The 60,948-nt window shown below is 51.4% G+C and overlaps 1 protein-coding gene and 1 long non-coding RNA gene across 10 annotated transcripts; both read right to left on the reverse strand.

Annotated features, from left to right (window-relative positions):
- Window positions 1-13,158: 13,158 nt before the first annotated feature.
- On the reverse strand, window positions 13,159-43,438 carry LOC130144198 (uncharacterized). Of its 4 annotated transcripts, XR_008820041.1 has the most exons (4): window positions 42,435-43,438; window positions 23,786-23,865; window positions 16,077-22,409; window positions 13,159-14,055 (listed from the first exon to the last, which is right to left on the reverse strand). It is a non-coding gene; the product is annotated as an uncharacterized LOC130144198 (long non-coding RNA). The 4 variants fall into 4 exon arrangements; XR_008820042.1 differs by having other exon boundaries at window positions 13,159-22,409; XR_008820044.1 differs by lacking the exon at window positions 42,435-43,438 and adding an exon at window positions 29,184-29,256 and having other exon boundaries at window positions 13,159-22,409.
- A 339-nt stretch (window positions 43,439-43,777) lies between these two features.
- On the reverse strand, window positions 43,778-60,626 carry NFKBIZ (NFKB inhibitor zeta). Of its 6 annotated transcripts, none has more exons than XM_056327517.1 (12): window positions 51,350-51,680; window positions 51,040-51,176; window positions 50,457-50,493; window positions 50,238-50,344; window positions 49,309-50,072; window positions 48,763-48,868; window positions 48,288-48,434; window positions 47,902-47,965; window positions 47,088-47,257; window positions 46,328-46,438; window positions 46,037-46,204; window positions 43,778-45,359 (listed from the first exon to the last, which is right to left on the reverse strand). In XM_056327517.1, exons 1-12 carry the CDS (start codon window positions 51,579-51,581, stop codon window positions 45,306-45,308), a joined length of 2,097 nt encoding a protein of 698 aa, XP_056183492.1. In that variant the 5' UTR covers window positions 51,582-51,680; the 3' UTR covers window positions 43,778-45,305. The 6 variants fall into 6 exon arrangements, with proteins under 6 accessions (XP_056183492.1, XP_056183493.1, XP_056183494.1 ...); XM_056327518.1 differs by having other exon boundaries at window positions 50,238-50,341; window positions 51,350-51,679; XM_056327519.1 differs by lacking the exon at window positions 51,350-51,680 and adding an exon at window positions 60,428-60,626 and having other exon boundaries at window positions 43,778-46,204.
- Window positions 60,627-60,948: the final 322 nt, after the last annotated feature.

Genomic DNA, 60,948 nt, shown 5'->3' on the forward strand with positions numbered 1-60,948 from the left:
CTGTGACCTTAGGCAGCCTGCCATAGCCTTCTTGGCAGTTTTTTCAGTGCTTTCTGCATGTGCTGGAAGGGCCAGCGCTCAGCACCCTGGCAGATGGGTTGGATGCCCACCTGGTCCCCACCAGCCACGCCAGGGACAGCAGGACACCACAGGGACACTGAGAGGAGCCCTGGCTGGAGCAGAGTCGCAGCCAAAGGCACCTTTTGTTTGCAACACCTTACCAAACAAGAAACATCCCAGCCACCCAGAACTATGTTGAGAAGACCGTGGTCAGCTCTGAAAAGACCTAGGAGTTGCCTTCTAGAAAACCAAGTATTCTTTGCCATCCTCCCAATCCTAAAGTAGCAGACAAGAGAGGAGGCTGGTACCACAGCTACAAGGTGTTATGTGTCTTCCCAACCCACCCAGACCACAGCAAAGCAGACCAGAAGAGGAAAAGCCCTTGCTGAGCCATACTGAAGGGTACAGTGCGCTCTGCTCCCTCCAATTCAGACCCAGTCTTGCAGCCCTTCTGCCAAAATTATGGGACATCTCCCTACCCAGCGCAGGTCAGCAGGAATACACAGGTTTCTATGGAAAGGAGGAATGGTGCCCGCAGATACACGATCAGATGCACCTGTATGCTTTTAGTAAGTGTACCCGTAGTAACCTGTGAGCCAAAAACGTGTGCTTCAACAAGGCATCTGAAGAAATGGGCCTGCAATTTAACTTTTGGCAGGAACGAGCAACGGGATAGGTCCTCGTTTCAAACCTACATCTCTAAGACAGGCCTCGGAAATTTATTACTGAATGTGAAACTATTAGCTCAACGTAAACAATAGAATCAGGAAAGTAATTTGAAGAATTATTTGTTATAAAAATACTCGGGTTTCAGAACACACACTTGAGAGGAGGCGCATCCAAGAGGTATGGCACGGGTGGGACAGGGTGCCCTCTTGCTGTCAGCACCACCAGCCCTGCCCTGCGTGCCCCCCGGCCCCATCACAGCGGGAGCGCATGGACCACCCTAATGCCACACGGAGGGTTCGGCTTGTCTCTGCCGGGGCAGCAGGGTTGCCCACCCCACCTCGGCTCGCTGCTGCACTGACGTTCAGATCCTGCTTTGGCATCACAAACAGGAACAGCTCTGAGCTGATTCAGGCTAAAAGCGGCAGGGGATTTTTGGCATTATCACAACACGAGGCGTCACCTTCCTGTGCTGGCAAGGGCAACCAAAAGCGAGTGACCCGACTTCAAAAAAATATCAGCGCATGCGTGTGGTGTGTGGTCTGTTGCTCTTACTCATACTCACGCTGCCTGCGGTTTCTGGGCATGCAGCAGCAGCCTGCCTGCTACAGACTGTCCGCTAAAGCACAGGCTGGGAAATCGAAACGGCAGGAGGGGATCCACGCGAGCACAGATACAAATTTCACAAGGGTCAAAAGAGAAATGCATGGACAGATCTGCATCCAGCTGAGGTCAGCTAACAGTTGTGGCTGAATAAATACAAAAGTAAATGAATAGGAAAATAATCATTTCCTTCCCTTCAGAAACAGCAGCAGTGTCAGGCACGGGAAGTACACATGCTCTCACGTTTAGATTTTCAAATACATGTCAGACAAAACGACATCAAAGAAGAGATGGGAAAAGCTTTGGAAAGGCCTTTTTTTCAGTTTTTCCTTTGCTTTCCTTTGCATAGAGGCAAAGTTTTGCCTTCTTTATACATCTGCAGTTTCACCAAAATAATTTCAGTGGTACCTGAAATTCAGAGTACACCGCTACAAACTATTCGGCAACAGGTCAGGAAAATATTTGCGTGGGCTAAAACCACAGGTTACTTCAAATTAAAGTCTGTTATCTCCTTAGAAAGACTTCACCAAGAGGAAGAAAAGTGACAGGACCCAGTGCATAGGAATTACTTTCTCCAGTAAGAGCATAAAAATAATTCTCTAAAAAGCTGGTTTTCCTCACATAATCCACCCCACCCCCCCCTCTCCCTGCATGTAGCTTACTTTCTACATTTACTGGACCTCTGGCACTTTTCAAAGGTCCTTCACTGCTTTAGAAAGTTCTGATCAAATTTAACAGGCTTGCTGGAAGCAAAGGCAACGGTATTTGTTTCTACATTGCTCCTCTATTTCTCTTCAGTTTCCAATTCAACCTTGGGTGGCTTCCACTTTTCATTTCCAATTTAATGTGTTCCTGAGTAGCGTTTCAACTCTGCTTCTTCAAAGGCAGTTTGTACAAAGCCAGAGACCCCCCTCTACGGCACTGATGGGCTGCGGGAAGGAGCGGAGCCCTCTGGCTGGGAAGGATCCAGCCCTGGGGACAGCAGACAGTGACTCGGAGAGACACTCATTCCCAGCCTTTTTTCACACCGAGCAGCAGCTGCTGGGAAGTCTCCATTTCACAGACTTGCATCTCAGGGATGTTCCAGCCCCACCGGGACTTAGGGCTAATACTGAGAAAGCTCATTTCAGCACCACGGGGCACCACACAAACACCGTGTGGGTACCCATGTTTGTGACACACGCTTCCAGAAACCAGAGATAATCTGAATTCCTCCACTTTGCTCAACCTCAGCCCCACAGCCAGCGCGCACCAAGCACTCGCAATGAGAGCCAGTGGAAAGGAAAGGCACCAAAGCAGTGGATTTGATGATAAATTCCAGTGAGTCAGGTCTTGCATGCAGAGATCTGGCACTGCGCAGGAGCCAGCAGCACCTTGCTCCCTGTATGATCTTCTCCCCCATGCACTAGGTTAGGGACCAATCTGCAAAAACCAGCCTTTTACAAAACCCGTACCCCAAACTAGCCTCTATCCTGAAACCTAAACCCAGACGCTGCTCAGGTCCACGTTTTGCAGAGCAGAAGAGGGGATGGGTCAGGGCCCGCAGCCGCAGTCCCACCGGCTCGTTCCTGAGAGCCCATCTCCGTGCCAGGCTGGGGTGGCACCTGCGCTGATGTGCAGCCTGCCCACGCACCGCGGGGGGGGGGAGGGTGGAGGGGGGGGTGGTGTGGTGTGTCTACCAGGTTTGCTGCCCAGCTGGCACCGAAGCACTATCAGCTTCCTCACACCCATCGGCTGGCCGAGGTATCGCCACCCTCACAGCAGCAAGCACAGCCCCTGCGCGGGACGCCAGCCGCGGTGCTGCAGCCTGGCCCAGCCGGAGCACGGTCCCAGCAATGCTCGCAGCCTCCCAGCAGCAGCCCCAGGCACCAGAGTAACTCATCTCCAGGGCAAGCCTGATTAATATACCTGTTCCTTTTAAGTGCAGACTCATTTTGCTTTTAGGATGCAGCCGAAACGTGTGTGTCTCTCAACCTATTTCAAGGAAACTTTTGCTGAGTAATTCTTCCTCAAATCAGTTTGCAGATGGATGGCTCAGCAGGGCTTACCACATCATGCAGGAGTGTGCAGCGATCCCCTTTGTCAAACAGCACTTTCTGTTTTTAGAGAAAGAGAGAAACTGAGATGAACACTCTCATTTTTCTAAGATACATGTATTGTAAGTGTTTTCAGCAGTGTAGGAAGCTAACTTCAGAAAGGCAGGTTTGGTGATTCAGCCGAGTCAAGCATCTTGGTAGTCGCTGTTTTCCCCTTTGCTCTTGTCACTTCCTCTTTCGGTGGCATTTACTCATTTTCAAAGTGTAGCATAATGCTTATTTTAAAAGGCAAGGACCAAACTGATTTGTGTTTTTCTTTCTGTTTCCTGAAACCAAAGCAGCTTCCAGTGGGCACTGGCGCTGGAGAAGCCAGCCAGAGCTGAGGGAACTGAAGCTTCTGTGCGTGACCTGACCACCCTGCGGTGGGAGGCACGACCTGCCCAGATGCACAGCACTTCTCCACCTCAGCAGACAGGAACACAAGAGGCAGAGTGAGATGAAAAGGCAGAGGAAAGGGCAATACCAAACAAACATCTTTGAACCAGTCTGCTTCAGGGTTTAACACACAACATCTGAAGCTGGGCAGCTGGTGTGTGGTAAGAGGCTGCAGGGTCTGAGTCCCGTCCTCATGCAGGAGCTCTGCTGAGCCCTTTAGTGCCTGGCAATGCCCGTGCTGACACCTCACACCCAACCTATTCCTCCTCTTCCTCCCTGCACCCGTCTGTGTGTCATGCCAGTCTTCTGCCCTCGAGCAAAGGCTCACCAGCAGCCAAGTGCTGCAAATGGGACTGACTCAACAGCTCTGTGGGAATTGCTCTGCACACCCACACGAGAAGATGGAGAGGTTCATGCCATTGCCAAATCCCATCTCTCGCCGGCCTCGGCTCACCACCTCGCTCACCTCCATGGCAGGAATAAGGCAGCGCCTCTCTGGAGTCAGCAGCCATCACCCCCAGTGCGGTGCAGCCACACATGCTCTGAGGGAGGATGTGCCACCACCAGCAAGGCTGTAGGCTCCTGCTCGCTGCCTGCGACACACCTTGCCAATGCTCTTTCTGAGTGGGGGATGCCACCTTCCCATGTAAGAAAGGAGGAAGGGAGAAGCTGGGGGGTTGGAGCAGGACCCAAAGGGAGCCCCCAGCACCCCCAGTCCTAGGGTGGCTTCTGTGCCAGGCTAAGAGGGGACAGCGCTCCCTCCTCCCACACCGTGCGGGGAGCCAGCGCTCCCAGAGAAACACTCGGCTGCTACTAAAGCAAATCAGAAAGCAAAGCAGATAGAAGCTGCCTGTGATGCTTTGGTTCCTGTGTTTGGTTTGGGTTTTTACTTCACGTTGTGTGCCTGGCTCCTCTCCGCTGCACACCTCGCTGGTGCCACTGTCCTTGCCCCACTGGGAGCTGCTGCTGCTCTGTGCTTCTCTTCCCTCTCCAGTGATGCAATCAGCGAAGCTCTCATTAGAGTGTGAGAACGGCTATTGTCTGCTGAACTCCCCGGATGTATCAGATGCAATGATTAAATATTTTGCAAGACCTGATCCTGTTTCTGTGGAAGTCTAGTTCAGCAAAATATTTATGGAAACGATTCCTCAAGTTAGGGTGAAGCCCTCTGGCCCTGCTTTGACCAGCGGCTCCCACACATCACATCACGCATGTCCAGAGAGAGATGTTGTATCTCTCAGCAACCCCGCAGCCACCCCCCCTGTCAGAGATAGCCGAGGGATGAGCTTGGTTTCCCACAGGGCTGCCTCCCCTTTCCATCCCCCGCTGCTGCCAGACCCCACATCTCCCTCCCCAGCGCACAGCTCAGGGGAGCCGGGTGCTGACCCCCGCCACAGGCTGCACCTGGAGCAGCACAGCCGCCCCTCCACCTGCCACCTTCGCAGCCGCGTCTGCCCGTGCGTGTGTTCAGGGGGGAAGGTTCGTCCTCAAGCCAGACATTCACCAGGGCTGCGTCGCGCGGGTTAGGATGACAGCGGCCTCCTTTAGCCAGCTCATCCTCTCCCTCGGATGCAGTCAGGCGTGAAGAGTTTTGATTTGAATTCAGTCAGCAAGCGGGATGCTTTTCTGTAGTGAGTGATTACCTATTCATCAAAGTGTGCTTCAAAAATTTGCATACCAGGCAGCTGCTGGAAGGGAAAACCCTCGATGTGTGACCTAAGGTAGAAGACAACAGACTCCAGCCATGACATCTGCCAGTTGGGCAGGACTCCGGGAGCCTCCTGTGCAGAGGTTAGGGGCAGGTGTGCAAGGAGACCACTGGTTCCTGAGCAGTTACTGGCAGAGGGACATTCCACCATTTTCCCCTCCTTTCCTCCTGCTAAAACCGGACTGTGAAAGCCTCCCTAAGATCACAAGTTAGGGGGGGAAACAGTAGCTTCAGCTGTGAGGGCTCCCAAGCGCTTTTGAGTCAGAGAGGCTCCAAGACCAACACCAGGAATGACACACGGTGACGAGAACCTACAGCCACGCTGCTCCCCAGCACCAGCAGCACTGCTCTGCTCACCCAGGGGAAGCAGCTCTCTGGGCTGTGAAATGGCCTGTTTGACACCAAAACAAGGAGTCACCCTAATACATAAAGATCACAGGCAAGAGTTGAAAGGGCTTTGATTGCCGTTCCCCTCTTCACACAGTCCACAGAAATCCAGACACAGGTGCCACCGTCGCTTCCCATCAGACGCAACGTCGTCATTCTGCAGCTTAAGGTACCGGAGCGCTCGGGGTCCACTTTAACCATGACGGGCACTCAAGGATTTGCTGCCCTTTCCCTCCTCCACCGTTTAGAAACACCTGCTAGGGCAGCTTCCCACTGCGGGGCTACTGGCAGCCTCTCCTGCTCCAGCCCAGAGCTGCCTGGGCTTCCCTCCCCTGCTGTGCACCACAGCCCGCACTTGCCAGGGTCATGGGTGGACAGGACCGCCGCACCTTGCTACCTCAGCTCAGCATCCCCACGTGCCCTCTCCTCCCGAAGCACTGCAGCCACACCATGCTCATTCAAAGAGTTTAACAGGTAGATAGGGATCCTTTCATCTCCAGGGGGTTACAGACAACAAGTGGTTTCGCTGGCAGATCGAGTCAGGGCTTCACGTTGCCTTCCTGCCCAGCAGCCTGCCCCACACGCCCTCAGACCCCCGGGGCCAGCTGCTTGCAGGCAGGGGGCTGCACCTGGGAAGCGCTCACAGGGGTCCCCCCACAGCACCCTGGGGAGGGCTCCGCTCTGGCAGCAGCAGTGACCAGCAGGCTGGCCATGGCAGCACCTGCCTTCAGAACAGCTGGTTTAGCGTGAACTCGCCTGAAATTATAACCGAACAAGCAATATTGCTTAGCCAGGCATTTAAAGGAAAAAAAAAAAAGCTTCCTTTGAAGAAGTAACCAAGTTATAGTCCAGCTGTTACTTATACAATTACAGCTTAATTTTGAGGTTATTAATTTTGAGGTTATAGACTTTTTCATGCAAGATTCAGATGAGAAGTTTGCTTCTAACACAATAATAAATTTGAGCTACAATGCAGATATTTTACCCAAGCAAGGCATTGGCAGATATCTAAGGAAGGGGCTTTTGGCAAGCAGGATTCCTCTTTTTCCACTGATGCAACAGAAATTGTATTTCTGTAAATACTGTCAAATATCAATCAAACTGAGCGTGCATCTCAGGCCACAGTCTTGAGGCACACAAAGAATAGACAAACACCCATTTCAGGTTCCAACAAAGATGTGCAGAACAACATCCAGTGCATCGCAGTTACCCAGGACCAGGCCAGGTCACAACACTGAGTGCATGCAAGAAGCCCTTCAGGCAGCCACGGGTGGGCTTAAATCAGACATCGGCCACATAGCAATGTGAATGTGAGTTAAAAAAGGTGTGTGTGGGGAAGGGATGAGGAGGATACCATCTCAGGTTAATTTTAGGCACCTACCTTTGGTGCTTATAGCAGCCCTAGGTAGTCAGTAGAATACCCAGAGGGTGATTCAGATCCCCAGAGCCCAAGCGTGGGCTGTGCCCCCCTGGGTGTGCTGCCCACCTGCACCCAGCACAGCAGCCACCCCGGTGCCCGCGGTTCTGTGGGGCGAGAAGTTGCACCTAGAACATGCCCTTCCCCTATAACAGCATCAAATCAAACCCAGGCTCCAGGGACCAACAGCAAAATACGTAGAACCCGGGCCCAAAGAGCTTGCCGTATAAATGGCCGCAGGAATAGAAGGCACATCGCTTACGGCACCTTGCAGTGGAGGATCCAAAAGCAGAATTTCAAGCTGCTGAAATCTTGCTCTCTGCTCAGATGCCCTCCCTGGGGTGCCACTGGTACATGTCCTGCTCTGCACCTCCACGCACCCTGGCTTTGCTGACCAGGGACCTCTGAAGACATGCCACCAGCTCATACATCCAGTTGCTCCTGTGGGCGCCAAGACCCTATCTCCTTGGCAGGAACCAGTGCTACTCAACGCAAAAGTGGTTCCTGGCCAGTCTCACCTTCCCTGCCAAAGCACAAATGTTCGCTGCGTGTCATGAGCTGGAGAAAACCCATAAATGCAGGCAGCTTCAGAGGCCCACCTGGCAATACACCTCTTCCAGAGAGGTGAGGAGCTGGAGCTGGAGCTCAGCAAACGCCTCTTCCCAGCCTTCCAGAAGCCCCTCTTTGGGCAGAGGAGTGGCTGAGCCATGCCTTCAGCCAGCCACCAGCCCCCACGCTGCGCCAGGATGCACATGTACCTATCCCTGGTTAAGAAAAAGTATCAGACATTGGACCATGGCCAGAAAAGCATGCCAAAGAGCCTTCTTTTCAGGAACAAACATTATTTTCTCTAGGCCATGAGCTGGATTTAAGCCAGCCAGTCACAAAGAAGAGATTCATTATCAATGCCCAAATTACAGACCAGCATGTGCAAGTTCTTTGTAACCTCTGCTATGTACAGGCACACACAGTTCTTGCCCGCTCCCACCAGCCCCAGCAGCACCCACAAGTGCAGCTCACCGGTGGCCACCTTGAGCAATGCTACCAGCACCCACAAGCTGATCGACGGCCACCAACGTGGCATGTGAAGGTGCAACCCCACAGTCCCTGCCCCACAACGAGCCACACGGGCCAGGCACCACCGTGTGCTCAGGGAGGCTGTTTCAGAGGTGTCGGCGCAGTCCCCTGGCCACCTCCTGACTGGGACACAGCACCCTCTGGGGCGTGGCTCTGCGTGGGTACACGGCGTGAGAGGGAAGGCAAGAAAAGAAGAAGGATGCTTGAACTCTCTGAGCCAGAGACTTGGTGCTGGAAGGCCTTTGCTGCCGTGGCAAAGCAGTGGGCGCACGCAGGGCAATCCTGCTACAGGAAGCACCCTAGCAGGGATGCAACGGAGGGCTCGGCATTTGGTATCGCCATGGGGAGCCCCAGTCCCCAAGCCCAGGGGCAAATTGTTACCCTGGGCTGTCTAAACACTAGGTGAATGTGAGGAGCGTGGGAACGCCACAGAGCTGCCGGGACCCTCCCAGGATGACGGGAAGGAAACCGGGGGAACGGTGCACTGATGTGCAACACATTGGGTTAATTCCCCGACAAGCTGGGAAACAGGGAGAGCTTTCCCAGAGCATGCACTGGGCCTCTGAGTGTTTATGAAACAAAAGCCATTAGCGTTTCCCCGGTCTTTCGGGACCATGTTCCTGCTGCTGTTGTAAAACAACACGGACCAGCAGGAGTCAATGGAGATCTGCTGTTTCACACCAGCTGGAAGAGCACACTTGAGGTAGTACAGCTGTTTTTCTCACATGACTACTCTATATGATAAAACTTCTAGTTAACTACACAGTAAATGCGATGGGAAGACTCTTCTGCTAATTATTTCTATACCTTTAGGCAACAAAAAAAAATCAATATGTAGAAAGAAAATGATAGTTAAATAACCTTGGCAACTTGTGCTGTAGGTAAATTAACAGTGTGGCAGTGGATGGGAACGCTTTCACAAACCAGGGTGCCAGTGTGACTGGCCTTGGGATGTGTGTCACCCTCCAAAGCCGCCTCCGCTCCCTCCAGTACAGCCTTGCAGCCCCCCACAGCAGGGTCCTGCAGCCCCCCGCCATGGCTGCCCTGGGGAGCCTACTCAGAGCAGACTGGGCTTCCCTACGCTCTTGTTTTGAGAAGTCTATGCTAACAGTTACTTGCTTTAACTGTATGGAACAGCCAAAAGGAGGGCAAATGGCCTTAGCAGCCATGCATCTGCACTGGTGTAACGTTGCTCACTACTTCTCACAGGGGAATAAGCGTTTGCATTCAGTCACACTGCCCTGTAAGGCTCACCCTGGTGTAATTCTATGACTCCTCAATAACAGTACAGTACCTCCTCGCACATGCAAGGAAAGACCAGACCTCAGGATTTACACCCAAGGGGTTTGTCATTTTGCATGCTCTGTTTCACTCTGCCCATTTTCATCACCCTTGGGAGGATCCGCGTTTCCGAAAGCCGCTGCGAGTTTGGTTGAAGTTGGGCACCCAAACCCCAAGTCAGCCTAAGAGTTACACACATCTGAAAGCCTTAGTACGTTAACTTTGTTTGTCAGCCACGGAGTTAGTTTCATTGATCTGAAAGCAAGATAACGATTTACAAAACAAAACCACAACCACTTGTTAGCTGTAAGTGCCTTCATATATGCTGCATTAATTCAAACACGAATTAGACATGGAAATGCAGCCGAAGCACTCGGTGCTGCTGGAGCGATGCTCCCTTCCAGACTTCTCACATCAAGTCCCGTCCTGCCACGTTCCCATGCCAAGCTGGCAAGGGCCTGTGCCCCGCCAGGAGATAAAGCCGGCTGCCGCGCGAGAAGGCGCATGCAGAAGACATGTCTAGCGAGTACGGTCTCATGACTAACATTTTGTTTCTGTGATAACATGCTTGGCCACCTACACAACTAGCCCTCTGAATAAATACTTTGCTGCATGGGTTCCCATGAGCAGCAGACCGATGGGAGAGCAAGATAAGCTTTTGCTGTCGCTCTCACAAGAGTTTGCTAGGTCTAGACTATCTTCCAGATCTCATACAGAGCTCTTGTAGCTCTGTTTTCTATCAGTCCCTTTGGTCAGGCCCGCTGTGCCACCACCAGGGTGCCAGACCACTGCTTTTGTTCATACCAGTGCATCGCTGAGCTCCCAAAATGCCTGTGTGCGGGTAAACCGCAGCAGGGCAGGTAGGATAGGACAGTGAAATCCCTTCCCATCAGCCACAGGTCACATCCATCAGGACAGATGGGCTTTTCAGAACTGATGCTTAGCAGCCCCTACCTGGTGAACACACCTCCCCACGTTTTCCCTCCCTCCACAATGTCCTAGACTGATGCTTTTTGAAAGGCACATCTCATGGATCCATTACACACCAGCAACAGCCTTTGCAGCTTACAAATCTTCAACAACAGAGGTTTTCTGGCTTTCAAACACAAGATCACAGGCTTGTTCACAAGAGTGAGTCTACATCAAAGCAAATTGCTGGGGTAATTGCATTAGCCAGCTCAAGCTCAAAGATAGGCACATCCAACAGCCGGCTTTTCTATCGGCGCCACTCGTTGCCTCCATTTGCTCCAGGTTACGCTCTCAGCACTGAGCGCAGAGGAACCTACGCATTGCTCCCAGGCCCTCAGCACCATGGGGTCGTTTCCACAGTACAGGATGGGCTAGCTAGGAACAGCCACCCAAAAATCACTGTGTTGCAGAGCGGGGTGACAGCTCTGCAGAAGTAGCATTGGACAGCCCGCCCGTGCCAGCAGCAGGGGAGCCCTGCAGAGAGTGGGGACAGCGCAGGGAAACCCAGGACCATGCCCATGTAAAAGGACAGGGTCATCCCATCCCCACTGGCATGGAAGGAGCCCATTCTCCAGAACACACCACATGTCCAGAAAAGCCCCCAGGAGTCTGGAGACAGTGGGATCCCAGTGGGGTGCACAGGCAGGTGGGTAACCTCAGCAGGGAGCTGTGAGCAGGCTGCACCCGGAGGCACCAGCCCCAGAAAGCAGATTGTCAGGAGCAGCTTTTCAGTTGGATTTTCCAACACCTGCCATCAGTAGGCAGTGAGGGGCCAGCCTGGGGCGGAGGGGATGAGAGGGACATGTGCAGGGCTGTGAGTGCCCCAGCCACCAGCGGCTACCAAGCACAGGCTCTGTGCCAGCACAGACCACCATAGCAATCACGGGCAGCTTCATTTCTCAGGGCTCTTTAAGCTCTACCACCTCACCTCCTTTTTTTGGGTTGTGGTTTTTTTTTTTTTTTGGTTTGTTTGTATGAGGAGACTCCTTCCCCTGATATCTTTAATTAAGAGGGTTGTGTGTTGTTTTTCTTTTACTGTGCGGTAGCTTTTATCTAACAGGTATATGTAAAAAGCATGCCTGGGGAAAATCATATTCATGGGAACAAACTTAGCGAAGCCACTTTAACCCGGCTGCTTTTTTAAGCACCACCTCAGGGCAATCCCTTGAAGATATTTACACTGCTCCAGTGAGTTAGAGGCTTCTGAAAACTCCCACTGGTGCTGGTTCCCTTTATTCCCCTGGGTGCAGGCAGTGGGAAGCACCCCTGTCCCTCTGCTCTCAGCCTGCAGCATTCATGAGGAGCTGCTCTCAAGCAAGAGGACCAGCTCCACCCTGCAAACTGCTGAGAGCCCCAGCCCCCTGCAGCCCTCCAGCAGCACAGGGGCTGCAAACGCGACTGTGAAACTCATACAAATCCAAATAGCTGCATAAACCACTGCTGATGAGACACCCCGTGGCTACATCACATAGGCCAGGTACACATAGCAATTTTTTTTTTCTTTTTTTGCCAGAGAAGTTGTCAGTGTGGGTTTGTGATGTCTAAACGATACAACTTCTGCCAGCAAAATGTGCCACAGCCGGTACTGCAATGCTAGCAAATCTCAAAGAGAAAGAGAAGGGTCAGGTTAGGGCTGGAGTTTGGAGAGGCACCAGGTATTTTTGCAGTATTTTGTCATTCCTTTTAGATAATAACAACCTACAATATAATTTCTAGATTCAACTTTAGTTTCTCTTAAAAAAATCTATACAAACTACCTTAAAAGATCAACACAGAGCCTCCTGAAGTCCACATCAAAAGGGTTCTCTAAAGGGAGCAGCTTCTTCCCAAGTAGCCCAGGTGCTGAGGCCCATGCTTTTGTAGAAGGGAGACCCACAGCAGAAGGAGGGGGAGATGCAATCAGGGTGAATAACACAGTCCTGTTGCAAATTTCACCAGCTTTAAGTATTCAGAAATGAGCGGCCAGCCTGTGCCTTCTCTCCCACATAGACCTTTCCCATGCCAGTTGGAAAAAAATATCCCCACAAGGCTAGCTTGTAAATTCAGGACTTTAAGGAGAAAAAAAAAAAAAAAAAACAACAAAAAAACCCAAAAATAAAACCCCACCAAAACCCCAAACATCTGGGTGGTTTCCCTTCAGGTGCCTGAGCGAGGGGAGTTTTCCAGCCACAACCCCAAAGGTTTTCACCACAGCGCCGGGGGCCAGCGCAGCTCCCTCCCGACAGGCACAGCCGGGCAGGCGGCAGAGGCTCCTCGGCAGCTGGAACCCTGAGTTGCAGGATGCAAGGGAGCAGATATGGGTGAAACGAACCCAGTGCAGCCGCCGTGACCCCATTTGCAGAAGCTGGCACGGCTCTGTGGGACTCACCAGTGTGTTTTTGCCATCTGCGGACGGGCGCCCTGCGGGGAGAGGGAGGCAGAGGGAACCCATTGGGCATCTCTCCCCGGTGGAGGCTGGTGGAGTCTGGTGGAGTTAAAAATTGCCAAAACCAGGAAACATATGGGGAGGGTTAGGCAACTTAAATTCAGGCTGCATCTGCCAGTGGAGAGGGAGCCACACACGAGGGCCCAGCGGCACTGCTGCCATTGGGTTTTATTGCCTGCGTTGTGCCCAGACACCAACAGCCCTCGGGAGAAACAGTCTCGAAGCGCTTCCAAAAACACGTGCAGGGCCTTGCTGCTGAGGCGGCTATGGCTGGCCCCAGCTGAAAGAGATGTGCTCACATGTCTGCCCCACTGCCTGTGCCCAGGGTCAGTGCTGCCCACCCCTGGGGCATGATCCTGTGCTCTACATGCCCCGCCAGGATGCTCCATGTGCCCCACAGGGACGCTCCGCACACCCCACCAGGGTGTTCTGCACTGGTGCCAAGCTGCAGCACTGGGAGCATGGCAGGGCAGCAGTGGGGTGCAGGCTGCTCCCCTCGAGCCGAATGTGCTGGGGGAGAAAGCTCGACCTCACCATCCCAGTGCCGCAGCCGCTGTTGGGGCAGGACACCAAGCCAAGGCAGAGCTTTGACCTGGCTCCTTGCACGTGTGCCTTGCATTCTCTTCACTCATCCAGTTTCTGGTATGAAATGAGCTCCAATTTTTATCTATCTGCTGAAAATGCTGGACAGGAACACAACCGGTTATTTCCAGACAACTCCCTTCGGTGGTTTTCTGGTGTTTCCTTTCCTTCTCCCGGCCAGTTGCTTCACCACGACACTTTTTTTGCTCCTTTTCTGGTTGTGGCACAGTAGAACACGGAGTGAGAGGGAAGGAGCAGAAGGGCGTTTTGCTGCTGACAGAGATGTCTCTGACCCTCCCGGCTGCCGTGGCGTGTGGAGATGGCTATGTGCCTCGTGCCGGGATGCTCGCTCAGCCACCCCTGCTATCTCAGCAGCACCAGCAAAACTGGGCAGATCCCCATGCACAGGCTGTTAGTGGGGAAACAAACGGAGGAGAGTGAGAAAATAAAAAATATCGAGCATTCACCAATTTTCTTGGGACTCTCTTACACTGCAAACATGAACGACCAAGGCTGGTCTCTGACTGTTGTTAAGACAGGAAGAAAAAGGGTCCAGGTCCAGAGCCAAGTGTCACAGCACGGCTTGTGCCCCGCTGCCAGCCTTCCTGCCCCCTGGCCAGCAACCGGGGACTGTCACTGTTGCCCAGGAGGACAGCCCCCGCGGAGGCAGACCCACTGCCCACCCTGGGAGCCAGGGCTGGGCTCAGCACACGGGCAGCCAGGCGGGGTGGCTGCCCAGGGGACACGTTCCTGAGCCTGTGTTGGCCCTGCGCTGGTGGCTGGTGCAGATGTAGTTGTTCTTCCAGTGCTTGCACTGGGTGTTTCACATGGGGGCCTCTGGGGCCCACTTTGGGAGACCTTTTGCAGCCCAAATCCCTGTCTGGCAGCTCTGAGGCTGTGGTCTCACCTTTAGGATGATACACATGTACCTCTTACACTAACAGGCACAGCAAAAGCTATCCTATGGAGTCTCTCGCATTGCTCGCAGCGAAGGTAACCTGCTGGCAACACAGGCAGTCTTTGCAAAAGGCCCAGAGCTTCTGCTGATGCCACCCCATCACCATGGCCCGGAGCATCTGCTGATGCCATCCCATCACCACTCCTCCATGGAGGACTGGGCTAGGGCTCTGCCAAGGTTTCCAGACGAGGACACTGAAATACAAGTACGTGGATATTGGTCAAGTTGGGGGTTTTGACCCAGAAGATGAAACAGAACTACAACGATGATGATGATGGCAATAAGTATTGTTTATTATTGTTGTTGTTGTTATTTATAAATTGCTTGTTTCCAGGAGGATTCAGGAGCTCCAGTCTTACTCTGGACTCCACACCTAATAGAAGCATGTTCCTGTCCCAAAGAGCTGCTCAGCTCATCCCTGACCACAAACTAGCAGCCTGAGGTAGCGCACATAACATCATGGCTGCATACCAATCTGTTCTACCACCAGCCTGGGATGTCAGAAATGAGCACCACTGGGCTAAAGCTCCTAAAACAGGCATTGGAGCCCTACTTGAGCCATGTTTTCACTTGGGAACTAAGAGACTGTGCTCTAAATCACACATCCAGGCATCTGACACTGTAAAACAGCTCCAGCCTGGTGTTAGGTGTTTAAATGTCAGTCTTCTCCGAGCTTTCATATCAAAGGGCAAACGCTGATGGGAGAGAGGCAGAGCAGTGCAGCAGAGAGGTAAATAAAGGGGAAGGGCCTCAAGAGGCTCACAGCTGCCCTGGTATAAAAGAATCATCTTTCAAGCTGATAAAAAATGTTACAGGCGCTGATAAGAATAATCTCCCAAGCTCTGATAAGAATACAATGAAAACAAGCCTTTTACAATGCAGCACTGGGGAACCACAACCCCGTCCTGCCCAGAACTAGCCTTTCTAGCTGCTGCTTCCCTGTGTCCTGTGGCAGCGTGAGGGCTGGAAGGAGCTGCCCGAGCTTTCCTCCCCATCCCACGACCCGAGCAGCACAGCCAGGCAAGGGCTCGATGGCCTCCACCCTATTGAATATGGAGCAATTCACTCCATAGCAACTGAAGCATGCAAATAATTGCATTGACTTCAAATGAAGTTATTCCTACGTTTAAATGCTCTGCTGAATCAGGGCCAGGGTGCTCAGAACTCTGGTGTATCAAGTTTGAAATGTTTTGGAAGGCTTTAAGTGAAAGGCAATGTTTTGGGAAATAAGGGGGAGGAAAGTGGGCGGGCAAGCAGCTCTCCCACTGAATAATAGGTCAATTATTTGTGAAGTTTGCAAGGGGTACAAATAGAGAGGAGGAGAGTGGTGTAAGGTCTGAATCTGTTTGGACATTAGTGTTAACCATGACCTACCACCTCACAGCCACACTGACCCAAAAACTGGGCTGGCTGTACGCTTAGGAAATTGAATTAAGAAATACATCCTTTAGTAACCTGTGCACACAACTTACCTGCTTTCTCCCCCTGCTTCCATCACCATACAGGAATGTGTTCAGCCCAGCCAGCCTGCCGCTCCTGAAGGGATGGGATGACTTCCACAGCACAAAAAATGGCTGAAATTCTGCACGTCCCAAACTGAAGAAGGTAAATATGTTTTTTGATGGAGCTTCAAGTCCCTGAAGCCAGCTAAGCACAAACACCTACCCATGCATGTGGAGGGATGCCTGTTAATGCAGCGGGACCGCCGCTGCTGGTGCCAGGCACGGAGCCATGTTGCCAGGCCGGTCACGTTCACAAGGTGGGCACCGGGGTGGCTCCCCCAGACCCACCGGCTTGGCTGGAGGGAGCAACACAAAAGCCCACGGACCTGACCTGCTGGGGTGGGCCACGGCCGAGTGCAACGTGGGCGTTTGGCTGCCGCCTCCGGGAGGGCTGTGGGTGGAATTTAGAAAAGTGTTAAGCAAGAATGGAAAACCATAACCTCATGCCGAAAGACCAGGGGTATCCTTCACTGTGGTACACTCCTGAAAGGTCTCACCCCAAGGACCTGGACATACCAACTGGTTCATTCCCATCCTCTCCCAGCACATCGCTGGCTTCCTCCTGCCCTAACATATGTACTTTGCACTTCTCACGTCTGATCTCAGTTTATTCCAAAAACAATAGATGAAAGCCAGCAAGCATTAAAGTAAATAGGAGTTTTGCTCTCAACCGCATTTGGAGCAGAATTTGACCCAGAATTAAGAGGACACTTTCTACTGGAGATCCAGCAGGTTTCTGATGCTGTTCCAGTAGCTCCAGGAGGCACACCTGCTCTTGGATCTGCATGGCAATTTCTGTGGTTTGGCCACTGAAGGCAGTTTTATATTATTTTTAAACATTACCATTAAAAACAAGGAGCTTTTTTTTCTCTTTTCGCTCCACTTCACTTGTTTTGCAAAAAGCTTAGACAGAACTGAAAAACCATACAAGTGACAAAGCCATGCAGAAAATATTCTCAGGGTCATGTACAGACGGTATCTACCACAGCTGCTCACTCAGCCTGAACCTCTCCCCCGAGAGACCAACCGGAGCAAGACGACTGCTGCAGAAGCTGCACCACCTGTTCCCAGGGGACCTCAGCAGCCTCTGCTCCGTGTTTCTGCCTCGCTTCTCTCCCACTACTCATAGGAATTGAATGGCAGGTGAGACTAGGCTGATAGACCCCTAAGCGTTGCAGTCCCCCCATTACTATCCCATCTTACACAGGGAGACGGAGGCAGAGCCACCAACTCCACATGACAGAATCAGGCTGGGCAGGAGGCCAGGGCTGTGGTCAAGGGCTTCCCACCACTAATCCCCAGAACAGATCTTACGCTCTGACCATTGCATAAATCACATCACATGGCATTTGCTATAATGATCAAATCAGAAGTGAAAACGTAAATAAAGACATATAAAAGTGCCTCAAGTGCTATTGAGCAGCTGTTACAGCAGTTTTCCACAAGCATTACCAGCGGTGCAGAGGACAGCTCCAGTTTAATGAGGTCAATGGGGTAGCGCACAAGCCATGGGGAAACAGTCCTGTATGATGTGCCTGCTCCAGGAAAGTTGGGCTGTGGGTGCAAAGGAGAGCGTCTAAGCCACTGATTATGGTTTTTGACAGTTTTGGATAATAACAAAAGTGTGTGGTGTGAGCATATGTGAAATGATGCTCAGGCAGGCACCAGGAACGGTTTCTACATATAATTAGGGGTGGGGTAAAAAAAAAAAAAAATCCCACAGGTTTAAATCAGAGCAAAGGCCACAGGAAAGAGATATTTCCCTCCGAAAGAAATGAAATGCACCTTCCAGTATGACCCAGCTATGGCAGGAGCGCAGCACCTGGAGAATTTGCAGCCTGCCTGCCACCAGGATACGGGAAGCAATAACAGTTGAGCAGGTCGTTCCTGCCTGGGAGCCGGCTGAAATCGGACCCAGCATTTGCGTCATCACCAATTAATTAGTAACTGCTTCAGGTAACTCGGGCCACCGGCCAGGGCTTTTGGAAATGGCTGCGGCCGGATGAGAGCTGTCGTATTTCTGATGTCAACACCGAGGCTTTGCGGTGAACTCTGCCGAGTCACGTAAGAGCGGCCGGGCTGGCGGGGGAGAACGGCTCCCGACGCACCGAGCTGCTCAGGGTGGCGTTGGGGCCACGCGGAAGGAGGTGCCACTCCAACTCACGTCCCGCCAGCGTGCAAAGGGGGGGCTACAGTAGGAATTCCATGGCTGAAGGGTTATACCGACAGCTAACCCCGCAACAGGGGACATGCCCACCGCCCGCCAACGCACGCGTTGGCCAGTACAAACCATAACACAGGAGATGCTCCTTCAGCCGGCTTGACTTGTAGCACCGCGCTAATCGAACTTGCCAAAAAGCCTTTTCTTGAAGCAGGAAGAGCAATAACATGGCAAAATTGGGGCCATTATGGAAAATGCCTTGACATTTTCTATAATGAGACATTTTCATGGTTACCCTAGATCCAAAGAGAAACATTTCTATCGCGTGTCGCAAGCTGGCTGATCCGAACACCATCTGTGAGATGTGGTGTCCCCCTGGCTCAGCAGCTCTCAGCTATTCATTTCCGAAACAGCAGGTAGATGTGTCAGCAACCAGGAGATGCTGTTGGCCTCTTACAAACCTGCAGACCCCAGTTTTAGCCCTACCAAAGAAGCAAGTATTTTCAAATCATGGTAATTTTTTGTCCAATTTAGAAAACAAAGAAGGAAAAGATACTATTGCTGCCATTACCACCAGATCTCCTTTCGGAGAGACTTGGATAGACCAAACCAGCATTCGCCATCTCAATCGGGGAGGGGCAGGGGAGACACTCAGAGGATTTTAGACTTTTAGTGCGGCAGCGAGCTGCCACAGCAGGGGCAGGGGCACGGCTGGGCACCAAGGACATGGGAGGCCTGCGAGCAGGCGAGGCAGGCTAAGCACAGCGGCTCTCAGCAGGCTGCATGCAGTAGAATCGACAAACCAGTGCTCTGCAGATACTGCTGAGGTTTCCCCTCAACAAAAAAAAAGGTCAAAAGTTGACTGGGGGACCAACTGCAGTTCATGTAAAATTTCTTTCACTCCAAATCCACAGTTTCTCATTAAAAATTATACACCATTACCACTCAGAAACACTTTGGTAGGAGAGAGGGAGCAAAGGGTCAACTATCCAGTCCATATGGATTACAAAAATATAGCCAAGTTTACTGCTGTAAAGGTGTGGAAGAGTTACCCAACCTCTGTTTCAGGTCAGAAAATAATGCCTGGCTATTAGCTTGTTAGTTGGTTCTCATAAGCAAGCTAATCACCAACTTTCACGGCTTTTGGATTAGATCTCTAAGAGGTTTTAGGTCCTGGCATCTGCTGCCTTGTTTACAAACAAAAGCAGGGGGAAAAAATCCTCATAAAGCAATAAGCAAGGCAAAGGAATACAAATACTACAGAGCTGGAAGGGAGACCAACTACTTAGCACCGCTACCATTTTCTATTAATCACTCCCAGAAAAAAAATAATTGTTACTAATGCACACATACTATTTCTAGAACCGTCTTACTTAAAACCCTTAGATGTTTTCTGTGGATTGCTGATGTAACAGTCTGGAGCCGAGTGGAGCTCACACCTACTGTGGTTTGGGTTCCACCTGTTTGTAGGTAAACCCTGACTTCCCGCTGTTAGGCATATCCCTCTTCCAAGAGCCAGAATGTGAAGACTAACTATTTGTTTTCATTACTTTGCTATCGCCGAGTTATATTGTCATAACATCCAGACCCTGTTCCAAAAGGCGGCACACCCATAGCGAATAGCCAGGGTGCAGCCAGGCTTGATCATCCATGGAGTGCAAGTGCATATGTGCTTCAGCAGAGGGACAGGATGCTTGTAAGGGTGCAAAACACAGTTCTGTGCCGCATGTGGAAGCTTTAGAGAGAGCAGAGGAAGGGAAGAGAATAGGGAGCTGTTGGACTAAGCTGTTAGTGCCTTTCTTGAGAGGACCTTGCATCACTGCTGTTCTTTTCCCGTCACAAAAGCCCATGTTTGGAGAACTCAGGGTATAAAGCTACATACCTTACCATCAAAAGAAAAACTATGCAGGTTAATGGTAGCACTCACCTGCAAACCCAGTCTCACAAGGTACCACGTGTCCACCCCTGTAGTAAAGTAACACGACGAAAGCTATTCCAAAGCAATAAAAGCTAATTCAAAGCAAGCGGTAAGACTGACACTCACTGCAGCCCTGCCATCATGCTGGGGAACACAGTGCACACCCTTGGGGTCACAATCAAGGCACATACATCAACCAGAGAATGCCTGTCCCAGTGCGGAGAGGTCTGCACTGAAGGGGAAGGCTTACCCTGGGCTGATACGGGGAAGCGCATGCCTGTTAGGAAGATCTCTTCAGCAGCGAGTGACGAAGTCCACTTGATGCAAAGGTAAACCCCTGTTAAGAAATACAAACCAGACATTGTGTGTGCATTTCCAGACCAGCACAGATATTTTTATTTTTGTTCTGCATACATCCCCAGAGATTTTCAGAAGAGGTTTCCAGCCGTCTGGATTTTACTAGTCAAGACATCCTCGGCATCTTGTCTTTTTATACACAGGGTGGTTTGGTCTCACAAGCAGCAGCACGTGGACTGTGCCCCTTCAAGTATCCAACATTTCTGCTTTCCATAAGGAACAAATCCTTTTTCACTCAGTTCAAGCAAATTGTCAAGGGAGATGGGTGATCATGTGCTCCCAAAGCTTTTGCGTACTTTCTCTTGTTCTGGTTCCTTGTTCTAAGCCTAAAACTAAGGTCATTCTGGGCAAATATTTTTCCATGTGAAAAACTTATTTTCCATTCCAGGGTTACAAGCTGTTAGCAAAATGTATCTTGGTTGGGAATTAAGCCCTGCCAGAAATGCAGAAGTGCGTAAAATTCAGGGGAAAGGAAGTCTCTAATCACAAAAAAATGTCTCAAACTGGAAAAAAAGAAGATGGGGGAGGGATGTAGAGCAACTGGTTAGCTTGAAACAAGTGGAGTACCCGCGAGCATTTGGTGCCGCCCCTTCTGCTAGGTAAGGTTGCCTGCTGGTACCGAAGAGCCCATCAGCAATTGCTTCTTACCAATTTCATTTTCATGGCTTCTGGCCTCAAGGAGGCAGTGGGAGTGAAAGAGGCCAGCAGGGTGTTAAGACATACCCACTACCCACCATTCCAGTTTCCCACGTCAGTGTGGGGCTGGGCCAGATGGAGGCTGCTGGGGACCCCCGCCACAGGCAGCCAGCACCTCGGGGCTCCCCCAGTGAGAAGCAGGGTCCGGCGATGCCCGGAAGCAGGAACAGGAGCCCACCCAGCACCCCTGTGGCAGGGTGAAACCCAAACCCTCCCTGCGAGTGGCCGCAGCCCCCAGGCTGAGCTGTGCCAAAAGGTGGGCTCCCCCGGGCAGCCCCGCGCTGGTGCCCAGCTCTGCCTCCCCGAGCAGCACCCACCACCACCCTTTCTCTACTGGCATGACTGCCTTGGTAGAGTTGGAGTTGTGCATTTGCCAGCAGTCCTTATTTCCCAAGAAAACCAGATGCACAGCTATGCCAGAAGTTTCTATGCTGATATGGAAAAAAACAAGTCAATGCAAGAAACAGCAAAAAAAACCATGTCAATACAAAAAAATAACCAAAAATAGCACACTATGTCTTCAGGGGAGCAAACGCAAAGAGCTAAGTTAAAATCATTATATTTTATGTGCAAATGAAAGAGCAGTGTCTTCCACTTCTGTCCAAAAAGTTTATCAAGCAGCACGTCACACACAGTAGCAGCTCCACCTCAGGAATTAACTATATAGATACACACATATCTGTGTGTAAGTGTATATAACACTCACATTACCCAGGATATTGGTATAGCTTGGATTTATGTATTGCACAATAACGTTACCGTCTCTTGGTTTCTTTGCCCTTCCAGCTGCTATGCAGAATCCCAATACTTACATGATTGCATGTTATTTCAGATGGAGAGCTGACAGCAGCATCCACCACAGAGCACAGACAGCATTTATTCGTAATTCACACGAGGGGTTTTTTTACCCCGGCCAGATCCCACAAGCTGTCCAGCTGCACATGCAGACACTGGATATCAGTTTTGTAAATGGATGTTACAAGTGCCCAGGCTCCTAAGGCCACTAAAGATTTATTCTGAATGGGCAGAAATGAGCTAGACTTAACCAGGGCAAGAATTTGTAAAAGGCACCAATTTGCTTCAAAACAGGAGAATAAGGTCAAACCATCTGCTGCTCTCTGATATCTGCATGATCGTCCAGCAGCACGGATTTTGACAGCATGGAAAGAACCTGGGACAAGATAACATGTGAGTCACTCAAAATGCAGGCTCGCCCTGCAAGACACAGCTGCAGCTCACGCAGCTTCTGCAGCCCGTGATTCACCCCAGCTACGCGGGATTTCATCTCCATCCAAGTCATCCCGGCACTCCAGCTGCGATGTGCAGCCATTAGCAGAGCCAACATTGCAACATGACCAAATGGCCTGCCAGCTATGATTTCTGACGCATCTTTCCGAAGCCTCTAGCTGACCTGTACATGGCAGCTTTGCTGAGTTTTTCCTGAAAAAACGGGAAGAGGAAGGCACGCCGACAGAGCAGAAGCCCCGAGCCTGGGGCTGTGTCAGAACTAGAGCAGGAGGTCCCTGAACCTCTAGAAAGCCAGATCAGAGGGGACGCAGAACACAGTGCCACACTGCTCCCCACCATCCTTCCCAGCCTGCGCTGCTGTAGCTGGGGACATCCAGATTCCCTACGTGCCTGGAGCGTAGGGAAAGAGGAGCCCTGAGAAAGATGTGTTCCAGGTCGCCTCAGCACTGAAGGCAGGGAAATGCCCAGTCTAGCAACAGAAACATCACCCACCTACCAAGAGAAGGATGAATCACCTCTTAGTAATTCACAAACTATGTGAAACCTTGGTTTAGTGGTAAGCTGCGGCAAGCAGGCTGGGCAGTGCGGCTCTCGCCAGGCTCCGCCGCTGACAGAACACCCTGACACCAGCTGTAAGAGGAAGCAGCACCAGCACAGTGCTCCCGCGCTTATTGGCAGGATGGACCCGGCTCTTCAAGTGCAGTTTTGATCTGAAGAGTGACTGCCTTGAAAAGCTCCCGTCCCTCCGCGGGCTGTGTCTCTGTGGGTGAGTCAGAGGGCAATAGGTGCCCTCAGTGACCGAGATAAACTTGCACGGCCAGACACAGGCGACCCGCGGGGCGCATGCTGCATCCTGAGCTCTGAGCCCAGCCACGGCTAGGGGGCAAGGCCACCCGTCCCCAGGACCAGCTTGTGCCTGGTGACCCGGCTGGCACAGCAAAAGCTACACCTCGGCTAAGGACCCTTTCATTCTCAGCTGCTTTGTATTTCATGGCTGGACTTGATGATCTCAAAGGTCTTTTCCAACCTAAATGCTTCTATGATTCTATCATTAAAGCACCTCCTTCCATTGCCTCTAAATGCTCTTTACCTTGCAATATTAAACACAAAAGCTGTCACAAAGGACTCGTCATTAAAATGCAGGAGACCCAATTTCTGCTTTCACAACACTAGAAAATTATAATAATATACCACCACAATTTCTTAATAAACTGGATGTTCAGTCCTCATATGAGAGATGCAGCAGGTGTGAAGCCAAGCCCTCCCATTTCCCTCACCCTGTGTTGCCACATCACCTACCTGGGTTACCACGGACTACGCCACTTCCCCTGAAGCTGCAGATTTCGGTCCCCTCTGGACCCATGTACATGTGCAGTGGCCTGAAACAACAGATTAGTGCCACAAAAACACGTTGCGTTTAAGTCACCTGGAAGAAAAGGAAAAATGCAACTTCTCTGTTTTGCTTCTTTCTTGACTTGGATGTCCTTCTCGCTCTTCCCCAGGGGGGAGGCGGTGGGATTCCCCAGCTGGCTCTTGCTATTAAGCACCAGTCCCATCCACCACGGTGCTCCCCGAAGGAAGCAGAGCTAACAGAGAAAAAGCCCTACAAAACAAACAAATACTTGTTGGAGACCTTGCTTTACCACATAGCTCAAATGCTTGAAAATACTTCGAAAAAAACCCAGGTATTCCTGCTTTAACAGAAAAAGCTGCAGGTTATCTATCAAGGCTCAAGGAAAATGAGTAAATGATGTGCTTAATTCTTCGTTAAGTCCCTGAGCATTTTCCAAGGAAATCTACAGACACACGCTGTGTTTTTAATGTCACTGAGTTATGAAAATGGGGAACGCTTCAGGTCCCCAGTCAGTAACCTCTTTCTTAAAACATGAACCGCCAGAGCCAGGCTGCAGCTTGTGGATGTCCTCTTTTATATATGATTTAGTAACCCTAATCAAAGTTTCTTCCCTTTAGATCAGGGGTCCTCAAACTTTTTAACCAGGGGGCCGGCGCGCGGATGAAGTGGCAGGACGTCATCTGCGGCTGCTTGGTTTCCCCCCCCAACCCCCGGCGGGGGCGGGGCAGGGGGGGGTCTGTAAATACGGGGGGGGGGGGCGGATTGAGGACCCTGGGGGGCCGTATCCGGCCCGCAGGCCGTAGTTTGAGGACCCCTGCATTAGAGTTTCTGAAAGGGGAAAAAAGATGCTTGAAAGAGGGACATGGGGATACCCTAAAACAGAGGGGGAAAGCTCTGCTCCAAGTGCCTTCGGAGCCGGTCACTGCCCGAAGCCCTGGGTTAGCACTGGGTGGGCGAGACCAGCCCTCTCCGTGAAACCAGCCCATCTCTGCGTATACACTGGGCTGAGGCAGAAAGAATGGGAAAAAACACGAGCCTGTATGTCTGAGGTCAGGTCTGTCTTAAGCAACCCAGAAACACCTGTGGGGTTTCTTCACCTTGCACCTGGTCTTTCTTTTCCTGGGTGCTGCTTGGGAGGACACACGCACCGAGGCTGCCTGCACGGGGGGCTCACAGGAGCTGCGAGCCCCAGCCAGTTCAGAGGCAGAGGGAAGCTGAAGCCCGTGCGTGAGGCTTTGGGATGCTGCGGCTCGGCAGCAGGCTCCGCGGCAGGGCCAGGCACAGCGCTGAACATGCAGGTTTGACAGCTGGAGAGACATCCCTGCCGGAGGGGCAGCCAGGGCCCTGGGGGGGGGCTGCACACCGTGCAGTGCAGGTGGGGGGAAGCCCTGTGCATCACAATTAGCACTTTCCCAAGGGCTCCTCTGGAGATTTTCAAGTCTAATCCTAATCATCATTTACTCAAGCATGGCCGCTAGCAGAGCTGCAGGCACGCCACCCCCTCCTGCTCCACCCTCACATCCCCCAGGCGATCAGCCCGCTCGAGGCCATCTCCAGTCTCAGTACGCCCGCGTCCCCAGGCTCCAGCCCAGCACTGGTATCTGCCTCCGCCGTCTGGCACTGGCTCCATCCCTCATCTTTGGGAGCCAAGAGTTACTCACACAGCCCATTGCTGCCAGCCATGACCCATCTCCGTGCTCGGCAAGTGGGGCTTCTACTGGGGAGGTAAAATGGAATTTATCCTCATTTCGCTCATAGCTGAATCCTCATCGTTGGACCCACCAGTCGGCGCCGGTGGACCCGTCTGGGGCACCCACAGGGAGTCAGAAGGATTGAACCCTGCTGCCACCCCCTCCTCAGCGGGCCAGCTTGCCCAGAGATGCTTAACTCTTGGGAGGTAATCCAGTGCCCTGGAAAACTGGGGACAGAGGAAAACACAAGCTCAGGCCCACTGCCTTATGCAAAGAAAGGCTGATGACAGTGGGGTAACCGGCACGAGGGGCCCAGCTGCGGCAAGAGGAGGGGGAGAAGCCCAAACCAGCACCGGCACATCTACAGGGGTGGGAGGGATGGTGCTGAGACCAAACGTCTACAGCTTCAGCCACAAACTGATCTCCATCAGCAGGTTTCGAGGTGGAGAGGAAACACTGGCACAAAACACGCCAGTCAGAAAAAAAAATCACTCCGAAAATCTGGGCAGTCAACATAGCGCACACAGTCTTCTCTGAAAAACCCATCGATGTCATCAATAGAATAAATTGCCGTCATTTGGCAGTTTGCTCAGCTCTCCAGGTCGTCGCTGACAATTTTGGCTTTTTCAGCAGAATTAGTCATGCCGTAAATTGTTACACTTGAAATGAGAACCACAATCACCAGATTATCATCTTTCTAATTAAAACAAACCTAAGTATTTCACACTGTATATACGGCATGGTGTTTGTGTGCCAAACATCAAGATATAGAGTGCTTTGGAGTTTATATTGACGTCAATTTTTTGCTTCAATCAACATTTACCTTTTAGGTCAATACATTTTCATGTTTGCCATAACAGAAGCTAGAATCAACATGCTTGTGCCTGTAATTGTTTCATTTAACTCTTTCAATGTCTGAAATAACATCTGCAAGGAAAAGGAAAAGCTAAATACAAGCATGCAGTGGCTTTGCCCGGCCTTTCTCTCAGTTAAATCCAGAAAAATGCTATTGCAGGTTTGTTATCTGGAAGAATCGCCTTGCTCCTTGCCAGTGCTGGCGCAGAATATATAACACCACCGCTAGTAATATTAAATACCAGTAATAGCCCACCTGAATAGCCGGGAGACAAACATTCAGTTATTAAAAGCGATGGTACAGAATTGCCTCATTAAGCCCGGTAGCTTGCTGTTTACAATGGGCTACTGCCAGCAGAACAGTTTTACAGCTTTTATTGCCATTGTCTCAGCACATTGAAAAAGCAGTCTGTTTTCAGATAACCTACAGAAAAGCCCCGATTTTAATCAAGGTGAGGAGGTATTTGAACGGTGTGGCCATCATTTGATTCAGCCCTGCTGAGATAAGTAGAATGAGCATTCATCTGTTTGGTTTATACAAGAAGTAAACCGTTTGCTTTTGTTTACCGCGCTCCACTTGCCAGCGTTACCCATGCTGGCTCAAGCGCCGGTGGAGAAAACAACATCTGCCCAGGGAGGGATGAGCTGCGCCACGTGTGCCGCTGCAGCCACCCATGGGTAACCCGGGGCCACCAGTCCCAGCGGCTTCCTCGGCACTGCCGTCCCGCAGGGGTCTCATGTTCCCAGCCGTTCCAGACTAACGGGGCTCAGGGTGAAAGGAGTAGACAGAAACAGTATAAAATGTGTAGGCAGAAAGTCACTTGTTCCCTGCCAAAAAAATACACACACACACTCACATGGTAGGCTTGTTGGCAGACTCTCTCCCTTGCTTTCTCTCTCATATGTATATGTATGTGTGCATATATATATATGTGTGTACATATACATATATAAGTGTGTGTGTATAGATCTTTTTTCTGGGCCACAAGTCTTCCCTGCAAGCCTAGAATTGCCAAAAACCCCTTTCACTGGCCTTGCTCCAAATGGCTGGTGAGACCAGCAGCTGTCACACTGCAGCAGTAAGAGGAGGAGAGGAGAAGGTGTCTGTCCACGCGGGGCAGGGAGGGGCGGCTGTGGGGAGAAGGGGAAGCATGGCGGGGGGGCATGCCCCCTCCCCAGGCAAAGCGCGCATCACGAGGCTGCGGTACCCTCTGAAGGGTGCCACTGGCAGTTTCTAGGCATGTCCCTAATGCAGCCGGTCCCGTTCCCGGGGCAGGAGCATTGTCCCCAGTTTCTCTCCAGGACGTGGGCACGGGGCATTCCGGTGGCCGCTCGTGCCCAGGGCACAGCCTTGACGCCAGCGCTGAGGCTTCTCTTGTGCGGCACCAGTTCTGCACCTCCCTGCGCTTGTCCCTAGCCCTATTACAGCTCCTCAAAGCAGAAGGGAGGAGGAAGGTCAGTGTGCTCCATTGCAGCCTGAGAATAGAGATAAAAAACCATGCAAAACCGGCTATTGGTGCATGAAAGACAAACGCCGTTTCCCTCACTTTCCAGTAGCTCACTGCCTTAATAGCAGAAGATAGATCAACAATTAATAGTGTGGCTTCCGTGTTAGATCACACTGGGGGTTAGGGCTTAAACCCACTTTAAAGAAACTAGGCCAATTATTTTATGAGGCGTGGGAATTGTTAAATTGGGCTATCCACTCTGCTTCATACAATTGCATGAAGACTGATATTGTGGAGAGGTTTTTAATGAAGGCCTTATATAGCTCTAGGTCAGAACATTTGCATTTGTGAAGCTTACATTGAAAGCACAAGAGAAACAGCATGAACAAACAGCAGTGTTTTCATCTTAAAAAAAAAAAAAACACACACACACATTCTGTCCGTGGGAATATGGTACGAGGGACTGGGAAACAATGGTTTCTATTTCCAGCTCGGTTGTCAACTTACAGGAGTCTGACCTTAAGCAAATCGTTTTACTCTGGAACCTCATTTATCTGCCTGGGGTGTGTGGAGGCTCATTAGTACCCTTACTAATGAGCTTCATATAATCATATGCAAAGCACAGCATTTTAGTAGATTTTGGAAGACTAGGATTTGTACAGCCCTTTGAAATTCAAGATGATGTAGATATGTAAAGATCTCCCTCTTGCTCACTCTCTCACACACACTCTTTCCAGGTGATAAAGACAAATTCCATTTAAAAATTTGTGCTTCCGAGCACAAACAGTGTAAACTCAAAGTCCAGTTTTTGAAGTTTTATTGCTTCTTTGAAACAGCAGTGCTAACATGCACACTCCAAAGAAACCCAAACAGCAGCAAGTTACTGGAACTGCTGGTCCCGAGTGAGCAATAAAAACCTGAACAAAGCTGAACTTTGGATTCCATGCCATGCTGACTGACTGAATTTGACAGGTTAATGTGTTCATTTCTTTGACCTGATTTATGCTCTCGCTGTATACTTGCACAACTCCTCCTGTTCAGGTGCTACTTTTATACTTTTTGCCCTGTCGTGGCCTCAGTGGAGCAGAGGCAGTCACCTGCTACAAGTGCACAATTGCAAGCCTATGACTTCTATTAAACCAATTGGTACAGGTGGAAAAACCCCCAGTTTTCATGCCTACAGCCCCAAAGCAAAGAATGACTCTGTTCCCGAAAAAACATCTTAATTTTTTGCAGCTGTAACAGCTGTTCTAATAAAAGATTTTAGCTTTACCTGCAAGTCTCGTCCACCCCATGTCCTTTGAACAATGGCCTTGTAACAAAACACCAGGATAAAAGCTCTGACTTACTGCTGCCCCTCCTCACTGGAAATAACAGGTGCACAGGCTCTGGCTGGGACAGAGTGCATTTCCTTCATAGCAGCTCACATGGGGCTAGGTTTTGAATTTGTGACCAAAACACTCTGTTGATGACAGAGGGATGTTTTCGGCACTGCTGAGCAGCACTCACACAGCATCACAGGCTTTTCTGCTTCTCAGTCTGCCCTGCCCATGAGCCGGCTGGGGGGCACCAGAAGCTGGGAGGGGGCACAGCTGACCCCGACTGACCTGAGGGATATTCCATGCCATATGACATCATGCTCAGCCATAAAAGCCAGGGGAAGGAGGAGGCAGCGGGGACACACTGGGAGCGATGGCGTTTGCCTTCCCCAGCCCCGTCCCGCGTGCTGAGCCCTGCTGCCCTGGGGGGGCTGAGCCCCTGCCTGCCGTGGCAGGGGGAAGGGATTCCTCGGGTGGCTCTGCTTGGGCACGCCGCTTTGGCTTTGCCCGTCAAACTGTCCTTAGCTCAGCCCACAATTTTTTTTGCACTTTTACCCTTCAGATTCTCCCCCCCATGCCACTGAGGGGCATGAGCAAGCAGCTGGGGGGCTGAGCTGCCCACCAGCACTAACTAAATAGCACAGGCTATTTCTAGCAACCTGTGTACACGAGGCTCGAGTCCGGCAGTGCTGCTTTAACCAGAGCAAACTGTGGTTACCTGCCCTACTTTAAAAAGGTTGGAGTGGCAGGTTAAACATTCTCCACAATTGAATGTAAATGCTTAACGGGAAAATGGAAACAAAAATCAAGGGGGCTTTCTAGGCGGTGTGGCAAAAACTGCCTTTTAAGCAAACCGCCGTGTCCTTGCACACAGCAGCGTCTTGTTTCCCCTTGTACAAGCGGAAGGAGAAAGGTGTACCCCGCCGAGTTCCGTTACCCTTGGGTCTAAACCAAGGACAATCCCTAGGAACACCTCCAGTAGAGCATGCTGGTAAGTCTCCCCTGCACGACCAGATGCATGAAATCAGGGGATAAAATAACTCTTATCTGCACGTGGAACACTGCTTTGGACACCGGGCGCTGGGGCAGAACTCCAGCGATCCACCCACTGCCCTCACACAGCCTCTCCCCCTCCCTCCCAAAGCCCCCAGGGAAGGGCTGCGGCATGAAGTCGAGGTCCCAGCACCGTGTGTGTCTAGGACATGCAGGTATGCTGCGGAGAGCCCCCGGTCTCCGGTGGGTGCCTAGCCCTGGCAGGCAGCAGTGGCTTTGGGACGTACAGCCCGGGCAGACTGCAGGCAGGCCTCGGCACGGGGGTGCGGGGGAGAGCCACGGGCCGGCTTCATGCCCACCCCCCCCAGCACAGGGGAGCCCTCGCTGCTCGGGGAGCCACGCTCCCGCACTGAAGCCAGGGTGCCGTCCTTGGGGAAGAAAGGAAGGATTTGCTGTGGGAAATGCGGCCAGAGCAGCCCTGTCTAACACCTCAGGGCTCCAGTGAGCCGCAGCTTCCCTGCAAGGCTTTCCTGGCTATTTGAGAGCAAGGAACAGTGGTGGAGGATAATTACAGTGCTGGGGAATTTGTCCCGGTTTGCTTGGTGCAAGCTTTGCACACGCTAAATATTTGCTTGGCTGGAGGTTTGGGGAGTTAAAATTAAAGATAAATGGTATTTTTTAATGATGGATGAGGCAAAGGTCCCCTTGGCAACTGAAGTTTTGCCAGGGCAAGGACATAGCAGAAAGACCACCGTTTTACAGGAAATGAAATCAGATTCTTATCTCAGATCAGTTTTCTGCTATTTGTTTTTTCATTGAACCTAATTGCATTACTTTGCATTTATTCTTGGGTAAGGAAAGTGAAAGTAGATTTCAGGTTTGATTTAAGAGAAATTAGGTAAGACGAGGAGGTCAGAAGGCTTTAATTATAGCCCTGTCTCAACAACTGACTAGCTTTGCTCACCCCTTGCACTTGCCGTAACCCCTCAGAGCAGGAGGAAAGCCCTCCACACCTCTCTGCAGCCAGTCCAAGCCCTCACCTCCCTGCGCATCCCAGCGGAGCCACAGGGCACTCTCAGGATTTCACCACATTGGGAGCAGATCTCAGACCATCCCCTGGATCCAGCGGAGTGTGCTGTGCTTGTTATATACGTACTTTAAAAAAATAAATTTATTACACTATATATATAAAATAGACATATATTACATATACATGCTTGTTAAAGAGCTGCAGTGCTCCTTGAGCCTTGGTGGGCCGAGCAATCCCCAACACAAGCCCCTCACCGTGCCATTTGGGGAGCGGGCAACTGCAGCGCAGTAGCAGGCTTTCCCCTCCTCTTGCCTTCCTCCACGCACTACTGCTCATCTACCCCCATGCTGTAGGGCTCGGCTCTCCTAACGGCAGGAGCTGTCCAAACCTATGAGCAGACAGTGAAGGGGTCCAGGTTTAAAATAACCCCTTAAAAAAACACAAAACAAAAAAACACAGGGGAAGAGTTGCTGAGGCCATGGAACACCTGGCAGAGCTGAGGAGGTGGCGAGCCATGGGACTGGGCAAGAGGACGGATGGGGCAAAACCCAGCACCTCAGTCCATGTCCCCAGAGGAGCTGGAGCTGGGGTCCATTCCCACCACTTTCTGACGTCCCACAGCCTGCAAAAGCAGGCACCCGTGCTTGGGACCCCGGGGGGGCAGTGCCAGCCCTCCTTGGCTGAGACAGGTCTCTTCCCAAGGGCAGGGTGCTCCATTCAGAGAAACGGCCTTCAGGGAAATCAGATATTTTCCCAAACAGGGGCTGGCAGCTTGCCACAGCGTCCCACCCCGCGACAGCCCCATTTAGCACTGCTGGCCCCCACGCCGGCAGCCACGAGAAGCTGCATGCAGCTGACGTGGGGACGGCGCTGGAGGAGTCACACGGACTGCTGCCAAGGGAAGCAGACGAGCCCAGGGGCCCAGCGCCTGCGGGACAGGGTGCTGCTGGCACCCAGCAACCTCGGCAGCCTTTCCCACGGAGGGAGGGAGAAGCTGGCAGAGCCCCTGCACCCCCCCGGGACTGAGCTGCCCCTGCCTTGTGTGATTCCTCCTGGGAGAGGTCTCCCTCTCCACATTCCTGCCATGACAGTGAAAGCTGATGCGTTAAGAAACATCAAGAAAGGGGTTGGGGCATCTCGCCTCCCTGCCAGCTAGTTGTGCCAGCACTACTCCTCACACTGGAAAATGGATGTGGACCAAATCCGAGATCACAGTTCCCCTTCCTCCACTGCAGAAAAACAACATCCTTTTCCTCCCAGACAGGGATGACCCAGCATGGGGCAGGGCTGTTACAAGTCCCCACGCAGCTTGCAATTACCAGCACAGTTGTGTTGCCGACTTCTGGAGCCAGGACTGACGCTGGGGTGTTTCCTACCTCTCAGGCCCAGACAACTAGCAGGCCCACCCACCCCACCTTAAGGGAAGGCTTGTTCCCTGCCGGGTGCATGAGCTGTCTCTACATGCATTTGCATGTCTTCTGATAGTGCCCAGAGTCGCTCTTCCAAAACCCAGCACCAGGCACTGGGACCCTAACGTGACACTATGATGGTTAACACCAAACTGGGTCCTCACCATGCAGACCCTTATCCCTGTGCACACAACTGCAGGAGAGGCTGCGTGTGGCGATACTCTTCCCCTCACAGGGCAAACAGCATGCGTTTGCTCTTCGGCCCCAACGCTCCCCACGCACGCGCACGCACATTTGCACAAGCAGTTCTGGGAGGTGGGTCACCAGAGAGCACCCTGGGCTCTGAGAGCATCTTCCTGGTACAAGCATCCTCCTGGTGCCAGTGTCCCAGGTGGGCTTCTGCATGGCCCTAGGATGCGGGTGGTGCCTTGCTGCTCCTCTGAGCAGTAAAGAGAGATATAAAGAAGGTTTTTAAGAACAATCCTCTGCTTTCCCCACTGTTGCCAGTCTCTTTCACTTACATCAAGCAATATTTAGCTCATCAGGAAGCAAAGAAAAGCAACAGGGAGACTGGGAAATGGGAGCAGATCAGTGGGGAGAGCCAGGGCCACGGGCTGGCAGGGCAGGGGAGAGCAAGCCGAGCCATGCTGCCAGGCTCATGTCACCTCCCACCTGCTTCCACCGGTGCAGGCAGGGGCCACGCTGCTCGCACTGCCGAGACATATCCCCCCACACGTGCCCCTCCTGCTCCTCACCCATCCCAGCGCCCAGGGTGCCAAGGCAGGCAGGCATTGGGCTGCAGCCAGGCACAGATATATATATTTTTTTTTAAATTCATCCATCTTCCGCTCAGCAGCCCAGTCTCCACATTTGCAGCTTAACAATCAACCTCAGCACTGCAGCCCAGCCTTCCCCCGGCCAGCCACGGGGCACAAGGGGGTGGCGGAAACGGATACCCTACACTGTCCTCCAACTCCAGCAGGTTTCTTTTCCAAGAGCCTTGTGTATCATACAATCAAAATGACCAGGTATTTCCAAAACTGTTTTGTGAGGCCTTCTTTCTGGTTAGGTGTCCTGTGGAGAGAAAGCAAGAGGTGGACTTTTAACACGAGCAGAGAACAGAGCACCACGGCTGCGACCTTACCAGAGCAGGGTGGGAATTGCTTGCCCCCCGCCACGGGCACCACCGAGGGGTTAGTAAGCAGTGCACCTAACCAGGCCAGCGGTATTAGAGAGGGGGTGTGAGGATGGCTGCAAGAGCTGCAGCGTTTCTCTGCATTGCCTCCCCCCGCAAGGCACCTCTGCTTGGAAAGGACCTTCCAGCCCAGCTGACAGACTTGGAAGCCAAGCTTCTATTTAGCAAGAGAATGGGCCTAACACAATTTCCCCATGGCTTTCCGATAAGGAGATGACAGTCAGGAGCCACACCTAGGGAAGCTCTTTCCGGGCTTGCTGCAGGCTGCGAGGTCTCTGACAGCCCTGGCCAAGGAAGGTGTCCGTTGGGCAGCTGGGGGCTGCAGGGACCCTTGGCACCATCCCCCTGGGACACCCATGGCTGTCTCCTGCCCACTGGGGTGCAGCCGGGGAGAGCCAGGCACCACGCTCACTCTCAGCCACGTTCCTTCACAGAGCCAGTGATTTCCACACGGGCTTCTCGAGCATTTGCTGAGATTTATTGTTAAGCTGACAGCCCATTGTGCAAGCGGCCGTGCAAGATGTAACAGGCACTGGCACTGCCGTGGCGCTGTGGAAGCAGAGGTGGAAAGCTACGTCCCGCGCTCTGAAATGTCACAGCTCTTTTGTACCTTATGTCATGCACCTGATGTGTTTCGAAGGGACAAGTCACTGGGCTACATCCTGGCAACCCAAGATGCTAGCACTTTATTAAGATGGAGAACAAGGGCAGGCAGATAGGGATGTGGAGGGAACACATTGCTTAGAAAAAAAAAAAGAAAAAAAAGAAAAGAAAATCCAACTTTCTGTGGGAGACATGGTCTCCCCACAGGAAGAAGTAGAGGTTTGTTTTAAGTGGGTTCATTTTTTTTAACATTACAAATATTTAGTTTTAAAGGAATGGTGTTTCACCAGCAAAACCAGAGTTCATTTTATCTCCACCCACTCATCATTAATCGACCTCAAAGAGCATTTTTACAATAAAGAGATACAATATTAGTTAAACTAATGACTTACATAGGCAGAATCATTCCCGCAATCTCACCGAGTGCTTAGAGCAAGTAGACAGGCCCTGAGAACTGACAGCACTGGCCAGGGGAGCGCAGCTCCTGAGCAGGGCTTGCACCACCGAAGGCTCCCCAGCCCCGGCAAAAGCCCTCAGCCTCACCAGCCTCCGCCAATGGCATCGATGAGGCACATGGCCTTGGCCATGAGGATGTGCCACAGCAAAGAAAACCCCTCTGGTGCACACAGACAGCAGCTGAGAATTTTCACAGCCAGGATTTGGGGAAGAAATGGAGATGCCAGGGCAGCTGCTGGCCCGTGGGTTGAGCAGCAGGATGCAAAGCAAGTCAGAGTGGCTACTCTAGAGCAGATCCCACGGGCAGGGTGGGCAGGAGGGCGAGCTGCCCACTATGGCCAGCCTGCAGCTTACACCAAACGGCCCAAGGGCTGCGGGACCACACAGGCACTGGGACCTCCTCACCGTGGGGAGATGCCGACACTTGACGTTTTGGCAATGGATTATGACCAGAGGAATTTGAAGAGGAGACCAAGATGGTAGAACAGGTTAACTCTGGGCACATCAGCTAGGTTTTGGCTGTTTCCAGCTTTGAACGCTTTTCCTCCCTCCTCTAGTCTCCCCAAGTCTCAAGTTGCCTCCTCCACAGCAGCACCTCAGTAGCAGGAGGTGCAAAAGGAAAGGCATCGGTGGTGCCAGCAAGGAGAGCTGAAGCAGGCACAAGCTGCACAAGCAGGAAAAGAGGCAGGGGAAAAGATGGCACCAGCGGCAAAGCTGGGACCAGCAAGGCAGAGCAGGACACAGAGGGTGGCGATGGAAACCCAGCGCTGCAGCAAGGCAGGCAGCCTGGGCTCCGCAGAGGTGGAGTGCTCTGGGCTCTGCAGAGATGGAGTGCTTGAAGGCACCAGGAGAGGCAGGATCCAACTGCCCCAGTAGAGGCATGGTGCTCTGAGGGGACACTGAGCAGGAGTCAGGGAAAAGCAAGTTCCAGGGTGAGACGTGGTGGACTGAATACTTGGACAGAAGCTCTTGGGCGCTGCTCAAGAAAAGAGGCACCAAAGAGCCATCAGCACCAGTCTTGGGCAGGAAAGCAGGTCTCCAAATGGAGTTTGGCAGTGAAAGCGAGAAGAAAGTTGCAAAGTCTATCCCACCAAAGTAACAGGGACACTAGAAGAAAAAAAAAAAAAAGCCCTTGCAAAGCAAGGAATAAGAGGTATAGGGGAAATTGGAGGACATCAGAGCACATGTAAAAATGGAAAGAGACAAGACAGCAAAAGAAATCCACCAACATCCTCCAGCCCCTAAGAGGCAGGTGTGACGCAGGCTGCGGGGGACCAAGGCAGCAGGGAGCTGTTGGCACAGGATGAGCCAAGAGGGTTGCGGTAAGACCGCAAGGGCTCACAGGAAAGGATGCAGACGATGCCCCATAGTATCAATGCAAGACACAAGGAGTTGGGGAAGGAGGGGCAGGAAGAGACAAGAGAACGGCCAAAGTGATATGAAAGCAAAGCTGATGGATTTAATGAAGGCATGGAGGTGTCTCCACCGGTACGGCAACACTAATTACAAGGATGTGGCACCGAGATATGATGGCAGCAAATAATTAAAGCTTGGTAAGAGGAAGTAATTTAAGGCTAATAAGAGGCAGTAATTTATCAGGAGCCAACAAGAGTAAAGAGTCCAGGAACAATAAATTCAACAATGGAGTAAAAATAAACAGGCAGAGCAAGAACCAGAGCCACCAGCACGACAACAAGGACAATGCCACAGCAGCGTATAAACTCTACCCACAGATAGAGAGCAGCTGATGGAGGCTCAGATGGAGATGCCGGGCCCCCTCCCTCTATTCAAATCCTCCCTAAATACTCATCTGTGACAGGAGGCCTTTGGGAAAGCATCGAGCCAGCGACCAGGGAAGACACATCTTTTCCAAGTAGAACCCCTGTTGCACTTGTCCCTGCACCTAGCGTCTAGACCAAGAGCTCTTTGGGGCTGAAGCAATCACAAGATCCCCACAGCACAGCGGGGGACAGGGTGGGGGTGGACACAGGGTTGGCAGGGGAGCAATTCCCAGGGACGGGAGCCATCAGTACAGCCAGGAAGGTGCCATTGTTGGGCTTGTGGAGCACAGCCAGCACAAGGAAGAGGCAAGAGGGCTTAACAGTTGCAGCCCCAGCTAACAGGGGTACAACCAGGAACCTCCCTGGAAAGCAAAGGACCTTCCCACAGGAGCAGGGACACAGGAGCCCAGGCATTAACTGGGAAGCAGGAGGAGCAGGTTGCCTTCCCCGCAGCTCTTGCTGCATCTTTCCAGCACCTTCCTAGAGAGCACATAGAGCTTGCTAGCCCTGTTCCTGGTGCTCCTACTCTGTCCAGCCCAGATGAACAGGAGACAATGGTCCTTGTCCCTGCAGCAAGGATACATCGCTCACTCATGCCCAAGGACCAAAGCCAGGCGGCCGGAGGTATGCACCCACCCCATCGCTCCCTGCAGCCGAGCACGACAATCCCAATCATGGGCTCAGGCCACTCAAAGAGCCCAGTGACCGAACGCCAGTGGTCAGGTTTGCTCCAGCATTCCCTCCCATCGGTTGTCCCTGGGCTGAGCCACAGCCCAGCCTGTGCTTAAAGCTGGGGACACAAGGCGTAGAAAGGGCTGCCATGAAATGAAGAGAAACACCTTGAGACACCAGTGCAGGGAGCGTGGGAAAGAAGCAAAAGACGTTCATGTTCATCAGCAGACAGATAAAACCACTACAATAATAAAATTTCATTATGACAGCTAAGGAAGAAGAAACAAAAATTCTTTTTGTTTACTGTGTCTATAATAAAGTACAAAGGTATCTGCCTTTGCACTACTGGTTGCACAGGCAGGTTCCAGCCCTGGGTGAGGACTAGAAGCTGCTTATGCACTGCAAGTCATGTTCCAGGTGGCAGATCAGCCCTTTGCAGCATGAACTCAGGGCTCCGTGCCACAAGGTTCACAGAAAACACCCTCCCTGGGGGGTCCTTCTGCTTACCGGAAACAGGGAGAGGGGGCTGCGAGATTTGCTAGCTCACACAGGCTGACAGATATATGAATTTATTGAGGGAGAAATGGGGGGAACATTAGGGTCGTCACCGATAGCCATGCTTTGTCTTTACTAGGCATGGGAGAGTCTGTTCCTTCTCAGGATAGAAACCCATTAGAAAGCTGACTTTTATTCCCCATGGAGCTTTGTTTCTAACTACAAGTTTTCGCTAGCGCAATCAATTTGCAAACCCAAGGGAATAGTATGGGAAAAGTTTCTATTTTTAACAAAAGAAAGTAAAAACTTCTGAAGTAATGAACAAGTCCTGGATAAAAAGATTAATCTTCTTGAAAGAGTTTTGTTGCTTTATGTACTCCTACACAATACATTTTACATACTTATATTTTGCATGCATATATACATACAATTCTCCTACAGAGTACAAAAATAAATTGATCCACATTATAAACTCACTCTACATATGCATGCTTTTTATTCACAGACATGTGTGAGAAAGTTTGAGAAAATGTAAAACCGTACCAGCCTGCAACTAGGGCCAGGGGCAAGGACTGAGCTGGATAACAACTGTGTGTTCCAGGCAGTAAAGCATCCTCTCCTATCTGCTTGCTTTTTGAAGACACTCTTTCCCGCTCCCCTTATAACTTTAAGAGAAGTCCGTCTGTCCTGAGCGCCAGAGCAGCTGACCCAACGGCACAGTTACCTCCTGGGCAGTCATCCATGTCCCGAGCTGAATCTTCCCACCCCCACGTCCGTAAGATGACTTTATTTTATACTGCTGCATCAGAGCATTCATGCCTTAAGCAGCGTTAAAAGCTCATACCAGCAAGACAAATATTTATTTCTCGGTTTGAGTCATCCCCCTTCTTTTGTAAGAAATCTATTAATAACTAAGCATGTTTTATGACCACCTTTTAAAAATGCCTTTACACAATTTCACCTCACTTAGAAAAGGCCTCCGTACAAAGTGCAAGGAGACTGGTGGTGTGGGTCTAGCTTGGGGCTCCCTGCAGCCACTGCCTTACTTTGCTCTATCGTATCCCTGCCTTGCCTGGCTCTGCTTTTTCTCTTCCTGTTCCAGCGGTCATGGCTCAGGAAGATGACATTTTTCAGGGAAGAGGAGTTTGCAGCTCATTTTTGAGGCTTTGTCCCATGGCTGATCCGAGCAGCCTGGAGATCCCAGCAGCGAGCGGGAGCAGCGCCGCAGGCAGGGTCTCTGAAGGGAGCAAGAGAGACACGGACCAAACGTGAAGGACTTACAGAAGGATCGTGAACGCCCTGCAGACCAGCCACTGCTCACTGCACTGTTTGGCAGGTTTAGAAAGGGTGAGCAACTCTGGTAACTGCAAGCCCACCCTGCCCTTGGATGAAGCCCTTGGAGGCTCTTTGAGTACCTGCAGATGAGCTTCTTCCCAGCTCTCTGCCTCTGGTTTCTCACCTGGCTGATGGGATTGGTGATTATTACCAGCTTTGAAAGCCACCTGGAAATCTACTCATGAATACTGATAATAGCATGCAACTACCTGGATGGTTTTCCTCAAATTGCTGCTAACCCCCCTTCCCCGCAGAGCACGCAGGCTGCACTGCTGCCCCAGCTCCCACCCCGCACAGCACACCCGGCCACAGTGCCAGGGCAGGGTCGCAGGCAGCACCAGAAGCATCCCTTGAGACCTTTCCTTGCTGTGACCTCACACTTCCAATTCACCTTACAGAAACCCTGCTTTCATTGGCATCACTTACTGGGCTGTTTTCAGCACAGCGGGAGTCCTTGGGCAAGGACCTGTGGCCTGCCCGAGGAAAACAACAAGACGTACCCACTCGGCTCTGAGGGTGTATTTCATGGACATGACCAGCAGTGTTTAGGTAGTCCCAGTCCTTTTTTTACACCAAGCCTAAGTTTGAAGCTTACAGGGCAGCTCTAGGCCTTCCAGGAAAGGTCTCGGCAGCCACACGAGCAACAACTGACAGCCGTCCCAGGGAGCCACGGACCAAAATGATCAGACTTCTACCTCTCTCCCAGGTCAGGCCGCTGGAAAGAGCTCAGCACTGCTGAAGAGATCTGTTATTTGGGACCTAAAAGCCAACCAACACACAGCATTTGGTACCATGACCTACCATGGTACCAAACGGTACCTACCATCGTACCGAAAGGTCACGTACGTGCCCGAGACCACCTGAACAGAGCTACTAGCTTTTGTTAAACATAACGCAAAGCACCTCTGTGCTGAATCCACGGGAGGATGTTTCACTCGGGCTTTTCACAGCCTGACTCACAGCCCAGGCAAGGTTACAGGAGCGATGGGCAGCTTCTTTCAACTGTCTGCTCCCCCTCTTAAGGCTAACGCCCCACCTTAGTCACCCTTCCCTCCAGCTCCCTGACAAGCAGAGGGGGAGGGATAAACTTCACCAGAAACGAAGCGGAAACCCAGGGGCGAAGCGCAGGCTGGTTGGTGCAGCAGCCGCTTTCTCCCAACAGCCTAGACCATGCCTTCAGAGCAAAGAGCAAGGCTTACCAGGTAAAACACTTACTGAGTCAGCCTCAGTCACAAGGTCTGAAAACAAATACATGCTAAGCAAACACAGCCCAAGACACATCACCTTTCTCCAGCCAGCCCAAGACAGGTGCCTGAAGGAGAAACCAACCCCCACACCCGGCTGTAGGAAGAGCCCACCAGCGTCGTTAGTGCTGCCTTCAGGTTTTTTGCTTATGATGATCAGACCTAAAGCAATACTGTAAGGTTAGACACGGGTCCATCAGCCAACACAACAGTCAGGGAAATTCTGCCAGGAAATAGAGCTGCCTGTATGGGCTTTGTGCATGGATGAGCATTCCCAGATAGCAGGGCTGCCCATCAGGAACAACTTCATTTAGGGGCAGACATAGCAGCAGTCCACCCCTTGAGCAAACTAAACTTCTCTCCTCTCAGATTCGTTTTTCGTCTTCTAGAAAAAAAATGTAGAGACCCTAAGGGAGGCTTCCTCTCACAACAGCAAAATGCTGGCAGGCAAGCCCGCACTGCCGGTGCGGCGGGATGCTGCTTAGAAGGTGCCCTGGAATCTGGGGGTGCCACTTGCCTTTCTAAACAGTGTCTGCACCAGCAATGCTGGTCCTCGTCCTAATCGTGAGAAGTGAAAGGTAGCACTGTCAGAGGCTGAATGACACTAAACCAGCCGGATGAGGCATCAGCTGTACAACCCTGCCAAGCCATCCATATTTCAGCCAGGACCACGCCCAAACGCTCCAGAAAGGTAACAGGTGACACTAGAAGAATTTGGTTTGAATACACTGAAAGATCAGGTCAATTTTTGGCAGATACTCTAGTTGCAGGAACCTGTTCTTTATCTTCCCGTGTTCAATGTACTTTAATCACCCTCACCTCTTCCCTTACACAGAGGAACATAGACATTTTTTAAAGAAAGGCAACCAGATAAGCAAACTGCCAGGCGAGAAGAACAAGCAGTTCACGTCGTACTTTTGCACTCACTTCTACCACACCCAGCCTCTCCAAGAATGCACTTCCTGGCTACGTTTTCATTTTCTGATAAAAATACAAAATGAGCAATGAATGTGGGAAATGTACTTTTTCCATCCCCAGGAGCAGAACTCATTTCTTGTAAATCGCGGATTGCCACCTTCCACAACTTCAACCAGATGAGTAGCCCACAAAAATCAAAAAGCAACCCTTTCCTGAGGTTTGGCTTACTTAGACAAACAAATCAGAAACATCCTGGGAACAAAGCTCCATGTGTTTTAACACCCTTACTCAGACCCAAGCCAGGCTCTGCTGCCTCTGTTCCAGCAGGAGAAAGAAATGGTGTGCCTGCCTCCACATCAGCAAAAGCTATCCGGCACTTGCCCAGCACCATAAGTTTTCAAGTAAATGCTATTAGACTGCTAAATATTTAATGTCACTTGCCCTTCAGTAAAAAGGGACAGTTTCTAACTACTAGCTCTGTCAGATATGCTAGAACTTCCCAATGTCACAGCGGAGAAACATGAGTGTTACACTCCGAGTAGGGATGCTTTCTTGTGAAATTGCTTACTGACCTCTTGAGTCAATGAAATTAGGGTCTAGACGGATTCATTAGCTTCAAACCCTTCAGTCTCCCCTTTGGGATTTTCTAACTTGGAGTGCCCCTTCCAGAAGGGCACAAGTGCTGCTGAGCCCCCCGCGCGGCTGGCTGAAGGGCTCCCACCCGCAGAACATCCCCATGCCCAGCACCACCGCACGCCTGCCTGCACGCTGCCGCCCTCTGAGCCAGGGCACCCGGGAAGGAGCACCAGGCAGGCCAGCGGGCCACTCTCAAGGGCCACAGTAGCTCAGCAGCAGTTCTTTTTGCTGTGTGATCACCTCACAAGAAAAAAAAAAAAGGAAATGAAGGGGAAACAGCACTATCAGACTCCTCATACATAAAAAAACAACCCACACCCAAACCTAAGGCAGGGTGTCACCTGCAGCAAGAGGTGCAGATGACAGCATCTTCAGAGTCTAGTCCCAATTAGCCATTCATGTAAAGAGGTGGCACTTCATCTTTGCATACCCTAGCTAGAAACTCAACTCCATCTCCATCATTTCCCATTCTTATCTGCTAAACAACATAGACCTCCTCTCCCCGCCACCTTACCTCAGCCCCAAAAGCCATTTCTGAGACTTCCAGGAACGAGTCCTGCACAGGGCAGGAGCAAAGGATCCATGAGCCCTCCCCTGACGTACTCAACCACCTGCAGGATGATTTCCCCATTTTCTTCTCAAGAAAGGTGCAGCCACGCTCAGTGGAGACAGACTGAACCCATGAACCACTAAAAGCCCAACCACAATGATTTAAGGGTATAATCTGGTCCAGCATCAGGTCTACAGGAGCGCTCACCAGCAAGTCCCCAGGGGAGAGCCTGGAGCAGGGCAAGCCTGCCGTGCAGCCCTTCACCCTCCACACCGAGCACTGCGCACGGTGCATCGCATCAATCACTCTCCACGAAGAGGGCTTTTAGGTATGTTTGTGCAGGGAGGACCTGGCTGCAAATACCTTGTTTCTACCACGTTCTTCCACTATTGCAAGGAACCACACCCTGTTGTTTGTTGTGTACTTGGCACCTCCACTGACAGCCTCCAGCCCTCCTGCTGGAGGGGGCAGCGAGCATCATCCCGACCCACATTCTCCGGCCCGATGTGACTCCGCCAGCCTGCCATACCTGCTGCCCACCATCGCTCTTGCAGCTGCGCAGACCCGGGTTGCTCCATTGCTCTTTGCAAGGAAGCTCCTGCGCACCTCTTCAATCCGGAAACGCTTCCATCTGTGGGGACACCCTAACCACACACAGCAGCGAGGCAGAGGTGGGCAACAGGTTTATACAGCAGCATGGAAGCGCTTTCTTTTCTTTGGTTCCTCTCCTACAGGGTTCTAACACTGCATCCACTTTTCCCCGACTGCTGCTATGTTCCCAGCCCAGTACTCAGCAAGGATCATAAGGGACAGTCCTTCCTCCCACGAGGTCACGGCCAGCTCGGAGCCCACCTGCTCATCCGCCAAGCAAGGACAGTTTTCCCACAGGTACAACCCCACCTGCAGGCTTCCACCTGCACTCAGGTGACTGCTAGCCAAGCAGCAAGGATCAAGGACCAAGGCAAGGAGCAAACAGGGAAAACTATGGCACGGTCAGAACTGCGATCATTCCTTCAAGTGTACAGGGAGAAGCATCCAGGAACAACCCGCAATTTGGACAACCTGGTGAGTACTGGCTCTGCTTGGGGCACATCTAAACAAACCAACACCGCCACAGCACAGTGCGTGACCCAGAACAGCCCAGCACCACCCTCAAACCAGATTAAGCACCGCACCAACAGCAGGCTGGGAAGACTTCACCCCTCACAAAGGGACCTTCACCAGTCTCACAGTACTGCCATGCCGAACCAGTTTTATCTCAAGCTTGATTCCATCATCACTTGTACCACAGACAGTAACCACCAACATTTAATTAGCATGTTTATTCAAACACAAGTTACATGAAACCCTTCAAGAAATGTATCACAACTAGGCCTCCACATATCATGTTTTTTCACTTAGCTTGTCTACAAGACATACTGTGACAAAACAGCACAATCAGACTAATTGAACAGTTATGGCAGAGAATTGCATGTGATGCAAAAACAGTTTAAGAGCAAAGACCACACACAGAACGTATTACTGGATTACAGCCCAGCATGGATCATTCAGAAAGCGACAGGAGGAAGAAATTTTCTCCAACAGGACACAAATATACTGCATCATTAGTATACATTTTGCATTAATACCCATAATTATTAAAAAATTGAAAAACATTAACTTCAAATATTACTTGGCTAGCCACTATACCTATAAGGTAAAGCCATAAATGAACTAACTCTTCTGAGGAGGTGGAAAAACACTAAAGTCTCTAGAATCAACTAGAGCCCAATTCAGCAAACTACTTACACATGTGCTTAGGTCCTACTGACGCTAGCGGGGCTTACACACATTTAAGTACTAGAATCAACATGGAGATATTTCTAGCATGCATCAACAGTTAAGCACATGCTAAATACTTCCACTGAATCAGGATTATATTCTTTAAAGTACAAAGTTATATACACACACGCTACAGAAGTCATAATCTTTCCCCCTCGATCCACTGTCCCATCAAAAGAAAAAAAAAAAGATAAACCTTTACTGGGTATGTCAAAAACTGATACAGTCCCCTGAAGAAGCATGGCTTTTTGTGTTTTAGTAACAGCTCCAAAAGCACGCACAAACTGGTGCTAGGGACAACCTTAACTGTCCTTTCAGTCTTCCAAAACATCAGAATTTACCCTACATGCACCAGTGCAGTATTAAAATTCTATATGCAATTTGCAAGTTCAAGATCAAATAACTTGTTTCTTCAGTTCATGCCACAGCCAACCGATTCAACCCAAGCGACCAACAGATTTGTAAGACCTATACAGCTGTACAACAATACCAGTGACTATACACAATCCTGCACAAGATACTGGAAGAAAGCTACAAAGTTACATAAATAAGTGTTCAACTTCAAAAATATTTAATTTCTTTTGCACTTAGTATTAAGTGTTTTTAAAAACACAAACAAAAAAACCCTCTGCAATGTTGATGCGCATCAGCCCTCTCAACAAGATTTCCTGCAGAACTGTCCTCCAGAAGTTATCCGTATGGCTGTTTAAACAAAATCAGTCTTGCTGTAGCTATGAAATCCAGGTATCCAGGCAAATGTTCCGTGTACTTGGGAATAAAACATTCCCGTTTGCTCAGAGGAATGATTGCTGGGTTTTGGGGTGGTGATTTTTTTGGGATTTTTTTTTTTTTTTTACTCTCATATAACCCACTATACAATAGTGAACAAAATACTTTTGTTTCATAGAAACAACTAACATTTGCCCACGGCAGGCAAATGGTCTATTTACAGATACATTAGGACTGCCTGACTGACAGTGAGTGTGAGGTGCTGAACTCCAAGAAACACGGAGCCTAGAAAGGCGACACCCTCTGCTGAATCGCCTTCCCTTTTAGGATACGTCTTATCTGGAGAAGAGAAAGAGACACACACATCAGTATTCATCATCCTGAAGCAAGCGACAAGCTGACAGAAGAAACCCTAGACCCAGTTCTGCAGTCCTCATTTATCTGAGCCTGGATTCTGGGCTCAGTCACACCAGGATTGATCCAGTTTTGCAGCATTTGAACCAATGAAAGGCAACAGAATTACTCAGTTGCTTAAGTTATTTAGCTTCTGAGGTCCAGAGTCACTTTTTTCCATCATGAATTCCAACAGCTCCCAGGTAAAAGGGATTTTCTTCATTTGTTGTTTAGGCCTAACAACGAATTACACCATTACTAATTATGACAAGAGCAACAGAAGCATGATCTCAGGCCCATACAAAGATGAACAAGAGAAGGGATGCTATCTCCAGAATGTTAAAAGGTTACAAAGACAAAACCTGTCTTCACAGAAAAAAAAAAAAAGGACTGAGTGGAAAAAATAAAAGCTATGAGCAAAACCTGTAATTTCAGGTCTTTGTATATTCTGCCCGATCCTGACACTAAAAACCAAAGTTCCCTGAATAAAATGGCATTTGCTAAATCTTTTCCTTAAAAAGCTGCAACTCAAAACCCCAAAGAAACTTCTGGAAAGGAATAAGGCTTTTGCATGGATGGGAACAGATGGGAGCAGAGGGGACCGTTGGGTGTTGGTTTTTTACCTGCTCTCCTACAAGGCCATCGGGAACCAGGTGAACCGGCTGCTCATTCTCCAGGTTTCTGGCACTGGGATCGGCTCCCTTGCGCATCAGCAGGCGCACCGCGTCCAGCTGGCTCACCCGGTACTGCAGGCTGGCAGCCACGTGGAGTGCCGTGTTGCCGTTGTAAGCCTGGAGAAGACCAAGTAACTCCATGAGGGGAAGGCAGGGACATGGGTCCCAGGACACTGCGGTGCCACACGTGCGCACATCCCAGATTACATCTGCATTCCAGGGGAAAAAAAATCAGCGTACCTTTGCGTTAATGAAAGAGAGGCAGTTGGGCAGCTCCAAAAAGAGACGAATGAGCTCTAGGTTTGCTTCTTCTGCTGCCAAATGCAAAGCTGAGCGACCGCTTTTGCGATCCTGTGGAAGAAAGGAAGGGTTAAGTCTTCCCTGCAGGTGCTTCACCTACCCAGGGTGAACACGCAGACAAATAAAACAGAAAGCAGAGTACCTGCACAGTGTTGCACACACACGCTTGCACAATTCACTAACAGTCTCCACATACATTGTAACATGAATTATCTAATGAACAGTGGGGACCAGACCTCATTTGGCAGTAAGCTCGCATAGTCAAGGTATCAGATGTTCTATTGAGTAATGGTCTGGCCCAGCACAGACCTAAACTGGACAGGTAAGCTCTTCTTAATTAAAATCAGCAGTTCCAGAACAAGGTATCATCAGCACTCTATTACTACAGATCCCTCAAAGCGCTCCAAACATATCCTTACTTTTAAGGCAGAACCAGCTGCAGCCAGCACAGAATCATTCTTAATCCAGAAATTAGACTGTTACCTCCCTTCTTTCCCCAGGGTTCATTTGCATTGATGATACCTTGCTCTGAATAAATGCAACATTCTCCTTCCACTTGGGTAAATTAGGCTGTGGTGAAGCTTTAAAATTAGTCTGCTTCCTTTGTAATAAAGTTGAAAAGTGGTGTGGGAGAAAGGGACACATTCTGCTTCCACGTTCTCTCTGGATCCGACACTTCAGATGAAGCCATTGTACTCACTTTTGCTTCAACAGAGGCTCCCATTTGTATCAGAGTCTTGATGGTTTCCACCAGGCTCTTGTTTCTCAGCAGAAGTTCCTGGACCTCAGGGGAGTGAGGTGGCTGACTGTTCTGCAGCTCGTGCAGCACAGCGTTATGGGCCAGAACAGCACAGTGCAACGCTGTCAAACCTTAATGTTAAAAAGGAAAAAAAAAAAAAAAAAAGAGAGAGATAATCATTAATGAACAAACAGAATACAGATACTGGCCAGCTGCTTGTTTCAGAGGATGGGTAAAGGAGCTTCTGCCCCCACCGAGCCCAGGGACAATTCCTTGTTTGTTAGTCACAGCAGCTGCTCACCACCAGGAGTTCAGCAGCAGCCTGGTGCGAGTTCTCAGCTAGTAGATAATGAAAGAATCAATTTCTATCAATTCCTAACTTTTACCTCCCCCAAAACTTAGGTTAGGAAGAGCTGTTACATGGCAAAGAGGTTCAATTAAAACAGTTCTCTGGTGCCAGAGATCCTGGCTGCTGTGTGCACCCACGTACCGCTGGCACTCAAATGTTTTAAAAACAATAGCCAATTACTACCCACACTCTCTGTGCCAAACACAGCAATCGCATGTGGAGGAAGAGGTCCCGACAGGCACAGAATAACCATGCTTTAACTGACAGATATGCCAATTGTAATGTAATTTCAATTGTAATTGTAAATTTCAGCCTGGCAAAGATACACTCCATTTTATTGCATCTCAACCCAGGATAACATTCACATCAGCAGCTATAAAAATAACATCCGCTAACTCTGTAAATTATAAACTCTTAACTACTCACCATCGTAGTTTGTTGCCTCAAGGTCCACATACTGATTGCTTCCCATAGCTCCCTTTTGGATCGCCTACAAAAGTGGGAACAGGTTTGCATTTAGATCTTACCCAAACCACATGCTGCTTCCTCAAGCCAAGTACAGTCGTAGTGCAGCAAAGCTGCAATAAGCAGTGGCATTTGGAACAGACTTTTTTTCCCCCCCCAGTGAGAGCCTTTATGTGAGACTCAGTCTCACCATAAGCCATTACTGTTAAGGACCCCCAGAGACACTCACAAGGCTACACAGAGGGAACGATACAGGGAGGAGCAATGCTTTCGGAGTTCCCCAAGACAACCAGTACGAACTACTAGCATTAACGACCAGGGCAGAGCTCCACCTGCCCAGTTCTTACCTGAAGGACCTGGGCATGTCCCTTCTCAGCGCAAACATGCAACGGCGTTCTACCCCAGCAGTCTGTGGTGTTGACTTGAGCCCCCAAGCTAACCAAGTCCTGCACAATGAGATGTTGATTGGCAGCCACAGCAACCTGGAAAGCACTCTGCAAACATCGAGAAGAAAATCTGAACTGTTAGTCATCTGATCTCTAACAGGAAAGAGCAATGCCAACAAATAAAAAAGCCTAGCCACCTGGTATTATTGAAGCAGTGATTATGAATACCAGGAAGCCAGGACAAATGAAGCAGAGCACGTAGTCTTACCAGCTCAAAGTGATCCCAAGTAGTATTAATAGCTCAAGGTTAATATTAGTATGCAGGCTAAATCCCAGGGTTAATATTAAATGAGCACTTCACCAAGCCTTCCTCGAGGTCCAGACGTGCAGCAGCACTCGGGTGCACAAAGCAGGTGCACAGCTCTAAGACCCTCACCTGGCCATTGTGCTCCTTAATGTCCAGCATGTGCAGGGCTGCCATCTTCCTCGCAAGAACGTAGGAGAGCGCCCGGCGGCCCTGGGCAACGGCGATGTGAAGGAAGCTGCAGGGAAGAGGGGAAACCAGAGTTACCCCACCAGGTGACCCGCGGCTCGAGCAGCTGCGGAGACCCACACACAGGAGGGGTGCTGTATGCCAGCCCCAGTCCTGCTCCGCGTGGCAGATGAGAACACAGGCACCTGCTCCCCAGGGCAACACAGAGCATCTGAATTAGAACCTTTTTCTCCCCATCTACTAGACAAAAGCCTAACGATAAGTACCTGAAATTAAGACAATATCAACACCTTATCTACCAGAGTGCTGCAACCCACACATTGCAGCCCATCAGCAAGGCCACACATTTCACCTCGTTAGCAGAACTACCATGCTGGTGAAACAAACATGGCCCACAAGCTGCCTTCATTACATTTGGGTCCACCAAAACCCAGACAGAAACACTCCCCAACCGTTCACATCAGAAACACCATGACGAACAGCACTCACGTGTCACCATCCGAGTCTTTTGCGAGGAACTGGTCTTGAGAGATGTTTGCCAGTTTGTTTTCCTCCTGTTCCACTTGCCACTGAAAAAACGACTTGCCCAGCTGAGTCGTGCTTCTGGCGACGTTTTGGTCAGGTAGAGACACATTCAAAGCAGCCAAAGAGATGCTGCGCTCCAGACTACCACAGACATTACCAGAAAGCAAGCTGAAGCCTGGAGCATGGTGGGCGACCTCAGCCTGTGGGTGGGCACCGGCCAGTGGCTGGAGGGGAGCGGAGATGCCCTCTGAGCCCTCGGAGTCGTTCAAGAGGGAGGAGAAGCTCTGCGGCGGGCAGTACTGCAATTCATGGCTCTCAAAGGTGCTCTGCTGGTAGCCAGGAGACTGGTCACTGGTGGCAAACGGCCTGTACTCCAGTGAGGCGTCTGGGGGATAGCTCTGTGACAAGTCTGGGGTCTGGGAGGGAGGGAACTGGTAATGCTGCGGCGGCTCGAGCATCTGCTGGGAGGTGTGATCTTGGAACACTTGGTATTTCTGGGACGGCGAGAAAGCCTGCGTCCCCGGGCTGTCCTGGTACTGCTCGCCGGGAGAGCCATGACTGGAGACAGTGTGCAGCCAGCTGACCTGCACCGTGTTCAGAGACACGGGGCTCGACTCGTTCTTGATGTTTATAATGTTCTGAAGCAGATCGGAATTGCTCTCATGTTTTGCATCATTTTTATGAGTCTCCTCCACGTTATCCATAGAGGTTGGTGTCTGGGGTGGTGTCTGTCGAGGGGGGGTGGGGGGTGGGGAGGGGAGACAAAGCAAAAACAAAACAAGAAAAATCAAAACAAGCCCCAGAAAGTGTGAGGTATAATTGTATCTGGTAGCTTCTGATCACACAAAGCAAACTGCAAAATAAAGGCACAGGAAAAATTACTACAAGCATACCAGGAGGTGTGGGTGAACATTAGCTTGGCGCTTGAAAGAAGGTCCATCAGAAAGCAGCTCGGGAGCCTTCCTTTTGCCACTGTGACCGAGTATGCTCTTCAGCTCTGCTGAGAGGAAAATACAGCTGGAATACATCTGGCGCTAACCCTTACAGTTCACTTTCAAAATATTACTGCAAGGAATTTAAAAAATAAAAGGGGGGGGGGAAGCATTTTTTACCTGTGTACTGCTCGTAGTTTGCCAGTCCTCCCTGTGCCTTTTGAGGAAAGCCCAGATTATCCCGTCATTATAGTGTCATTTCAGGAAAAAAACAACACAAAATGCAAAAGCACAGGGGAAGCAGCAGCAACTCGCTGCTGTAAACAGCCCACGTACCCGAGAACAGTTCCAGTACAGGACTGTCTAATGCAGATTTAGTTGCTTGCAATTAAGGTTAGAAAAATTGAAAGACTTTATGGAGTGAAATGCAAGGCGCTGTTTTCCTCGGGCTTTTCAAGCCGCTTTTACCCGGCTGCTCACCGCCCTCCCGCCCCCCCCCTCCCCCCCCCGCCCCGCAGCCCCCCGCCGGGATGCCCCCCCGGGAAGCTCAGAGTCCCCTCTCGGAACGCGCGTCCCCAGACAGAGCCAGACGCCCCGCGCCTCCGGGACACCGATTTTCCCCCCTTTCCCCCCATCCCCCGGCGGGGCCGGCCCTCGCCCCGCGGGAGCCGAGCGGGGACGCGGCGGGCCGGGCCACTGACGCGGGGGTCCCCGCGGCCCCGGGCTCCGCCCCAGCGCCCCCCCGGACGCCCCCCGCGGTCACCTTGCCGTCCTCGGCGGGCGGCGCGGGCAGCTGCCGGCAGCTCCTGAAGTGCAGCAGCAGCTCCTTCACCGAGTTCTTCACGCGTACGCCCTGGAAGGGGCCGCGGTGCTGCTTGCCCCCCGCCATGTGCGCCTCACCTGCGGGGACACGGCCGCCGACCGCTGTCACCCCCGCCGCTCCGGCGGGCGGAGCGGGACCGGGAGCGGGACGGGCGGGAGGGGGGGGGGTCCCGCGGGGCTGGGGACACCCCGGCGCCGCCCCGCCGCCCCCGCCCGGCGCGGAGCCCCCGCGGCCCGCGGACACGCCGTACCTTGCAGCGCGGGGCGGGCGCCGGCCCGGGGGTCCCTCCGGCCGCCGCCGCGGCTGCTCACCGAGAGGTCCGAGTCGGAGCCCGGCGAGCCCGGGGCGGAGTGGGCCGGCGAGCAGCTGCCCTCGCTGGAGTGGGGCGAGGCCCCGTAGAAGTACGCGAGGTTGATGGGGCTGCTGAGCGCGCCGCCGTCGCCGCCATCGGGCGCCGCGTCCCGGCTGCTCTCCACGATCATGGCGGGGCGGCGGCGGGCGGCGGCGGGACCGGCCAGGGCTGGCGGGCGGCGGGCGGTGACTGGCGGCGGCGGCCGCGGCGGCGGCGCTTATACAGCCCCGCCCCCGCGGGGTCGGGCCCGCCGCGTGCACGGGGCGGGGCGGCGGGGCGGGGGCGGATGGGGACGGGGGTGGGGACGATGGGGATGATGGATGGGGTTGGGGATGGAGTGGGATGGGGATGATGGGGATGATGGGGATGGGGTTGGGGTGGGATGGGGGTGATGGGGATGGATGCCACCTCGCACCCCACCCTCCAAGATTGGCCCTGGAGGCCCCCGCAGCTTTTGCAGCCCCTGCTCGCAACACACACGAGCCCAAATTTCCACCCTCGTGTGCAGCCGCCAAGACGGAAACCTCGAGTATGGCCCTGGGCCTCCCACCGCAGGCTCGCGTCCCCACGCACACGTACCCTGCACCCCAGGCGTGATGGCACGGGAGTGCTCACCCCGCTCCTGCCAGGCCACAGCGCTGGGGGGGCACACGGGGGTGCGGGGGGGTTGGCTGTGTGCAACAAGTGGGCAGTGGCCGGAGGGAAGGGGAAGGTGAGCGGTCGCTCACCACAGCAATGACTCAGCTCCTTTCCTCTGGTGTGGAGCGTGCAGAGGGCAGGGGCAGGCACAGGAGCCAGCAGGGGTCTGGGTTGCACCACACTGCGGTGGCGAAGCCCCGAGGCCAGCAGGGAGAAGCAGGGAAGCAACACAGCGCCAGGACAAAAAGTGGGTGAAACCTGCGATTACTGTTATCAATGCTGCTGAGCTACTAGCGTATGCGTGGGGGGCACTTCTCAGATTTCCGCTTTTCAAACAAATATTTCTGCTTTCCTCGTTTCCACTGAGGTCACCATCTCCTAAAAGACGAGCACGCGTCTTTGCCCACAAGGTTGCAGTTAGGTTGTTTGGTAAAACAACACAGTATTTCTAAAGTATAATATGCAAATTGGAGGTCTATAATTTAGATTGTTATGCGTGTTTTAATTGTATTAAAAAGCATGGGACAGGTGCAACATGAAATTATATTAATCAGCTCGTGAGGAGGCAGGAGAGAGTTACTTTGTATTGTTCAAATATTTCTTCCACTGCCAGGTGAAGGAAGGGTTTCACTGGGAATTAGCTGGGCGCTTTCGGCTTGGAAGGCTGTTTTTTGACAGCCCATGCTGAATTGATGCAGTCACAGTGAAATTTGCAAATGTAACCCATAAATCGGAATCAGAGGCCAGAAATAGCGCAGTCTAATAAAGGTTAAAAGTCACTCACTCCCTAATCAGCAGCCATCTCCCAAGCGTGCTTTCTCCCTCATTGAATGAACCTCTTTATATGTATATATACACATATACAATGTGTGTATGTATATATATATATATATATATATATATATATATATATATACACACAGGTATACTAGGATTTGTGAAACCAGGCCGTGTGTTTTGAACACAGAAGGAGATGGTTCTCTGTTGTTCTTCAAGCCCCGGGCAGACACCTTTAAGTATTTCCTTGCTAAAAGCGCTTGCTGCTCAGACCCTGCAGCCCCTGGGTGCTCTTTGTACACTGGGCCGGGTGGCTGACAGGGCGTCCACAACCCGACTTTCCGAAGCCGAATCTGCCTGACCAGCCTTTGCATTCCCACCCCGCCAGCTGGCCAGGACAGCCCATCATTTTAACCTAGCCAGGAGGGTCTCCAGCTGCTGCAGCAAATGGCCCTTGTCCTTTAACAAGCACATGGTAATGCAAACCTGAGCAGTCTGTCATCCAGAGAATTCCATTTGGCATCATAGTTGCCTGCAATTCCCTTAAAAATGCCGAGATTAAGAGTGGATTTCAGGCCAAAAATGGATTTCTCTCACTGTAGTCCTGCTGGGTCATGGAAGGTCCCTGAGCCACATGCAGGCAGGGACAGGCAGTGCCTTTGCCCTTGCTGTCCAGTAATGATTTTGGAATGGATTTAATGAAGATTAGTCTCTACATATGAACAAAAACTACTCTATAAAACAATTTAATGAGGGGGGTTTTGTCTTAAAAAGGACACAGAATTTCTTTTTCTCTTCTGCTCTAGAGTTTCTAGTCTCCTGAAGGCTGACTTGCTGACTTACTCTCCTTTTACCAAGTAAAAGCCACTTTGGGCAACACTCTGATACCTTGACCCATACTTGTTTCATCTTATTTGTCAAGTTTTCTGGCATAAATGTACTCCGAGTCAAAGCAGATTAAGACAAGTCTAATTCCACCAAGCTCTGTAACAAAAGGCTCTTTCAGAAATACACACACCCATCAGTTGCACAAGATGAGCTGGCACCCAGCAGCCTTGCGCTCTCAAAGCACTGCCATGCAAGTTACGGGTACATTATTGCTACATCTACAAATTACGACTATTAATACTGCAGACCTTGAGCATTTGTTTTTTGGCTCAAACACTACATAACATCCGTGGTGACCAAAATTCCATGAGGCGCCTTTAGCCTAAGAAAATTCCTCCTGGGCAGGGTGGTGACCAAAGGTGCTTGTCAGCTGTTGTCCCGATGGGAAACCCAGCGCAGCCTGTACAGACCGAACAAACTGGGGAGAAGCAAGGTCAGGTGGGCAGGATCGCAGGGCTGTGGTGTCCAGGCGGTTCCAGCCTGCCCTGGCCCAGCTGTGCGATCTGGTGCAACCCCTCAGCCTGCGGAGCTGGGGAGGGCTGAGAGGCAAGCGGGGGGGAGGGTGCCGAGCAGGGAGGAGGATGCCGAGCAGGGAGGAGGATGCCGCAGCTCCTCCAGCGCTGCCCTCCCAGGTCTTCATTGCACCACCTCCATCTCCTGGGATGTATCAATAATGCCAGCTAGCGGCCAGTGTCAGCAGCATGCGTCCCGAAACCTCATACAACTGCCAACAGCCAGATACGCTTATCTTGGTATCTTGGACAGCTGCAAAAATAAGCAACAAAATGCCTTTGTTTCCAAAAACTCTACTTCTTCCCTCACTTCAGAACACACTAGTGGAATTCAAGCTAACCAGGCCTGGTTTAGGTTATACAACATGCTCCTTTACTGAAACAGCTTTTGAAAGGGCAACTTGTGTGCATCTGTGAGCTACTTTGAAGTGAAAATTCAGTTGACAACAAAACACACACACCCCGAGCTGTCTCAGAGCCTGCACTCGCTGGGCAGGGGTCTCACTGCAGAAGTCAAAGAGGCTGGCAGACACCTTGGGCTTCTACCACCAATGGAATACCTAGGCGAACCGCAGCCGCGCGCCCCCCTTTTGCTACCCTCACTGGAGCCAGCAGAGCAGAGATGCAGCGGAGCTGCCGTGGGGCTTCCCCCTGCCTGAGGTCTCCCGTGCCTGTGTCCTGGTTGCACGGGAGCAGCTGAGCCAGGCACCGAGCCAAAGCAGAGTCACGAGGTCTGCCCAGTGTTTGGGGGTTTCTCTGTTGAAACAGATTTCCATCTTTTCAACACCCTTTTTAGCTGCAACCATGAGGTTTTTCTCTCACACCTGGCTCCCCAGCATTTCAATGTCAATAGCACAAAATCAGGCTGAGTGAGAAATTCTGTTGCCCAGCTTTCAGCCACCTCCGGTGCACCCCTTCAGACCCAGCTTTGCAGCTTGGGATGCTGTGGGGCAGGGGGCTCTGGGTCGTGCTGTGCAGCGGCAGCAAGGCAGCCAGACAGCCGAAAGGCAGTGTGCAGCAGAACTGCCTGCCCTCCGCCTGGCGAAGCCCACGCACAGCCTGGGCAAGCTGGCGGGGACCGAGCAGGTGAGTTGAGGACTCTCAGCTTGGAAAAATCTGGGCTGCAAAACTCAAGCAGAGATTTGTGTGTGCTTGCGAGGACATCCTCCCAACAGCCTACACCATCCCCTACGGCTCTGTGCGCGAGCGATCACTGCCCATTGAATCCCTGATGTAACTAGTCCCTGCCTCCAGACGGTCAGCCGGTGCAGCCCAGCAGTTCGCCCTCACGTCCTGGCCCCAGGGCTGGTGAGGGTGCTCTTACATGAGCTCGGTTCTGGGATCTCTGGGGAGAGAAACCAGCTCCTGTGGGCAAAGCCTGGGCATGGTTTGCTCCAGGGCTGCTCCCTAGAAACAGCCGAGAGCGAGACTCTGCCAGCCATCTCCCTCTGTGAGCTTAGTCTCCAAAAAGGCATCCCTCCTCCTCTGCCCCCTCAGGAACGCCGTAGCTCCAAGCCACACGTGCAGCAGCTGCAAAGAGAAAAGTCCAGACAAACAGCAGTTGCGTCCTTGGGGGAGCATGTGGGGCTCAGGAGGGGCTGAGACAGGCTTGTGATGCCATCCCTGGGGCACATGCTGGGCTGAATGCTATAGGGGATGGAGGCTTTAAATATAAAAATACATAAATAAATACGGAAATAAATTGAGCCCAGAAAGCAGAGCATTGCCTGCCCTGTAGAGCAGCACATAGTCACTGTGCCAGGCGCGTGGTGCCTCCTAACTGCAAGTGAGGAACGGGCCGGGTCTCGGAGCAGCTGCGGGAGCAGCACAAACATCCCTTCAGTCCGTGTCTCAGGCAGCAGCGGGGGACAAGGGTCAGCCTCGAGGCAAGGTGACAGAACACAAACTACCAGCAACAAGAACTCAGTTTTGCAACACGTTTCTGGAGCAGTATAACCTTTTTGGTCTTTCTCAAACTGGAAATAAAAATGGTAGTTTATATTCCAGCTGCTTAATGCGAGGGAATATTTGCTGTATGGATGTCAAACATTCCGAATGCTCCAATGGGCGTAATTAGGCTCAGTTTGCTCTTAGAATAGCATGGAGAAAAGCAGAGGTAAAAGCTCAGTAGCTACCGCATCCCTAGAGACTTTTCAGGATCGATACCTGTGTTTGCTTTAACATTTTAGGAGAGCACACATCAGCAGGTTGGAGATGGCCCATGACACGGTTTTGCTCGAAAAGCCAGTACAGAGGAGTCAGTGTTTCTTCCCTCTTTGCTATACTTGTACTGCCACTTTTTTCCTAGTCGTAGGTCTCCAAGACTGATTGTGGGATTAGCCTGAACTTCAAAAGGGGGCATGTATAATTCTTCTTATTAAAGGAAAGCTCAGGCTACTTATTTAACATATGTCTTTTGGGGCTAGCTTCTTTGATCCGAAGAATGCCCTCAATTCTGCTTTTTTCTCCCAGGCTGCCTGATATTAAAAAAAAAAAAAAGAAAAAGAAAAAGCGGGTTGCTCCTAGGCAGGTCCTTTCACACTGTGTATATAAAAGCAGCTGAAATCAGGACAGAGGAAAGGGAACCCCCAAGACAGCAAGTGGTCCAAAGCTGGCCGAGTAGATCTGATTTCTGTACAGCAGTTTCCTGGTACATACACTTTGTGTTTGTGGACATTCCTGTCGATGTACTCACTGCCCTGGTTAGTCACATTTTCTCATAAGGTTACATATCTCATTCATTAGCACCTTGCAGCAGGAGCGCTCGGCTAGGAAACACGCACAAGCCACTGTCATGGCGTGCACACGGGGAGCACATGGCTGCGTCCCCATAGCAAAGGGCAGCGTCGCATTCTGCTGCAAAGCGTGCCATGTGTACATAAATGAGAGAAGAGCACGCGTTCTCTCCTCAAAACGTTTTGCTTGTTACGATATGCTGGTCTAGAAAGGGAGTCAGCGCGGTTTCTCAGCGCTGTTGCGGCAGCTCAGCGTAGCTCTGGCCAGGTAAAGCATTAGTTTTCTTCATGACTCATTTTCGTCCTAACTCAGGCGACTGACCTGGGCCACAACCTGTCATTCTGGGCCCACATTTCACTTCATTTTCTGCTGTCAGATGTAGGAGCCTGTGCTGTAAGCACAGCAGGCGAGCTCGGCTCGGGGGGACTTCAGTTTCAGCCTTGCCACCTCCCACAGGCAAGGGCAGCAGGCGCTGCAAGGCTGGCCCAAGATGGTGCTGGCCCTCAGCACTTTGGGACAGGAGCGGGAGGACAAAATGCTTCATCTCAGAGAGATTTTAACCCAGAAAGATATGATTTTTTGAACTGCTATCTACCCAGGACCCTGCTTTCCTAGTCTCTCGATTTACATGTAGGAATGGGTAACCTATCTAAGGCTGAGGCTGCCACACATCCAGGCTTCCCAAACACATGCTTTTCTGCTCAAAAACCTTGTCCAGGGAGATTTTGAAAATTTACCCGCTTCTTACGCATGGCAATCCAGTCACATCTACCAGACAGCAGATCTAACTGGGCTGACCAGCCCAGACACCCTGTGCCCGGTGCCAGGTGGTGTGCGGCTCGCCGTGCTGGGATGGCACAGCAGGACCAGCACCAGCAGCGGCCCCAGCCCTGCGGGTGCAGACCGGGGCGTGGGACAGCCCCACAGGAGCAAGGCAGCCACGGCAAAACCCCCTTAACACTGCAAAGACCACTGAAGGGACCGCCCTCATCTTGATCTTATTTCACTGTGTTTTCCAGTTTGTAGACCTCAAATACCTGCAGCTCAGCCTTCCATTCAGCAGATAAATTCCAGCTTTCAGAACACATGGCTGCCTGACCTTGGGAAAGTCCTGAAACTCAGCTGCAGAGCTGTGCTCCATTAGTCAGACAAAAATTCAATGAACAGGAAGTTTTCTCATTTAAAAAAAGCACCTAAACAAAGGCAGCCAAGTAAAACTTTATTCTGGTAGGGAAAATGTTAGGTTGCTTCCCAGCAGCAGTACAAAAACTTCCCTGGTGCTGGGGATGAACTGCACATATCAGGGCAGGCTTTATCTTCAGTTAACGTGTGCTGGGACAGCATCGCTGCGCCTACGGGTCAGAATTTGCTGCCACGTAAGTGTCAACCACAAATGTCCCGTGTCTGCATAAACAACATTAAAGTCATGGAGAGGATACCGGTGCCGTGTTCTTTCTTGCTTCTACAGACTTAACAGCCAGTTGCTACACAGTTAGAAAGAAATCCATGACAGTAACGACACGTTTACAGCATTATGTGCATGGTGCACGAGTTAGCATAAAACATCAAGAAAGTTGGAAGCAAACCCTTTGATTTGGTGGGGCACAGTGCAAAGCTCTGTTCCCAGGTGTTGGCTCCCTCCTCCAGTTCTTCGCTGGGAAAAGACAGGGACTGAAGCCAGGCGCATCCTGTCTGACAGGACGCTGCTCTTCAGAGAAGCTAGCCCATGGATGGTTACGTTTCCTTTTAATTTCCTGCCAATTTCTTAAGAAGAAAGCAAGAGTGAAGGCGGCTCTTGTTTCTACCTTGCACGTTTTGTCTCATCAGCTTGCAACTGGGAACGTGAAGAGTCACATGGGGGTTTCTTAGCAGCACCAGGTGGAGTTTTGCCACTCCAAAAGCAGAAGCAAAGCCAGAGGTCGGGCTGCCCGGGTTGCAGCGTGAGGCAGAGCCAAAGGCAGGGGCTGGGCTGTGCCTGCCACACACTGCTCTGGGCAGCCGGGCTGGGAGGGGAACCCCGAACCTTCCCAGCGCCCAGGAGAGCTGCTGGAGACCCATTTCCAGCAGCTGGTTGTTGGTGGTGATGATGATGATGTCCCAGCCACCCCTCTGGGGCAGCAGCAGGGCAGGGTGCAGGGCTGGGGCTGCTCGAGGCAGCCTGGTGCCCAGCCCCGGTGGCAGAGGTCATGTCCTCCCCACACGCACTCTCCTCCTAGCCACTGCCCTCAGCCACGACTGGAAACACGTGCCTTGCTGTAAAGAAAGGCAATAAAAGGTCTAACTAGCCAAAAAGCAATCACTTGCCCCAGGAACAAAGCTGGCACTGGAGTCTGGTTTGGAGCAGAGACATGGCTTTCTTCCCAATGGCCCTAGATGACATTTGTCCCTGACCGCTGGGACCCTGCCTGGCTGAGGGACAGCCCAGGATATCGCCCTTTCTCTGCCCGCTGGGTGTCCCCAGGCAAGCCACGGTGTCCCAGCTGAAAAGACCCGGCTTCCATCTAAAGTACCTCCAAGCCCCCCACCCCGGCCACACACAAGTCTCCAGTGACACCACGGTGCAAACATGCCCCCAGGCCCTGGGGATCTAAAATCCAGACAGCGTTTCACCCTCTGCAGGAAGGCTGGGGCCAGGCTGCCTTCCCCGCCTGCCAGGCACGGGCACGGTAATGAACCGGGGTGCTGCATAACTGACCTCATGTGGTAAGCCAGAGAAACCGTCACCAGGCCATGAAAGACGTTTATGGTTTGGTTTAATAACCCCCTTAGCATAACAAATTTTAAAGTGAAGCTTAAGTTCATTAAACTCACTTCTTGCCATTCCCACAGATTTTTGCTAAATTACAAGAAAGGAGGCACAGATCCCTATTTCTATACATGTTTCACTGTGTTGTCTCACACTGCACCATGTTTACTCCTGTCCAGTTGAAGCTGGCAGGCTTGTATGCTGATGATGCTCTGTATTTCCAAAAGTACTGATGAGCTGCCAGGAAAGCAACTGTATTCAAGATTTACGAAACACCTGCTCCCACTACAGTGTTTCTTCCACTCAGTGCTCTCGGAGCTTAGCTTCCCATCCATCCATCTGCCCTAACTCGGGAAAGGTACTCCATCATCCACTGAAAAGATTGCTTCAGAGAGACTTGCCCAAACCAGGGAAGCTATTTAGCAGTATTTTGCCCTGGACCCGCTGTGGACTTTCAAAAATCCCACCATCCACTGTGGTTTCTGCACACTTAGACACTGCTCGTTACCTTCCCAAAAGCCAGCCATTCCTCTGTACCCAACCCCAAAACACGCGCAGACTATTATAGCACAAGCCACTTGTGGGGCTCTCAGAAGCAAAAAAATAATTATAAGCCAATATTGTTCCAATCAATTGCAGGTTTTAAGCAATAAAGCAAATAAAATGATAATAGTGTACCTTCATGTCGGAGGAGTGAAGCGAGAATTAGCTTTATGGAAAACGAGCCAGCTCTTTGCACCCACTGGGAACTGATCGTTCCTTATGTCCACGTCTGTGTGAATGATTGAAAAGTTCCTCTGAGGTTTAACGGTATGAAACAGAGAAGCAGCAGCAAGGAAACTTTGCTTTTTCCCCTCCCTCGCAAAAGTCCTTCTTACTCTGGCTTTCTGGTTACAGGAAAAAAAAAAAAATATATATATATATATAAAAAAAGAAAGACACCCTACACAACCCCCTGCCAGCTGAGTGCCCAGGGGGCTGGTTTTATTGTGGCGGGTCACACGCCACTTATCTCTCAGCCCTGATGAAGCGGCAGGGGGATGTTATGACATGTGAGAGGAAGCGGCGGGGTGGAGGAGGGCGGTGTGAGCGTGGCTCCCTGGACTTTTTCTTCGTGGTGGAATTTCCCAGGCGGGGTGAGCCCTGGCAGGGACATTCCCCTGCCAAAGGGGCTGGCAGGAAACCCCAGGCTGGCGTAA

This window comes from Falco biarmicus, chromosome 2 (genome assembly GCF_023638135.1).
Source record: "Falco biarmicus isolate bFalBia1 chromosome 2, bFalBia1.pri, whole genome shotgun sequence".
In the NCBI taxonomy this organism is placed as follows: domain Eukaryota; kingdom Metazoa; phylum Chordata; class Aves; order Falconiformes; family Falconidae; genus Falco; species Falco biarmicus.

Bases quoted from the DNA above. Each gene is read 5' to 3' on its own strand.
- NFKBIZ (XM_056327515.1), bottom strand. From the start codon at position 51,581: ATGATCGTGGAGAGCAGCCGGGACGCGGCGCCCGATGGCGGCGACGGC. The intron at 48,435-48,762 runs GTGAGGGTCTTA...CGATGTTTGCAG, and splicing joins TTAAGGAGCACAATGGCCAG to AGTGCTTTCCAGGTTGCTGT. The intron at 46,439-47,087 runs GTGAGTACAATG...TTTCTTCCACAG, and splicing joins GAGCCTCTGTTGAAGCAAAA to GATCGCAAAAGCGGTCGCTC.